Source organism: Arachis stenosperma, chromosome 6, assembly GCF_014773155.1.
Source record: "Arachis stenosperma cultivar V10309 chromosome 6, arast.V10309.gnm1.PFL2, whole genome shotgun sequence".
Lineage (NCBI taxonomy): Eukaryota > Viridiplantae > Streptophyta > Magnoliopsida > Fabales > Fabaceae > Arachis > Arachis stenosperma.
This window is the reverse complement of record NC_080382.1, coordinates 140,056,412-140,128,500: the sequence shown is the minus strand read 5'-3', so window position 1 is coordinate 140,128,500 and position 72,089 is coordinate 140,056,412. Positions and strand designations below refer to the sequence as shown.

The 72,089-nt window shown below is 32.0% G+C and overlaps 5 protein-coding genes across 11 annotated transcripts in view; 2 read left to right on the top strand and 3 right to left on the bottom strand.

The window, feature by feature from the left end:
* Window positions 1-17,475: 17,475 nt before the first annotated feature.
* On the bottom strand, window positions 17,476-18,672 carry LOC130934825 (uncharacterized). The gene has a single exon (XM_057864354.1). The coding sequence runs from the start codon at window positions 18,670-18,672 to the stop codon at window positions 17,476-17,478; it is 1,197 nt and encodes a 398-aa protein (XP_057720337.1).
* A 6,911-nt stretch (window positions 18,673-25,583) lies between these two features.
* On the top strand, window positions 25,584-29,112 carry LOC130935288 (homeobox protein knotted-1-like 3). 2 transcript variants are annotated; one of them, XM_057864979.1, is made up of 6 exons: window positions 25,584-26,299; window positions 27,154-27,274; window positions 27,650-27,843; window positions 27,953-28,084; window positions 28,225-28,361; window positions 28,613-29,112. In XM_057864979.1, the coding sequence occupies exons 1-6, from the start codon at window positions 25,655-25,657 to the stop codon at window positions 28,614-28,616; spliced, it is 1,233 nt and encodes a 410-aa protein (XP_057720962.1). In that variant the 5' UTR covers window positions 25,584-25,654; the 3' UTR covers window positions 28,617-29,112. The 2 variants fall into 2 exon arrangements, with proteins under 2 accessions (XP_057720962.1, XP_057720960.1); XM_057864977.1 differs by having other exon boundaries at window positions 28,602-29,112.
* Window positions 29,113-37,063: 7,951 nt separating this feature from the next.
* On the bottom strand, window positions 37,064-38,477 carry LOC130936836 (uncharacterized). The gene is made up of 2 exons (XM_057866997.1): window positions 37,862-38,477; window positions 37,064-37,336 (listed from the first exon to the last, which is right to left on the bottom strand). The coding sequence occupies exons 1-2, from the start codon at window positions 38,377-38,379 to the stop codon at window positions 37,321-37,323; spliced, it is 534 nt and encodes a 177-aa protein (XP_057722980.1). The 5' UTR covers window positions 38,380-38,477; the 3' UTR covers window positions 37,064-37,320.
* Window positions 38,478-60,428: 21,951 nt separating this feature from the next.
* Window positions 60,429-64,020, top strand: LOC130936024 (hydroxyproline O-arabinosyltransferase 1). 2 transcript variants are annotated; one of them, XM_057865993.1, is made up of 8 exons: window positions 60,429-60,967; window positions 61,795-61,862; window positions 61,976-62,177; window positions 62,427-62,524; window positions 62,611-62,680; window positions 62,937-63,008; window positions 63,112-63,225; window positions 63,622-64,020. In XM_057865993.1, exons 1-8 carry the CDS (start codon window positions 60,551-60,553, stop codon window positions 63,679-63,681), a joined length of 1,101 nt encoding a protein of 366 aa, XP_057721976.1. In that variant the 5' UTR covers window positions 60,429-60,550; the 3' UTR covers window positions 63,682-64,020. The 2 variants fall into 2 exon arrangements, with proteins under 2 accessions (XP_057721976.1, XP_057721977.1); XM_057865994.1 differs by having other exon boundaries at window positions 60,431-60,961.
* A 67-nt stretch (window positions 64,021-64,087) lies between these two features.
* The window catches only part of LOC130936023 (uncharacterized), a 14,692-nt gene continuing 6,690 nt past the window's right edge, over window positions 64,088-72,089 (bottom strand). For all 5 annotated transcript variants that reach the window (XM_057865989.1, XM_057865990.1, XM_057865988.1 and 2 more), the window contains 12 exons: window positions 69,960-71,491; window positions 69,737-69,812; window positions 69,501-69,621; window positions 69,319-69,405; window positions 68,545-68,997; window positions 67,009-67,104; window positions 66,103-66,264; window positions 65,811-65,993; window positions 65,330-65,443; window positions 65,071-65,253; window positions 64,703-64,747; window positions 64,088-64,316 (listed from right to left, as the gene is read on the bottom strand). In XM_057865989.1, the coding sequence (XP_057721972.1) occupies window positions 64,182-64,316; window positions 64,703-64,747; window positions 65,071-65,253; window positions 65,330-65,443; window positions 65,811-65,993; window positions 66,103-66,264; window positions 67,009-67,104; window positions 68,545-68,997; window positions 69,319-69,405; window positions 69,501-69,621; window positions 69,737-69,812; window positions 69,960-71,491 (3,187 nt within the window). In that variant the 3' untranslated portion in view covers window positions 64,088-64,181. The remainder of the gene's footprint in view (window positions 64,317-64,702; window positions 64,748-65,070; window positions 65,254-65,329; window positions 65,444-65,810; window positions 65,994-66,102; window positions 66,265-67,008; window positions 67,105-68,544; window positions 68,998-69,318; window positions 69,406-69,500; window positions 69,622-69,736; window positions 69,813-69,959; window positions 71,492-72,089) is intronic.

Here is a 72,089-nt window from a genome sequence, read left to right as displayed (position 1 = left end):
TGTCACTTATTTTTTAGAAGAATGACATATATACTATTTTTATGTATTTTTTGTACGCTTTCTTTAAAGTAATTGATAGAAAATAAAAAAATTATTTTTTATACAATAAAAGAAATACAAAATAATATACATAACCTCGTCCCCCCCCCCCCCCTTTTTTTTTCTAGTATACTCATGAATAAGATTTGCGGCTTCATCATGACACCATGTCTTTTTATTTATTCAACCATGCATGTAGAATATTTTGTTATTAGTTTTGTTTTTTAGTTTTCTGTTTCGGTATATTTTAGTCTGAGAGACTAAAGATTAATTTATTGCAGATTGAAATTTTATTAAAAATTTGTCAATAATTAATAAATTATTACATATTTAAAATAGAATTTAATCTCTTAATATTTATTTAAATAGACTAATAAATTAACTATTAGATTAACTACCTTAATTTTGTTAGTAAGGATAGTTGCTTATTGGGCACACAGACTTAGGGAAAAAACAATTGATTACCCTTGATTCGGTTGAGAAGTTTTACTTTTTTTAGATTGTCAAAAATAGGTCGCGCAGGTTATTAACTACTTGCAGAGAATAGTTTTCACATTTTTGATTGAGAGAACCCAAAAAAAAAATCGAAAATTTTAGGTATTAATAAATATTTTTAAGATTAAAATATAAAAGTATCCCAAAAATTTAAAATACAATAAAAGCATACAAAAAATTTATAAATGACAAATAATTTTTATATGTCACAAATGAATTATATATTTAATCCAAATTTTAAAGAAACAATTAGATAAATATTTAAAAAGTGTATATAAGTATAAGAAAAAAATTTGATTTTTAAACTTTTTTATTGTTTAAAAAATATTTTAATTATTTAAAAAATATAAAAAATATTTAACATAAAATCACTAAATTTTAACAATAAAAATATACTTGGCTTAAATATTTTGATGACATATTTTAGATTTACTTTTCAAAACATTCGATAGTTTATTTGGCTAATTATTTTTTTATGAAAGTAAAACAAGTGATATGCTCCAATACTATAATTTTTGGTATTTTTTTAATTTAAAAAAATAAAAATCAAATCAAATTTTCCTTTTGAAATAAAAATTGAAAAATCTAATTTTTGTATCTTTTAAAAATTAAAAGATTAGACATTTAAAAAAATCAAAAGATGTCATTTTTTATATTCCAAATCAAACAATATCATATTTGAAATTAACATTTTAATAACTCATAATTTAAGAAAAAAAAACATTTATCAACCTAATATCAAAAAAATGAAAAGTGCTAGTTTATTTACCTGTTTAATAACCTTAAATAGATATTTTTAACGTTTTTAAAATTGATTTTTGTTTGTGGAAAAATGATGGTGGTCCCCCTAGGTTCCAGTTGGACCCAGTTCGTGAGCTATATTCCAACAGTTCAACGCGTGCTTGCGGTGGTCCCGTGCCTCTCCTTCGTTTCCGAACCAATGTGGTCCAAACTCCAAAGCACCGTATCTCGCCACGTGTCAAGGATGTGTTTAGCCGCGAGTAAGCGGAGAAGGTAGCGACGCAACCACACTCCAGAGTCCATGGTCCCCTTCTAATAGTTGTATTGACTATTCATCGGTAATTAAAGTCGTCATAAAAGTGAAATCAAAGAGAAAATGTATTTATATTGAAAAAATTTATTTGCCCATCTAATTAAATGTGACATTCATTTATTATATTTTTCTATTTCTAAAATTTTTTACCACTTCTTTATTTTTTTTAGCCATATGATCATCTCTTTTCCCTTCTCCCTTTAATTTAGTCAAATTTATCAATTTATTTACACTATATTTGAATACAAAATGAAGAATAAAAAAATAAAAAAATTAAAAACAATTGTATATTATTTAGATGAAAAATAAATAAATAAAAAAAATAAGTAAAATTTTTTTTATTTGGATAGAAAAAAAATAAGAAAAAAATTATAACAGAAAAAATTACATTAATACTCTTATTTATATTATATATAAATTATAATATATTAATAAAACACGGAGAATTTTCGATTTGACACTTTAGTCTTCAACTAAAATTAATTACTCGATTAGTCCTTAACAATTAATTCCATCAGTCACTTTGGTCTTCGACTCTGTCAACTCTAATGGAAGACAAAATAGTTCCTGAGAACTCTAACAGGGACAAAATGATCCCTGACAACTTTAATAGGGGACAAGATGATCCCTAACCCCTTTATTCGAAAACAACATTGTTCTTCCCCAATTTTCATCATATCTCGTATAACCCTAACATTCGTACTCTCATTCTTCACATTCACAGTCTTCTTTTCCATATTTTCCTTCCTCCTTTTCAGCTCCAAGATCAAATCATGGTGTAACTGCTATACGTGTTGCACCTACCTCAACATGTCATGGATTACATTTTGTGACTGGTACACCCACATCCTCTGCACTTTACCCACCAGAAGCGTCCACTTCCACGTCCTCGATAACAGCATCACCTCCAATCCCGACAACGTCCACCATATTCTCAAGACAAGTTCTACAACTACTCCAATGGCACGCCTTTCTCCACTCTCCAGCAAGCAATATAGATCGTTGAACATTAGAACATCATGAGAAAATTATCCTTCGACATCATATGCAAATTCTTATTTGAAATAAACTCTAAGTGCTTCATTCATTCTTTTTCGGAGTCCAAGTTGGTAGACAGTTTCGACCTCGCAACCAAGCTACCAGTACAACGAGCAATGTTGTCATTGCCGCTCATATGAAAACTGAAGCGACTACCAAACATTGGTTCGGAGAATAAGTTGAAGGAAATGATTGGAGTGGTAGACAATGTGGTCGTGGAGATGATAGGACAGAGGAGGAGGGAGATGGCAATGACAACGACGGGTCTTAACAAATCAGACTTGCTGTCTAGATTCATAGGATCCATCGAAAACGACAAGTACTTGAGAGACATAGTCATTAGTTTTCTGGGTATGAATTGATTGAGAACAAGTTGAGAATTTTTTTTTCTTGTGAACATTGAAGTTACAGAGTGTGCATTGTGTAGCTTGAAGTTACAATGTTAGACTATTATTAGTATTATGTGAGATATGATGGAAATTGAGAGAGAACAGCGTCATTTCCGAACAGAGGAGGCCACAGACTATTTTATCCCCTATTAGAGTTGTCAGGGACTATTTTGTTCTCCGTTAAAGTTGACGGTAGCAAAGGACCTAAGTAACTGAAGGAGTTAATTGTTAAGGACCAATCGAATAATTAATTTTAATTGGGGACTAAAGTGTTTAATCTAAAATTCTTTGAAGACCAAAATGAGTAAATACTCAAATTGTTAATCTTACCCTTATTTACAATTTCTCCTTAGTTTTCTTTGTACCTATGGAGTAAAAAGTTGGACATGGGTCCCACGTCTTTTTTTTTTCTTTTCACCTAATTTTTCTTATAGTCTTCTCATCCAATTAAAGAAAAATTAAGTTTTTTATTCATTTTCTTTCTCTACATTTTCTTTTCTTTTAACTTCTTTTGATTTAAATACGGTGTTAGCAACTTTCATCTATCAATTTCACATAAAATTAATTACATCTTAATTCTACTTATTGTTTAAATATAATAATTAAACTTTTTGTAAAGAAATTTTTACAATTTTTTAAGTTACCACAATTTTTAAATTTGTAGTGACTATAAAGTTGGGATGTATAAGATCATATACGATACATAACATTGACGGCCATTTATATTTGCTAGATAGAGTAAAGTATCATTTTTGTCTCCAACGTTTAGGATAAGTCCTAAAATTGTCCCTAATGTTTAAATCGTCCTATTTATGTTCCTAACATTTAAAAATGAATTCAATGTTATTTTTCCATTATCTACATTAACGGAACACTAACAAAACTGCCTATGTGAACGTTATTGTCCACTGTGGCAAACCATGTCCAATGACCATTAGTAAATTTTGAATAAAAATAAATAAATAAAAAGAAATTTTAATTAAAATAGCTTTGAAAATCCTAATTTGCAAAATGTCCTCTTATAATTATATCTTTGAGTAAAGTATCGTTTTTGTCCTTAACGTTTGGGGTAAGTCCTAAAATTGTCCCTAACATTTAAATCGCCCTATTTATATCCCAAACGTTTAAAAATTGATTCAATGTTATCCTCCCGTTATCTACACTGACGGAACACTAACAACACTGCCTAGGTAGACGTTATTGTCCACTGTGGCAAACCATGCATTGATGACCGTCAGTAATTTTGAATAAAAATAAATAAATAAATAAAATTAATTAAAATAGATTTGAAAACTCTAATTTGCAAAATGTCCTCTTATAATTTTATCACTGTCATCAAAATCAAGACTTCCAATACTGTGGTCTGATGCATAACCAACAATGGAATCAAACTCCATGAACTTTCATTCTCCTTGATTCATAGTCGTCATCATCAGAGGTCTCACTCACCTTTTCTTCTTCTTCTTCTTCAGCAGCATCAGTACATTTCACTTCCTCACATGGTCCATCACTTATGGACTCAACCTCTTCTATTTTAGTTGGTCCAACAGTTGTATGCTTAGGCCCAGCCAAGTCCAACATCATGACCTTTATACACAACAATTGGACCAAGTCCAACTTCATCACCTATTTTTGCAGGACCAATAATTTGACCCAGTTGTACACCTTCTGCATCTTCTTCCACTTTACTTGTCTTGTGAGCAACATAAAGTTCAACCATATTATCTTTCACCCCAATTCTTATCATATCTATTGTATTCTTGTCATTTTTCAGCATCGTTAATCCTTCTTCTGTCCCAACATTCATAGATTTATACCACATGGCATCGACATTCTTCTTTAAATAGTCCTATCTACTCACTATTTCATATACCTCAATCAAACTCTATTCATCCTCATCACAATAGTCTACAATGGACGTCTCCCCACCCAAATACCTAAGATGCCCTGCTTCAAGCCGAAACTTACCTTGATGATAAATTTTTACACTAAAATGGCTCATTTCTTTCGTTACTTTTTCTATTACAAGTTTCAAATATCATAAACAAAGGTAATCAATGTTTAAGGTAGAAAGTGTAAATAAAATATTCTACTACCATCAAGAACTCCAAATCCTAACAATGACAACATTGCAATTACGAAAATCTTATGCATTAACAGATTTACTTGTATGAACTATTCACTTGAAACGAAAATCAAACAAAGATTGTACATACCTTTTAACTCTGTGCCATTTCAAAAGTTGTGAAGACCAAAACGAAGCAATCCTCTCATTCGCAGAGAAAATCGAAATCCAAACTACCTTTAATCCGTTGTCTTTCACTATGATCAAGCTCAAAGAAGAGACTAGAAAAAAGTGGTAAGGTTCAGAGAATGTGGAAGATGAAGTGTTATATTTTTCTTTCTCTCATCTGAATGAGAGTGTTTCGTATGCTAAAAGAAACAATAATAGACATGAAGGAGCATATGTGTCAATACACACATTTGTGGTTAGCAACGTTCATTGTCCACGTAAGTAGTTTTGTTAGTGTTTCGTTATTAGTATAGATAACGGGAAGATAATATTGAATTAAGTTTTAAATGTTGGAGGATATAAATAGGACGATTTAAAAGTTATAGACAATTTTAGGACTTACCCTAAATATTGGAGACAAAAATAATATTTTATTCTTATTAGATATTACTCACAGTATATTATTTATTTATTCTTTTTTACAATAAAGAGAAATATAATGAGAATTTAAGAGTGTGACTATTATTTATATTAGTACATAACCAAATAATGTTGATGTTGATAATACATATATTGAAAAATTAACTTATTAGAGAAGGTTAAATATAATGCTTTTTAGTGGGAATGAGAAAAACCAAATAAATACTTAATTTGCACTAACGAGTCTTGTCCGAATTATATTGAGTTTTAAACCCAGAAGCTGCAAATATATAAAATACAAATTTAAAGTACTTTTTTATTTCTAAAGTTTTAGGTCAAAATTAAAATTGTCTCCAACTTTTTTTTTATTAAAATCATCATCAACATTATAAAATGTTATAAAATTATTTTTTTGTCTATATATAATATTTTTTGGATAATTTTATCTTTAAATAAAAAAAAATTCTTCCCCTCACCATTAACCCTCAACCCTCTTTATCATTATCACTGAGCCTATTTCTCTTTCTCTTTTTCTTCCAGATTCCTACTCTCCCTCATCACTAACTCATAACCCCATTCATCATCATCACTGAACATCTTTCTCTCTCTCTTTGTCCCAAACTCCTACTCTCCCTCACCACTAACCCCACTCATCTTCTCATCACCATCACTATTATCACAAAAACAAAGATTGAATCACACACAAATTAAAGAATTACAAAATAAAGAGACTTCATCCAGTAGAAGCTTCTTTAAGAGCTTGAATCGTAGGCAGTTATTACTGCTGTCAGAGAAGGAGCCTCAACAAATGATGGCGGTGCTGCGAACGACGCAGTGGAGGAAGATGTCGCCGATCCGATCTTCATTTTGTCCAAAGATGTGGTAATCGTCGAAGAGAGTTCCACGGCAAAATTGAATGACGAATTGGAAGCGCTTCTTGAGAAAAAGGTTACGGAATTGAGAAATGAGGGAATGACCGGGAGTTTGTACTAAGTACTAACTTGCTTATGAGATATTTAAACATTCTAAACTCTCTTGTTTAACAAAAAAATTTAAAATATTATATTACTAACACATTGTTACAAAATAACTCAAGTGATTTTTCAAATTTATTTTCATAATTTGTTACAAGTATTTGTACTCACCAAAATGGATGCCTTTAAAAAGTGTTTTATGTCCAAAAACTTTAGTAGAAAGAGTAATAAGTGTCTTATTAATACCTTTCTAAAGAACTCTTTCAATGAACATATAAATATACTTGCAGTGGATCAAAAAATTACTTAGACATATAACAAAATCAGAACCTGAATATCAAATAATCTCTAACTTTATTTTCTAACTTTATATATGTGAACATGTAATGCTTTGTTATAACAATACTTGTTTGGAACTATTTAATAATTCATTCTTAACTTATTTAAATTTTTGCCAAAGATACTAATAAAGTACACAATAACTGTAAGTATACAAATTCGTTATCGATCAGACTACTGTTAAAGCATAATAAACCTTATGTATTTTTGAACTTTATAACTTTCTTGAGGCACATAGAGACTATACTTGTCTTCTTTAGGATTGAGTATATAACCTTATTTACAATTTTGCATGACACTAAAATACAAAAATAATAAAAATATATATACTCCCACTGAATTGATATACAACCATCAATTATTTTTATTTCAAAAAACCATATGAGATAGTAATTTGATGAATTATAAAATACTACTATAGAAAATTTTGTTAAGTCTTTTGGAATCTCATATTTTATGATCATAAGACTTCTGCAATTTGAACAATCTCACTTCTCAAAGTTCAGTTTTACCATTTGAGACTTTATCCATAAAGAATAGCTTATTCAATATTTAATACAAAATCTAGATACATACATCGATAAACTTAACTTTAAAACAAAACCATATGTTTACCTAAGTTACACATCATATGAATAAAATTCATATGACAGTGGGTTCCATCACAAATACCTAGCATGACATTAATATTTAGTCTTTGGACATAAATATTAATTTGTAAGCGACATTTTTAGTACAGTAATCAAACATTGAAAATAAATCATGTCAAACAATATGTCTATCTTTTGACAAATTTATTGTTCATATGGAATCAAATAAGCATCGCATATTTATTACCACAATCGCACAAATAATTTGGCCAAGTACATAATTTTTTTAGCTGATCTATACCTACATAAATTACGTACACATAAATTTATTTATTTCGGCTTACTAAATATTTTCAAAAAATATTTCTTTCAAACAATAAGCCTATATTTGGATCAATTCATTGTTCAAATAAAAACATGAGAATTATATTTATTTCTTACCACATATATTTTTTATCAATTGACCAAACACTAACCTTCTTTTGGGCTGATTAGTTGTTGTATAATTAAGTAGAAAATAAACATAAAGTTCAATGTTTATTATTTGTCCAAACAAATAAATTTTTTTCGGATCGATTATCGTTCACATAAATAATAAACATTGATTTATTCTTAACTAGCTACCCAAATATATAAATATCAATGATATGTATATGTAGCTTTGTCAAATATAGACATTCTTTTTGGCCAATTAATATTTGCATAAATTATATATCACCATATTTCTAATATTCTAAAATAAATCAATTTTCACAAAAGAAGATATTTGACAGCATAATATTTAATCAATTTATTCTAGAACTAAAATTTTATAAAATAGATGGTATTATATTGTTATTAATTTTCTTATGTAACAAAATTAAATACTTATATAGCATAAAATTAATAAAACAATTGGTCACAATATATAACAATCACATAATATTGTGCAACCTCCTTAGTTATACATATATTTGCATACAAAAATTGCTAATTTTTTTGTTTAATCCAAAATTGAATACATGACAAAAAGATTCAAATACTAAAGAAGATACAAAAATTTTCAATGACTGAACTATGGATGGTTCATGGTTCTGATACCACTTGTTGAAAATTATAAGTTTTTCTTAATCCCAATACTACGTTCATGTTAAATCATTAAGAAAAAGATATTTGAGAATTGTGAGTATAACTAAAAGAGTTTGGCTTTTTGATCTTCTTTAACCAAAGATTTTTGTATTTTTGATAGAGTTGAATCACAACGTTTTTTATGGAAAAAAAATATGAAGGTGGCTTTAGTGTGTTGAAGATCAAAACTCTGAAGTCATTATTTATATTTGAGTGTAGTACCTATTAAACCTTAAAATTCAAATAAAATCGTATATATATTTTTATTCTCATTTAATTCTAAATCAAAAGTAATGATTTATTCCATTAACATTTATAACAATAAATGAGATTAACTATACAATATACACTGATATAAATCAACTTTAAATTTATGGATCCCGCTAGGGAGACAATGGACTATTTATACAATGTGTACAATGGCTATTGAGTTATGAAATGAATATCTCATATACTATTTAGAATAACCATCCGAGTACAAGGGATAATAAACATCTTCTCGAAAAATTAGTTTAATTTTTGGGTTCCTTTCAAATTTAGCGCTTTAATACCATGTCATGATACCACTCATCCCAAAAGCTTCAGCTGATGGGAAAATGTAACACTAATGATTATATCTCTAATACTCTATAAACCTCCATTGTATACATTGTATAAATATTTCATTGGCTCCTCATACTTTCCCTAAATTTATTATTAAGAATTCGACACGTATACTTCTAACATTTTTATTTAGACTAAAAATAAATTATATATGACATATTTAGGAAATCGATAATATTCAGGAGACAAAAAAATAAAAAATTTATCTTATTTAACATTTAGTAATTATTATAATAATTAATAAATATTAAATAAGATAAATTTTGACTATTTTTTATTATTTTTTTGTTAATAAATATTTTCGATAGAATTTTTGTTGCAATCATATAACAGCTAGAAGGTAACTAACCATTTAGAATGCTTTGCAAATGGTGAAGATATCCGCATGCATGATGCATGTGTCACATTTGCTTCTGGATATTTCTTAGGTAGCGTTTGGTGGAGAGACAGAGACAGAAAAATTGAGACTGAGAGACAGAGACTGAGAGACAGGGATTGAAACAAATCTCAGTATTCTGTTTGGTGCAAAATGGGAGACAGGAATTGAAACAAGAATAAAACTCTAATTTAATTTGCACAAAGGGTAAAATTGGAATTAATTAATTGAAATAAAAGTATTTAAGGTATAAAATGTTATTAAAGTTTCAGTCTCCATCTTTAAAAATTTCAGTCCCCTGTGTCCCTACTTTTTGGAGGTACTGAAATACTGAAATTTTAGAGACAGAGACAGAAATTTTAGTATCAGTCTCTGAACTAACAAACACAATACTGAGTCTCAGTCTCTCAATCTCTGTCTCAGTACCTGAAAACAAACGCTACCTTAGAGACTAGAGAGAGCACTGAGCTGTTGATTAATGGTTTCAAGTTTCAACTTTCAACGACAGCATGGTTGTGTGTGAAACAACACATTCTTGACGCATCGGTCCATATTATTTGGACACAATCCAAGTGGACCTAGGTTTGTGGATCCACAAATATTCCTAACCCCTTGCTCATGCAAATTCTACAGAATAAATTATAACTGACAAAATGAGGTCTCATTTATGTTAGCGCATATATATATATATATATATACATATATATGTACATATTTTTAGCGGTGTATATAAGAATGAAATAACAATTAAAGAAAAATTTAAAGTGTATATATAATTTGAGACCTTAGCTTACATTTTCATTAATGAAGGCAACTACTTGCTCCAATGTTATATTCCCATTAATTAAATGCATGCTTAATAAATATCATTTTGCCCAATGTATAATATGTCCTAACATATATATTTCTTCGTATTCATGATGATCTCTAGTTAGAGAGGTCCAAGGCTAGGGGCACTATTGTCTTTTACATACATATGGGAATGTGTACCAGCTAGAGAAAGCATATGAGTGTGTGACATTTGTAAAGTCGGTTAAGGTTGCCTTCTCTAATCTCTAGTGTGATCATTGTGGCCGGTGAAGGGAGACCATGTTTATTTAGTGATCTCAATTATTTGTGTTGCCATAGTGGCAGTGGCTCTGTACGGGCTACTTCATCATAGCATATATGTCCATGCACCCCCAGATTATTCCGATTCATTGCTTGGACTCTTGTGCTACCTACATTATGGCAATAAATAAAAAATACAGAAAACTATTCAAATAATATCAAAAAATTTAAGAATTGGAAATGGTTGTCAAAGTGACATAGATTCCTATTAAATATGAAAAATGTAAGAATTGATAAATTAATCAACATTATTGAGATATATGTGATGCTAATTCGTAGGAGGGAAGATACTTTCTGTCGGATATTTCATCCTTAAAAATATATTTATGAGCTACTTTTTTTTTGAGGTATTAAAAAAGTACACTAATATAAAAAATAATTAATTATGTTATATGATATATTAAAAGTAGTCACTATAAATTAGTTATTAATATAAAATATATATTAAAATATAAATACATATTAAAAATAAATTAAATTACATATATTTATACATAAATATATTAATAATTGATTTTAGTAGTTATTTTTATTGTATAAATAATATTTTGAAGAAATAATAAATCCTATTTTTAAAGAAATATTAAAATTATGAAAAAGGCATTGCCTCTTCTAGAGTAGAAATTGATCATTGCATGACTTGTTCATATCAGATTGAATATCAAAGATTCTGTAAATTTAATAGTTTAAATTCAATTGAGGTAATATGTCTTTTCTGTTACTCTAAAATTTAAACTGTAAATCTTATATTTTTCTCATGTAAAAAGTCATGATGGAAAATTGTTATATATATATATATATATATATAACCCTTTGTCAGATTATTGTGGTCTTATTTTATTTTCTTAATGTCAGATTATTGTGTTCTTATTTTATTTTCTATAATGGATTAAGATATGAATTTCTCAAAAAAATCAATTCTTTTAAAAATATATATATATATATATATATATATATATATATATATATATATATATATATATATATATATATATATATATATATATATCACACCATGGATAATATTTAATGAGTGGAAAGATGTAAAGTTATTGAGGCTAGAGAAAAAACTATGAATTGCTCAATATTTATAAATTAAGAAACAGAGTAGTCTTTGAATGGTATAAATCAATTGGTTTCTTGAAAAATTGTGCCGGAAATTAAGTCAGACATGGATTGGCCAATGAATTACTGCATGTATAAGGTGGAGTTCAAACTCTTAACACTTGTTTAAGTGAACAAGTGAGCTGACCACTCCACTAACTCAAGTTGATTAAACTGAATTGATCTTTTTTTTTTTTTTTTTGGACAGGGACCCGGGCCCACAAAGAGCCCAGATCCAGAACAGAGATCCATGCCCCCCCGACCGACCCGTTATACACGGGTGCATGTTACCCTTGCCGCGAGAGTGAGAGTTTCGAATGCTCTAATGTTCTTCCTCTTCAACAAACCTGTGAATTGATATAATCTCTGCATGGTTACTGACATCATCGGAGGGAAGGCTCGAAGGAATTTCCAGAGCTTGGACGCCCTCTCTCCGTCTTGTCACCGTCTACACAGCAGGGCCACACGACAGCGCCTTCCTGCCCCCTGTAGCCATTAACGAATACCCTCATTCACTTCACCAATTCGGAGCGGCCAGAGAACCCACGCCAGATTCCCTTCAAGGCCTTGCCTGGGTGTCCGTGATACTGCTCTCTCTTTGTCAAGAACTTATCCTCCGTGGTCACCGTAGGTCGCCGCCGCTGAGTCTGCCCTGTTCCTCCTCTGCCTCTCGATCCCGCAGCACTAACTCTGCAACATCATCCCATCGGGTTGCATGTAAATCTGCTGTCTCAGATCGTTGAAGATCTGGATAAATCTGCCTTTCCTGTCTTTTGACCTGGTTCGAGCCATTCTTCTTTGCTTTGTCACAGATTTGCTCTTCTTCTTTTTTAATTTTTGCTTCACAGATGCATCTCTTCTCTAATTATGTTTTGTATATCTTCAGGTGGATTGGTACTCCAATTTGCTCGTAACGTATCTGCTTCTGCTGCTTTTGTCACTGCATGGGCTAGGCGATTTCCGTTTCTGGGGGTCCAAGTTATTCCCTTTTCAGGTAACATTTCCATCAAAATTCGAATGTCTTGGATTATGGCCAAAGCCTCCCCTATGGGTGTATTAGATTTTATTGCTTGAACTAGCTTTAAGTTATCAGATTCTATTAGAGTTCTGCCCATTTGTAGGTTGTTCACTATGATTAATGCTTGCCTTATCGCTTGAGCTTCTGCCGCAATACTTGATTTGGTTTGAATCTTTCCTGAGAAACCTAATATAATCCTCCCTTTATAATCTCTGATGACCACAGCTATTGCGCCTGTTCCGGTTTCCTTCCTAAATGCTGCATCAACATTAGCTTTCAGCCAGTTCGAAGGGGGAGGCCTCCATTTCACCAGGTTAGTCTTACTATAATTTTCTTCTTTTTTGTGTGGCTGTTGCATATCTGCTAGTTTCCAGTATATTGCCTCTAGTATTTTTGCCCTGCAAATTGTCCCTCTAGGATTTACCTCTTGTTGTTGAAACAGCTTGTTATTCCTTGTTTTCCATATCTCCCACATGAGAAATCCTAGCTTGCTGATTCTCCTTTCCTGGTTTTCTCCTCCACCTGCTCTCAACTTCTTTATACATTCGACTATCCAATTCCCGATTGAACTAACTGTTTTAACTGTTGGGGTCCATTGACCTTCCGCTCCGAACCATGTTGCCCTGGCCCAATCGCATAGTAGTAATGCGTGTTCTACTGTTTCTGGACTTTTTAAACATATTTGGCATTTTGGATCTGATGCAATCTTCCTTTTATATAAGTTCGAACCTACTGGTAATATATCTTGACATGCTTTCCATAAGAACATTCTGATCTTCTGCGGGACTTCCATTCTCCACACCTCCTTCCATATCTCCCTTTTATCTTCACTTGTTGATGGGTTTCTATATTTCTCACTCTGTTCTATCCTTCTTGCAGCATAGTATCCCGTTTTAATTGAGTAATTCCCATCTTCTCTCCATGGCCAATATAATATGTCCTCTTTATTCATCACACTGACAGGGGTGCTAAGAATCTCTTTGCAAATTTCTTGGGGAAACTTGCTTTCAATTTTCCTTTTATCCCACCCTTCCCCTTTTACAATGAGATCCTTGACCTTCAGATCATTTGTGCTGTTTGAATTTAGTGGCCTGCTTCTCCCAGTGATCCAGTTATCTTTCCATATGCTAACTCTTGCGCCATTTCCTATGCTCCACTTTGCGTTTTCCTTTAAAAGCTGTCTCCCTTGTAATATACTTCTCCAGACCCATGACGCCCCCTTTTTGCCGGTCGCTGTCCAGAAATTTCCGTTCGGGAAATATACCGATTTCAGAATTTGTACCCAAACTGCATTCGGGTTCTTCAATGCTCTCCATGCTTGTTTTGCAAGGTAGGCGATATTTTGTTGTTCCAGATCTTTGAACCCCAGCCCCCCATCTCTCTTACTCGCTGTAATGATGTCCCACTTCTTCCAATGGATCCCCCGTTCCTTTCCCGAAGCTGCCCACCAGAATCTTGCAACCTTTGCGCAAATTCTTCTACAAAAACTTTTAGGAAGTTTTATGACATTCATGATGTATGCTGGCATTGCCTGAATTACCGATTTTATTAGCGTTTCTTTGCCTGCTTGATTCAGCAACCTTTCCTTCCATCCTTCTAGTTTATTCATAATCTTTTCTTCAATCCATCCTAGAGCTTTGTTATGAGATCTGCCCCATATTGCTGGTAACCCCAAGTATTTTCCTGGTGTATCCCATGTTTTTATCCCTAAAATCTCTTCAATATCAACTCTCGTTTGTATCGGCACTTGGCTTCCAAAGGAGATTCCAGACTTGTTCGTGTTAATCCTTTGTCCTGATGCCTCTGTGTACTCATTTAATATGGTTATAATCTGAAAAATCTCCTCCTCCTTTGCCTTCGCAAATATGATGCAGTCGTCTGCAAACAATAAGTGGGTGAGTGCCGGAGCTGTTGGGACTATCTTTATTCCTGTTATATTACCTCTCGCTTTAGCCTCCTCCATTAAAATCGTGAATACCTCAGCTGCTAAAATGAACAGGTATGGGGATAATGGATCCCCTTGCCGAAGACCCCTCTGAGGCTTTATCTTCTTTGATAGTTCGCCATTGACTTTTACTTTATAATTCGCACTTCTTACACATTTCATTACCAAGTCGACCCATTTCTCGGCGAAGCCGAATTTCAAGAGCACCTTTTCAAGGAAATCCCATTCAAGTCTATCATATGCCTTGTTCATGTCTAACTTGATCGCTATATTTTGTGATCCCTCTCTTCCTTTCTTATTTAGGCTATGATAAACTTCTTGAACAATTACTACATTATCTTGTATGAGCCTTCCTCCCACAAATGCGCTTTGGGTTGGGGATATTATATCCTCGAGGAGTCCTTTCAGCCTCAAGACTATGATCCTGGTTATAATTTTGTAAATGAAGTTGCAACAACTAATTGGTCTTAACTGATTAAGTTCTTCCGGATTCTTAACTTTTGGGATTAAAACAACTATGGTTTCGCTAATTTCTTCCGGCATAAATCCACTTCGAAAGAATTCCCTGACTACTGCACATACCTCCTTCTTAATTATCTCCCAGTTTTTCTGATAGAATAGTCCGTTCAGGCCATCTGGTCCCGGAGCCTTAAGACTGCCCATGCTAAAGACTGCTTTTCTGATTTTCTCTTCTGAGACCTCTGAGATCAGCACTCTGTTCATGTCTTCCGTGACTCTCGCTGGAATTTTATTTAATACTTATTCACAATTTCTTGTGTTATTGGAAGTAAAAAGCCCATCAAATTGTTCCTCGATGTGTTTCATGATTCTTTCCCTGTCCTCTATCCATAAACCTGCCTCATTTCTAAGTTTGTCAATTCGATTCCTTCCTCTTCTTTGAATAGTTGTGGCATGAAAAAATGATGTGTTCTTGTCTCCCCATTTTAGCCATTTCAACCTAGCTCTTTGTCCCCAATACTTTTCTTCCTGTTTCCATAGCGCAGCTATATTCTCTTTTATTTGCTGTATTTTCTCCTGCTTCTCTTGTGATAATTCCGAGTCCTGTAGCTTCTTTAATTCCTCCTTCAACTTGTATATTTCTTTATCTGCTCGTTTTAGTGTCTTCTTGCTCCAATTTGTCAACTCCTCTTTGCAATTTTCCATTCTTCTTGTTATTCCTTTCCATACGCATCCTTGGATGTCTTCCTTTTCCCATCCCTTTCTTACTATATTCTCACATTCCTCATGATCAGTCCAAAATGCCTCGAATTTGAAGTTCTTCTCTGTCCTTTGAATCTGGTTCATGTCCAGAACCAATGGGCAATGATCTGAACTAATAGCCGGTAGAGCTTTGAGTGATGCCTGCTGATACATTGCTCTCCATTCCCAATTGACTAATGCCCTATCTATCCTTTCCCTTGTGATGACTCCATTCCTTGGATTTCCGAACCATGTGAATCTTCCTCCTTTTATATCTAAATCCATGAGATAATTCATGTCTACGAACTGCCTAAATTCTCTCACCTGACTTTGTGGCTTTGGGTGTAGGCCAATTTTCTCTTCTTGGCTTAAAATGTCATTGAAATCCCCTATGAATAATTGTGGCTCCCCCCTGTTGTTATTGTTCTTTGTGATAGCTCTCCATTGTTCTTTTCTTCTTCCAAAACATGGATTTCCATATATGAAATTGCACTCCCATATTTTTCCTTTTCTATCATCAATGCGGGTTTTTATATGATTTTCACACCAAAAGTAAATATCAACATTATATATTTCATTCCACAAAAGGCATAGCCCTCCGGACAAACCCCGGGGTTCTATGTGAAATACATTTTCAAAATGTAACCTTTTTTTCAACTTCTTAATGGTGCTCTCTCTAGCTCTAGTCTCCATTAGAAATACTATTGCAGGCTTCAATTGTTTGCACATACTGTGCAGTTCAGAAACTGTCGCGGGAGCCGCTACCCCGCGGCAGTTCCAGCTTATGATACTCATGGTTGAGTTGGGGGCATGTGTAGGCCTGCCTCCTCAGCCATTAAGTCTTCAAATTCGTCTCTGATCAGTGATCCTTCCTCATGAGCTCCTCCTTCTGTTAGCTTTCTGCTTCCTCTGTTCTTCTTGTTGGCCCTCCACATCTGCATATCTTCCTCTTCTTCTTTCCAGGATTTGGCAATCTGCTCCTGTTGATCCTCTTCCCTTCTTCTCTTTAGCTTCAGCTTTTCGTTCATCCTTTGAACAAGCTCTATCTCGTATTCTCTTGCCACAACTATTGCTTTGCTGTTAGTCTGTACTATTTCTTCTTCTTCCTCTGCTAGTTCTACATAATAGAAGCCTCCTTCGCTCTCTGTGATTATTTGCTTCCCTCTCTGTTCTGTTCTATCAGTGTCCATGTTATTCCTTTTCTGGGCCACCTCTTCTGCGTTTTCTCCGGTGTTTTTCTTACCTTTCTCTTCAGCCATGTTTTTGTTGAATTGCTCCAGTATTTTTCTGATGGTAAGGTTCCTCCCTTCTTCCCCTGGCCCACTTCTAATTTGCTGTTTGTTACTATTGGGCCTTTGGTTGATGAAAGCCCATGTCCCTCTTCTTTCACTATCTATTTTCCTCATGCTTGGCCCACTTTTTTCTTCATGCTTCCTAGGAATCATGCTGCTTTCCTCCTCATTCTCATCTGTTTTTTTTCTTTTTCCTTGGCCTTCTTCACGTTTTCCATTGTTACTGACTCACTGGCTTGCTGATTTTGTGGGCTGGCCCCTTCCTTTCTCCCTTTTCTATGATTTGCTGTCCTGTCATCCTTTAGTCTGACTATATTGTTGTGCTTCCCACCGTTCATTCTCTCTTCATCAGGTCCCTCCTGTTGATCTTGCATTTCTTGTGCTGCCACTTGTCCCTCTCCCATTTGTTCTTTTGGATTTGCTGATCTGTCCCAAGATTTGGCAGAGGCACTTGCTTGAGAACTTCTCACGCCCCCTAGCCCTGACTCCCCTCTATCTCTCTGCGCCTGTCTTATCAGCCACTCCCTTCCTTGCAGGCTTCTCTCACGCGCCTCCCACAGCTCCTCCACCCAATTGTTTTGTTCCTCCTTTCTCCTCCTGATGCCTGCCTTTCTTGCCTCATTTTCTATCGACCTCAGCCCTGCCGTTGTAAGTTCAGGCCCATATCTGGGAATTTCTGGATTCACTGGTGACCTCACTAGCTCCTCTTCACACACTCTTTTGTCATGCCCAATTCTCCCACACTTATAACAATAATCATACAGCTTTTCATATTTGAATTTAGCCCAAGAATGGCTTCTATCATCCCTTTTAAACCAAAACCCAGTTTTCAGTGGTTCTTGAACATTTATCTCCACTCTGACCCTCAGAAAGGATCTTAGCATGTTTCCTTCAACAAAAGGATCTTCAGCACTTATCACTCTCCCTATTATGGCTCCTATTTTCTCCGCATTTTTAATATTAATTTTATCATAAGGTAAACCATGTATCTGAACCCAGATAGGAAGTTGATTGTAATTTACCTCATTAATTGACAGGTTTGATCTCCACCATTGCAGACTCAGCATGTGCCCTTCAATCCTCCATGGTCCACCTTCATGAGCTCTCCTAGCTTCCTCCTGACTTTTGAAGTTCAAGATGAAGTAGTTTTGTCCTGCATTGGTGATCACCAGGCCCTGTGGATCTCCCCACATATTGAAGATCGTTTTGCGCACTGTGACCGTGTTTAATATCTTGTCCGTCAACACCCTGCCAACTAGCTTCTGAACTGTATCTCCATGTTGAACATGAGATGCTTCCAAATCTAGAACATTCCCTTCCATGATTGTGTTCTCTATTCCTTCCATGATCTGCCTTGTTGAGTTGTGTTCCTTTTTTTTCCTTCACTATCAATTGTTTCTTGACTTTCCTCGAGCTTGTATTTGAGCTGAACTAGAATGATTATTGTGGTTTTAACAGCTTCACTTATCGAAGCAGTGTAGCTCCACTTCTGGAGAGTATGAGGCTCCACTCTTGGAGAAAGAAGTGTAACACAATTAGCCATGCCAATTCTAACTGAATTGATCTTGAAAGGGGTATAAACCGAATTGATCTCCTTAGTTATAGTTTTTTCTCTTGGGCTTAATGCCCCATATTAATACCAAACAAAAAAATACTTTCTTTTTATAGATAATATGCTGATATAGAATTTTGATCTATGTTGAGTTTGGTTAAGAGTTAAGACATCAATATGGAAGAAAGAGAAAATAGAGAAATAGAATACGATGTAACAAAAAATTTTCGAATTACTATTCACTGCTAATGATAATTTCAAATAGAGGGATATGGTATCGCAAAATAGGAACCGATTAAATTAAAAAGACCAAACTCTACTTGTAATGAGATAGAAATATTGTCTTATTATGTGTATTTTACTGAAATAATTATAATTATTTTGTCCTAATTTTAGTGTCTATTATAAGACTTGGTATTTTTCTCCTTTTTGTTTTGAGCTTGAAACTCAAATTGGAATAATTTGATGCTTTTATGCATTGATTTGTACTTTTGTTGGGTTGTTTTTATGTACCTATTTGGGTTAATGTTTTGTACCTTTGTGGGTTAATTTATTTGTGCCCCCATTTTTTAAATAGTGCAATTAGGTATTCTTTAAAAATTGTCTATTATTCAATTTAAAAAAAATTTAAAAATAAATAATTTTTTATAAAATAAATATTTAAATTAATTAAATAATATTATTTAAATTAAAAGGTTGATTAAAGACTAAAAATTTAAAGAACAAATAACATTTCTCTTTTTTTTTAAATGTTTTGTATTTATTGTGCAGCAGTAATTGTGATATTGTAATTCTTCTGCAATTAGAAGACTGACTAATCATCAAATTTAATTGGTGGTGGTATAGATCTTTTTTTTTTATCACTTATATGTTCTAATCTTTTTTTTTATGACATCTCCTAATTCGATAAGGTAAGGATTAATTTATCGTGAATTTGAGTTTCATTTAAGAGTTTGTCATTAGCCAATAGATATTGTTATATGCACAAGACAATATTCGAATCATCGACACTTATTTAAGCAAACGAATAAATTGACTATTCGACCAACTTAAATTGATTTACGTGTTCTGCTTTAATTCATTAATTTCACAAAATTCTCAAATATGTTTTTGAGTTTTGTCACGCTAATAAAAAGATAAAATAAACTTTTAGATGTTTAAATATTATTTTCCTATAAATTTTTACATTTTCTCCTTGTAGTATTAGTTTTATTTTCTTTAGTTAATCTTAAATTTAAGACTTGTGATGTTGCTTGTAATTTAAATTATCTGTATTGAACAAGGTTTTGAAAATTGGTTTGAATTAGCTAATCGAATCAATAGAAAAAATAGTTTAAATAGATGTCAAAATTAGAAATTTCAAAAACTGTCATTTGACCGTCGAACTGACCAGCAATCCAGTTGGTTTTTTGAATTTTTCCAAAGATTGAGGAACTCTAACCATTACGCAATCCTAACTCTCCTAAACGACAATGCAAATGCGCAGCACTACCATCAGGCCATCACTCTCGACCTCGAGCTTCTCCTTTTTCTCATCGTCACCGAGCTCCTCTCTCACTTTCGTCCAGCCACCAGCAAGCTACCGCCGCCATCGCAACTTGGAGCTTCAAAGCCACCATCGCAACGTCATTCCCCTCCATTGTGCAGCCACCGTTTGAGCTTCGAAATCACAGTTGTTGGCCTCGTCTCCTGCTTCCGTCACACAGCCATTGTCCCGCCATCGTCAGCTCTGTTCCACCGCGTCAGCCCTTCGGTTGTGCCCTGTCCAGCTCCCTCTCCCTGTTCTATTAGGCTGCGTTTGTTTCTGAGAATAGGACAAGACAAGACACTGAAAACGAGACATAAAGGGCAGAGACACAAAATTTTGCGTTCTTGTATCCTATTTGGTGATAAACTAGAATAAATTATAAAAATCTAATTTATTTATTTTTTTATTCAAAAAATTTGAGACGAAAAATATAATAATAAAAAATTAACAAGAATAATAAAAGAAAAAATAAAAAATAAGTTGTGCACTTTGTTAGTGTCTTCGTACCCTTCTTATCAGAATGGATATAAAATACACTAATTCAGTGTTTCTAGACACATTATTTCTGTTCATATTTTCTCTGTCAAACACGATTTTATGTCTCTGTATCTCTCAGTATTCTGTCTCTGTAAACAAATACAATCTTAATATTCAGAACATGCTCCAATCTAATTATTCAGTTGCTGTTTTAATGATTAGTATGTTATTTCAATTCTTATTTTGTTAGTTTTTTGTATTTCAAAGTTTTAATTGTTGTTATATTTTGATTTTCCCTATTCTTGATTTGTTAAATTATTCCAGTTCTTATTTTGTATTGGTTTTCTGTATTTCAAAGTTTTAATTATTGTTGTATTTTAATTTTCCTTATTCTTGACTTATTAAATTATTCATCTTGTTATCTTGATTTGATAAATTGTTCATGCTGTTGATCTTAATACGATAAGTTGTTCAGCTGAAATCTTGTGCTTGTTTAGTAATAAGCAAGGTTGCGAGAACCGGACCGGTCATCGAACCGGTCGAGTTACTGGTTCAATGGTTCAATGGTTCAACCGAGGTTGAACCGTGGTTGAACCGGTTTAATTAAATATAGAGTAAAATTATAAAAAATTCAATCCATAATTTTAAAAATTTAAATTCAATCATTTCTAAACTAATAAAATTCAAAATTTAACAATTTCACAAAATAAATTATTCATAATTTATCATTAAAAGTCACCATCACTTCACAAAATTAAAGCATTCTGTCTATGAAATCACCTAAATTGCAAGAAGTTTGAGCATTTCACTCATTTAGGTGTTTTCATAACAAAAATAACATCAACCACAAGCATGAAGAGCTACCATGAGCAATGGATAAACATGAGTTTCATAACTTAAACAAGCATCAAGAGACAACCCAAAGTGCATTATTCTTGAACAATTTGCCTAAACAAAGAGCGGTTCAAACTATATGGTAACTACAACATATAATTCAAACTCAAAGCATCACAGAGGCATTTAATCGAACACCTAGCACGCAGTGTACAAATTTAGCATAAATAAACAAACTTCAGCTGCAATGCTTATCCATTCAACAACTTCCACACTTAATACAGCCAAACACAATAATAAATAGAAGTAACCAAGCTTATATAAGCAAGCAAAGCATCAGCCAACCGAGAAATTTCCAATTCTCAAAACTTGCAACAAACCTAGAATCTACAAACTGAACTACCTTATTCCAACAACCTAGAATCCACTAACGAAAATAAAAAATCCAATTAAACTAATGTAGAACAAACTATAGACTGGCAGAGCGTTAATGGATTCTATTGAGGCTCCTCTGTTTGGTGAAAAATCCTCAGGAATGCCGAAGACAGAAATTATGCAAGGTAGGCAGCAGCAAATTGTTGCACACAGTATAAAGGGCATGGCATATCCGATAAAGCTGAAGGTAAGGAAGACTATACATAACCTGCACAGATAGAAACCTATATTGTCAGAAGACCTGAGAAAGTGAAAAATAAAGTGAAAATAAACTGTTTGAGTTATGACATTACCTAAGCATCAGATCCAAATCAAACACCAAAGGCAAGAAGCAATAAGAGCAAAATGGCAAAAAAATAGAAGCAAACAATGGATGAATCATAAATTACCCCTATACTCGTCACTGAAGCAAACAGAAGCAACAAAACTGGATTGAAAAACAGATTCATGAAGCACAGAAGCAGCAAAAACAGATTGAAGATTCATGAAGCAGCAAAAACAGATTGAAGATTCATGAAGCAACAAACAGAAGCAGCAAAAACAAACAGAGGAACTAGGAAGCATGTTCAAACAGAACAGGCGAGCTCAGAAAATCAGTCCTACCGGCGAATGAGAGGCGGGCTCGGCAAGCTGGGCGAGGAGGAGGCGGCCTCAACGCGGTGGTGGTCGCGGCTGCTGTGCAGTGGTTTCGGTGGCTAATGACGAGCGCTGCTGGGTGGCGAGTGGCGACTGACGAGCGCTGCTGGGTAGCGACGGAGGAGCGCTATGGAATCTGGTCTTTGGAGCTTGGTCGGCGGTGGCGCTGCTGGCCTTGGTGAATGGTGGGTGAGGGGGGAAGAAAGGGGAGGCTGGGTGCTGGGAGCTTGGGGTTGCTGAGTGAGTGAGTGTCGAGTGATTAGGGTTAGGTTAGGTCTTCCGCCAGTTTCTATTTTTTTAAAAAAAAAAATAACCAATCAACGTCGTTTTGCTTTTGAATTTCCAAACCATTGAACCGTCAAAAAATCGGACAGTTTTTTCGGTTTGCCGGTTAACCGCCGATTTGACCGATTTTTAACCGGTTCTTTGTCATCCGGTTTTTTAAGTTACCCGGACCGACTAAGTAACTGGTTCCTAATTTTTCCGGTTGAACCGGCCGGTCCGGTCCGGTTTTCAGAACCATGGTAATAAGTGTGTATTTGAGCATAATAGGGTGCTGCTAATTTTGAAAAACAAAAATTAACTAGTTGCCTTACATCTTTATCCTTTTGGAGTAATAAAAAATCTTTCCTCCCAAAATAAGCTTATAATTTGTCATATTATTGAGTAATTAAAAATAAACTATTTGAAAATTTAACATTTAATGGCCCCCTAATTTGATACTGACACATCTATGGTAATGCCAATGTGTTGATTATTGAAGAACTATATATGATTTAAGGAAAACATGGAATCGGCATATAAAATTGTTTCGGGCATCTTCCAAGACTTTTTGAAGTAGATGACTATTGGTAGAGTTTGTTTGGTGAGTTTCTAAAAATTTTTTTTTTGTTATTTTTTTTTAAATTTTTATAAAAAAATAAAAATAATTTTTCATTTAAATATTTTATATAAAAAATATTTTTATTTATCAATTATGTTTGAGTATAATAATATAAAAATATTTTTTATTTGTTTATTATATAAAAAATATTTTTTTAAGAGAAAATTTTTTTTAAAAAAAGATATAAATTACAGCTTTAAAAAAAATATATGTTTTTTTATTTTTTTAGTATTTTTATTTTTACTACTAAAAATTTACCAAACACACTAAAAAATAAAAAAAAAAATATTTTTTATCAAAATAATGAACAAACACATATTCAACATTCCGGCAAGGCCATAGACAAGAACACTACTTCTACCACCGTGATTGTTGAGAAATCATGGTGGAAATTTGCATCGGATGAAAAATGCTGGAAAATTTTGCAAAGGTACCAAAAATAGTAATCGTGGACATATCATATATGCATAGGAAACATTTCTAAAGGCAGCAATCGACTCCACAATAGATTCATCTGGCTGAAGGGAAAGCGCAACTGCCTTCACAATCAAATTACTCTTCTCATTCTTAACATTCAGTTATTTGTTAATTTTTTTTATCATAAATTATTCACTTGTTGATCTTAATTTATTATTTTTGTCATGGAATATGTAAATTAAATTTTGTATGTGATTGAATGGCTTGTAATTAAATGGTTTGATCATTGATGATTTCGTATTTTATGTTTAGTTATTTTGTTATTTGATTTTTAAATTTGTATTTTGATAAAATTATAATATTATAATTGATGTACTATTTTTAATTTAAAATTTACATTAAACTATAATTATATTATTTATATTTTATTTATTATTTTATTATAAAATAATTATTTTAGTTGAATTACGATTAAATTAATTAAATTAATAAAATTGTAATCTAATAATTAAAATGATTTAATAATCGGTTCGATTTTTAAAATTTTAGTATTAAAAATTAGACGAAAATTTATAAATATTTACGGGAATAAAATTTATTCTACGAATAAATAAAAAATAGGATGAAATTATAAGTATTTATGACTCATTAAATTTCTGCTAATATAAAATTACTAAACTATCGAATATATATATATATATATATTAAATCTGTTTGTTTAATAATTATATTCATATTTTTAATTAGAATTCTTCTTCTTTCTATATTTTCACTCGTCAGTTTTCATTCTCTCTCTCTTATATACATATAGAGATATTTTTTCTGTTTTTTAAGTCCATCACTTGGTCTTGCTCTCAGGAATTATATTATGTTATTATATTAAAAAATATTTTATTCTTTTTTTAAATTATTATTTTTTATAATAAATATATTATAAATTATATTAAATTATGTTAAATTATTTTAGATTGTGTTAGATTGATTTATTTTATAATTATTATATTTTTTCGTTATTTTTTATTTTTTAAAAAATATCCATGAATAAATTCTGCCTTTTTTTATAGAGATAATTAAATGAATATCCATAATAAAGATGAAAAACAAGACAGAATACGATATTCATTGTCATGTCTAATTTTTTTTTCTATATATATAATAATAAGACTATGGTTTACGTACGGTAACAAAATAATTTATAAAATTTAAAAATTAATTATTTATGTTATCAGTAATACAAAATGAAATACGTTTATTATTTTTATTGTTGAGGATAAGTACACAAAAATAAAGTAGAAAAGTTTTGTATTAATTACACGGCAGTGAAGGTTGGAAGGCAAAAGAAAGGAAAGGAAAATCACAGTAGCAGGGTGAGTAGCAGAAGAAAATTAACGAGTCCGAGAAAAGCACTGTGACAAAGACAAAAGGGCAGTACCTCATCCATTTGTCTCTCCGGTGTCCTTATTCCAACCATTAAATATAAACGTTTATAGTAACCCTCACCAATTACATACACACACCATCATCATCATTTTCCTCTCTCTTTCTCTCTTTTCTCTCTCTCTCTCTATGGCTTACCACAACCACAACCCTCTCTCTGTCTCTGACTCACACGACGACCTTCCTCTTCACCATTTCACCCACCAATCCAACACCTTCCCTTCCTCTCCTCCCCACCCTAACTCCAAACCTAACTCCGATCCTCTCCAAACCACCGCTCCCAGCTGGCTCAACAACGCACTCCTCCGAACCAACTTCACCGACACCACCAACACCACCGCCACTTCCAACGCTAATAACACCAACGCCAACTCCAATTTCCTCAATCTCCACACGGCCTCCGACTCCGCCGCATCCCAGCCATCTCCGTGGCTCGACGCTACCGGTGTCAACTTCGAACCGGTCGATTTGAAGACCGGAATTGCCAACGCCAAGGGGGACGTGACGGCCGCCGTCGTCGGAGATGGTGGCGGAGGTGACGGCGGAGGAGGAGGGATGGTGAATTGGCAGGTTGGAAGATGGAAGGCGGAGATACTGGCGCACCCTCTGTACGAACAGCTGCTGTCGGCACACGTGGCGTGCCTGAGGATCGCCACGCCGGTGGACCAGCTGCCTAGGATCGACGCACAGCTGGCACAGTCACAGAATGTAGTCTCCAAGTACTCTGCCTTCGGCCATGGCGTTGGAGATGACAAAGAACTCGACCAGTTCATGGTAACTCTCCCTCTCACTGTTTCGAAGAGTACGGTAACTATGGACTCTGAACTTTCCAGAACATTTTCTTTTGCTTCTAAAATTTTGGAAAGCAAATTACGTGGTGAAGCTTTTTTTTTTCCCTCCCTCTAAAGCTGTGTCCAGGCAAACACGCCCTTAACAGAAGTGCTCTCTTCTCTTCTCTTTCTAACTCACGTAATAACCGTATTTGTTTGTTTAGACTTTATGATACCGAATCTTATTTTTCTTAAATGCTTGTACAGTAAAACAGACTTCCAGTTTTTGCAGTTATTTGATTGGTTTATTAATTCGTACGGAATTCTTCCTTTTTTTCGGATTTAATTGAGTTTATCGCGTTCAAATTAGTGACTTCATGGTTTTAATAATTATGATTGTTACTATTACTGTTTTGGCTTTGATTATGGGATTGGACGATGAAAGATATTTCAGATTGCAGCTGAAATGAATTACTTGCTACGATTTTAGGGCTTTTGGGGATTAAATTAGGGATTTGATCCAGAGGTTTTGTTTAGCCGAACAGAGGAAATGAAGAGAAATGAAGTTTGCTGGTTTCTAGGATGTAAAACTGACGGGTTATGGAAGCAAGTGGATCAAATTTGACTTTTAGAGATGATTTTTTAGTTTTGTTCGACGCCGAATTCAGCAATTGAATGAATACATGCAGTTTTGATGATTTTACAAGCTGCTTTGATCGGCACAAAATTCATCTTTGAAGTGTGTTGCACTGCTGCAATATGTTTGATTCTTGATTTATTCTTTGATGACAATGATAGTTTGCTTCTTTCTTGGTTTATTCTTACCGGGTGGGTGTTTTTTCGTGCTTCTTGTTGCAGTCGCACTACGTTTTGCTTCTTTGCTCCTTCAAAGAACAATTGCAGCAGCATGTCCGCGTCCACGCAATGGAAGCAGTAATGGCTTGTTGGGAGATCGAGCAATCCTTACAAAGTTTAACAGGTGCCAAAATCTGTCTCAGAATACAAGTTAAATGTCTCTGGAAAAAGCTAAATTTTACTTACAAGAATGAAACCAAGTTATGTTTGTAAGACAGTTATTTCTCTCTAAGACAGTTATGGGTTTGGATTTCTTAAATCCACATGCATTACAGGTATGTAACAGATAAATGATATTTTCAAGTGTTTGAACTTCGTCAAAAGTGTTAAACAATTCATAGTTCATTGGCCAGTTGTCCAAATTCTTAGCATGTTCTTCGATCTTTTGATTTAATTAGCCAAAAGACTTCATTTCCAGAAAACAAGAAAATAAACAGCAAAAGTAAATGTCTTTTATGAGTACTAAACTGATAATTGTTCTCACTTGCTATGAGAACAGGAGTTTCACCCGGAGAAGGTACAGGGGCTACAATGTCCGACGACGAAGATGATCAAGTTGATAGTGAGGCCAATCTGTTTGACGGTAGTTTGGATGGAACAGATAGCATGGGGTTTGGCCCTCTTATTCCGACAGAGAACGAGAGGTCTCTCATGGAGCGTGTAAGACAAGAATTAAAGCATGAATTGAAAAATGTAAGGGAATGATTTTTGCTTTTTAATGTACCTTAATTTTAAATATCTTCACATATGGTTAAAATCCTTTTATTCTTTTTAGTATAATTTTTTGGATTTTGTTATGTAGGGTTATAAGGAGAAAATTGTTGACATAAGAGAAGAAATTTTGCGCAAGAGACGGGCAGGAAAACTTCCCGGCGACACGACCTCTGTCCTTAAAGCTTGGTGGCAATCCCATTCCAAATGGCCTTACCCCACAGTAAGTTTGATAAATCAGAACTTAATGATGCCATTACATCTTTTTCTGGGGGAAACTCTTAAATATATTGATATGTTTTTTTCGCACCTTCACATTGGATATTCTATAAAGATCTCTGAACATTTATGTGATTTCTTCAGGAGGAAGATAAGGCAAGGCTGGTGCAGGAAACTGGTCTGCAATTAAAGCAGATTAATAATTGGTTTATCAATCAGAGGAAGAGGAATTGGCACAGCAATCCTTCTTCTTCTACTGTCTTGAAGAGCAAGCGCAAAAGGTATTTCTTAATTAAAGTACTTCATTTTTATTTTATGGTAAATTACACTAACCTCTCCTGAAATTAAGCGAAATTACATATAGCATCCTTATGTTTGTAAAAATACACGCCAAATCCTCTTTTATTTAATGTGTAATATCACCTAATTACCTCACCTTATGGAAGAGTAGGGTAATTTTCTCATTTATTTTTAATTAAAATTTTGCATGAGATTTGGAACCAACCTTAGTTTTTAAAAAGAAACAATGCAGGTGATAACAATGCTGATCGGTATATGTAAATGGAGCAAAGTCAGAAAACATTTTCTGGCTAATAATGTTGCATTGAAAGGGATTCAAGAGAAGAAGACATTGAGGAAGAACCACATTTGTTTCTATTGAAGAATGGTAATTAATACAAAAGGTGCTAATATTGTGAATCATTTTAAGCTATATCTGCTTGAAGGCCTGATGAAGATGGGTTCTTTTAGGGCTTGTGAACCTATATAATTAGGAATTTTATATACCGAAACCATATGGGGTATATTGAATAGGATTTTGAATTTTGTTTACATTTGAATGCTTGTGAAATATATATACTGAGGGGTTGTGGGTGTACAGTAATAAGCTGTGCATTTTTTTTTCTCTTATAAACATACTAATTTTTATATTTTTTCTTCTTAAAATTGTTATTTGGGATGTAGATGACAATTTGTTGTAGAAATGGTATATCATAAGTTTATGCTTTTTAGTTATTATGGTTTAGTTGTCAATGCGTTGGTGGTGCTTGTCTTCAAATTTCGACCATATTTATTTTTATATTTTTCCGAAATTAGAGGTATATTGTTCTATAATAAATGTATGCGGATTAAACATTTGAAATAAATCTTCTTATATATTTTATTTGAATGTAAAATATTATATATAAGTTAAATTCTAAATAATTAATTTATTGCTTTATTTTTATTTTTACGATATTATAAAATTCGAAAAATAATTGTTTAATTTTACAATATATTTAATATATGCTTCAGAAATTTATTTTTATTCAAAATTTAACTATATGTTGAATTAGTTAAATGTATAACTATTTTATATTAAAAAATGTAAAAACAAATCTATTATGCAATAACATAGAGACAATATTTTATTTTTTAATTTTAGAGAAATAAAAAGCAATTGTCAATAAATTATTTGTATTTATTTTTGTTTAATATTTTATATAAAAATATTATTTGTATATCAAAATAAGTCATTAATATATTTGTATATAAATATATTATAATTTATTTTTAATATGTATTTGTATTTTAATATATATTTTATATTGATTACTCATGGTTTATTTTGATGTATATATAGCATAGTCTTATATATAAATATATTTTATGTTTATATTTTATTCAAGTATTTAATTAATGGAATAAATTAAAGAATTTAATTAATATGTGTTTTAAAAATATAAATTAAAATATTTTTATTAAAAAAATATAAAATTGAGTTTTTAAATGTATTTATTAATTTAAATATTTAAAATTTTTTAATTAGTGATGATCTTCATATGTTACAACTTACATGTGCTCTTAGGGATACACAACTGTTAAATCTTTATTAAATCAATATTAGTATGTTGCTTTTATGATTTGACTTGCCGATGGATTCATAGTGTGGAAAATTTTAGGTGGAATAGACACCATATATGGGAAAAGTTAAGTGATATTTTATTTTCTATTTAACAATTAACAGAATCTTCGGCTTCTGTCCCTCTGCGATCTTTGTCAGGTATAGATATTTGAAGAGTGCGGGTAATAAACACCAATATAATATGCATTGCACATATTTTAATAAAAAATATATGCAAAAAAAATCAATAATTATATATTTATATATATTATTTTATATATTTTTAATGTTTATTTTATTTTATAGTATATATTTTATACGGATACTACATCAATTCCGTTACGTAACCAACAAAGATTTTACTGATTTTTGTCCATTCTTGTTTATAACTATGTTTAATAAAAGTGTCTTTATAAATGTGTCTAATAAAAATATTTTTTTTATAAATATATCTAATAGAAGTATCTTTAAGAATGTATTTTTTAGATGTATTTTTTTATATATGTATTTTTTTATAATAATTAATTATTATTGACAATAAATTGATAGATAGTATATTGATATCTTATACTTCTCCGTAGTACATTATATTTGAGGTGTATATATCGTGGTTGGTTGTTATTTTAAATACATGAAATCATATACCAACTTGTTTGAAAGACAACCATTGGGCCTTGGATTTAGGTTTTGGAACAATTTTTAAATTTAAAATTGAATATTTCATGGATCATTATTCATTATTACCTATCAACAAAATGATCCCATCGGCAAATGATTATTGATATTTTGATAATGGTGGCTCACTTTGATATCCATAAGAAAATGTGTTCTAATAATTTTTTCCCCCAAGATAAAATATACACATGTTTCAGCTTACATTATTATTATTATTATTATTATTATTATTATTATTATTATTATTATTATTATTATTATTATTATTATTAAATTGACCTCCTTAAGATGCAAACCTTTTTTACTTTAATTTTTTTAAAAATGTTATAATATATGTTACTAAAGTAGCACATGAGATTTGTATCATACCAAATACTGAAACTGATAATCACGTTTTGGCCGCATGCATGCAAGGCACTTATAAATGAATTATTTATCATTATTTGACAGATCCATATGAAATAAAAAAAAAAAATCAGAAATAGGGTGAGGAATTTCCACGTAAAACTAGGCGTACAATTGAAATTTAATGAAATCTGAATTAACCTCAGAAACGTGTTGCTTTGTAGTTGTTGGTGTTGTTTTTTACCTTTTCTTTTTTACTCTCTTCTTCTTCTTCTCATTTGCTTAAATATTCATCAAATTTTACTTGTTAAGCATAACATTTCTCAGTTACAAAGAGTAGAGTTGAGGTGATTTATTTCTTATTATTGGTAGTTGCTTGGTCAAGTGCTTCCATTTCTTAGCTGACAATCATTCGTGATAGTTCAGTCAATGAAAACATATTCACTTAAAATGAGCCATTTTTCTTTCCTAAATGAATTGTGAAACTGAAATGTTGAGCCTATATAATATATATAGACATATTATACTATAGGTATAGCCGTATAGGTATACACATCAAAAGAAATACCATATATAAGTATAGTAGAGTTTAATTTTAATATTTTGATAGTGTAAAATATTTTATTTTAAGTTTTACACAATTGTCATGCAATCATTTTTTTTTTTTGGATAACCATTCATGTGGTCAATGTAACAGATAATTATCTTTATTGATATGATGTGACATTATATAATTAGATGCACATGTAATATAGGTTCAGGTATAAGTATACCTTTATTATACTGACAGTGCATCCAAAATAAATTAATACTAAGCATACCTTTATTTCTTTTTTAATTGTTTTTGGTCTTGACTCCTTTTTTTATTGGGCTTCCATATTTTTAATGCAGCCCTGTTATTCAGTTTTTGGTCAAAATGGAAACCAGTTTTTGTTTTATCAGTCTTAACTCTTTTGGGCTAATTAGGCCTGATGTTAAATGGAAAAAAGAGAGAAACTAGATATATGGATATATACAAGACAATACAAAAATTAGGGGTGGCAAAGCGGGCTGGCCCGCCCCAACCCGCCCCAACCCGCCCCGCCTAGGTCTGCCTCATAAACGGGCGGACCGGCCCGCTCCGCCAATTAAAATGGGTTTAAAATACTAGCCCGTCCCGCTTTATGGCGGATTGGCGGGCTAGCCCGCTTGACTCTTTTTTCTTTTTTTTTGAAAAATAAAATTCATTAAAATTAACCAAAAAATAATAATTAAAAAATAAAATACAAATAAAAAATAGTCAAATTTTAATATAATTTGTTTACTATTTTTTTAATTTTTAACTTCAATAAAATTGTTCAAAATAATATTTGTCAATAAAATCATCTTTATTTTAAAAAATAAGTCACATAATTTGAGCATATATACGAAATTGTAAAATAAAATAAATAAAGTTAATAACTAAAAGAAGAATAAAAACAAAAAATGAAAAAAATTGTTTAAAAATTCTATAATTATTAATTTTATAATAGTAACCACTATTTTATTTAATAAAAAAAAATATAAAGCTTCGGTCCGGCGGACCGCCCCGTCCCGCCCCGCCAAAACCCGCCAATTTGGTGGTGCGAGTTTGACGGGTTCGAAATCCTAGCCTGACCCGTCTTTTTTAGCGGGTTTTGCGGATCGACCCGGCGGACTCGACCCGTTTTGCCACCCCTAACAAAAAATAACGGATATATTACAAGAAAACAACCTTCTTTGAACAAAAACAAAAAAGGAAAAAAGAAAACAACCTTCTAGGCCCCTACTCAAAATATATATAACTTCAAAAATAATTTGAAGGGTTAAAATTAAAACTTTAGCTAAGTGGAGAAATTCATCAAATACTCTATGGCTAGAAAAATTGGGAGTAGAAGAAATAAATCCCCAAAAAAAAAAGAAAAGAAAAGAAAAGAAAAAGTATGCACAAGAGAATTCTAAGAAAACCAAAGGAGAGCTAGACTATATTGGAAATAGGGGACTTGAATTGCTTCTTTGTTGAACAACAGAAAATAATTTTTCAAATAAAAATATAGAGAGTCCAAAAACAAATCAAACATAAATCATAGAGTAGAAAAGAGCGCAACATGAATTTTATACTATACTGTCACTAGCAAGGCTTGAGATTTTTCTTTACTTGTTAAATATAGTATTTTGTCCTCTTAAATTTAGTTGCTATTTTTTTCAGGTTTTGCTATTATGCTTCAGATCGATTTTTAACTATTTATACACTATTCCAACAAATAAAAATAGGTCCAATAAGAATAAAAAGCTCAATTTAAAGAGGCGGCTTCTATCGTGTTGTACCCGACCTCTTTAAAGAGGTTGGACACGACCAAAAGAAGCTTAACTCTACTTGTTCAAGCAAGTAACTGCTTCTATAAATCTCGTCAATTATTTCTATCTCTCTTAAAAGATAGATCTTAACAAACTCTCAAGATGAAGGGAATGACTATCTATTAATAAAGATGTAGGTGGTTAATGACTTTACTATAAGTACAATGATATCTCCTCAAGTATATTCACGTTCTAATCTACTAAAATCTGCCTAAAACTTTTGGTAATAACTTAAACATTGGAGTCTCTTGCAGGTACTACCTCTACCTCCTCACGAAAAATTCGAATGATGGCACCTCGGCACAAGAACAAGTCGGACGCTGCCCCATAAGGGATCTAGACCTCATATTCAGGTTCAAATCAACGTTTGAGGTAACACTCCAAACATCGGAGGAAGAAATAAAATTAGTAATTTGATGCAAACAATAAGTAATTAAATTATTTAAATAATAATAATACTATTTATATTTTAAATAGTCTTAATATTCGTATAAAAATCATTATTATTAATTAATTATATATTTAAATTATATTTTAATCAACAAAATAAAAAAATACGTGTTAGTTATTAAAAAAAGTATTAGTATCAAAATAATATTTACTGTAAATATAAAAGTGTACATGTAACGAAATTGTTTAAATAATATCTGATGTAACCTAAGTTTTTTTATGAATAAGACTACATATGTTACTATGTTTTATCTTAATCTTTTGATGGTTATTGCTCCATTAACGTGACTAGCTACTTTTGGTATAGGAGATCAGATAGAACAAAAGGGTAGTTCTTTGTTCTTAAAGTATCCATATCTGTGCGCTTTTGATGTTGATTTCACACGGTAATGTAGTTTCAAGAGACTTACATGAATGAAATTCACGTTTACAAAGGTTGACGTGTCTTTTCTTTGTTTGGCAAAGCCGAAAAAATTCATGATGAGTTGCGTTCACAAATACATTTTATTCTTGATCTATATATAATACTATATTATCAGTGTTCTAATTTTTAATTTAGATACAATAACATCTAACAAATTATGCTATAAGGTTAACATGATAATATTTCATAAAATATAAAAGATTTATCAACAAATATTCTACATATCATGAGTCAAACGTGATTCAGATTCAGACTTTCTTTGGTACAGATGGCTTAGCAAATATTTTTAATGGCTGTTTTTTAATGTATATAATATACAAAGTATAATTGTATAATTTTTTAGATAATAAAATAATTATCGGTTACCTAAATTTTTTCATTTCAAAATTGTCTATTTTCAATTTTTTTTATCATTGTCCTTAGTTTATTCAATTAAATGTGCATTAGACTTTTAGACGTGAATACTTACCTGATATATTTTTACCATATCAATATTTGATTATGCCTCTAAAAAGACAAAAAAAGCATGTATTATTTTCAAAATAAAATTAAACAGTCCTGCTTTACATTTATTTAAAAATTTATTCTAGCATGTTTTATTTTTCTTGATTTAAAGTACAAAAGCAATTATTAATATTTGTTGTAGCAGTGGCTAAACTTCAGTCTACTGAAAAGAGTTCTAATCCTTCTAAACTAACTATTAACTGTGTGTTTGGATTACAGTTTGTAAACGGAAGTTTGTATATAATTGATTTTGCAAACTTGATTTTAATGAAAAGTAAGTTTGTGTTAACGTAATTTATGTTTGGCAATCTTTATGTCAAAATAGATTATAGTGAAATAAATGTTGTTTGGATTATTCTACTCAAAATCACTTTTAGATAAAAAATTACTAAAAGAGACATCAATTAAAATAATTTTTTATATTATTCTATTATTTTACTTTAGATATTTGAATAAATCTTATTAATTCATTTTATAATAAAGTTAATATTTATTTACTAAATTAAAGTAACATATAAAAATTAACAAAATATATTTTAATACATAAAAACACTAATAAATATTAAATTAAAAGATAAAACACTAATGAAATACATAAAAAATAATATCTTATACAAAATTAGTACATAAAAAAATATAAAAAAAGTCAATAATAAAAATAAATAAAAAATAAAAAAGAACAAAGTCAAATAAAAATAAAAAACACACTTTACATATTAAACATAAAGAACAATAAATAATAAAAATTCATATGAACTAAGAAATAATAGGAAATAAAAATATAAAAGGGAGTACTATACATTTTATAATATTAAACAAAAAAATATTTTATAATTTATTTTAGTGTCGTTAGTACTCTTTAATTTAGTATCATTTTAAACTATAAATTTTTATTATTTATGACTCTTTTATTACTTATAATTAGTATATAATAAAAACAAAAATAAAGTACAGTAAGAAATACAATAAAAATAAAAAACAAAAAAATTCATACAAATATAGTATATAATAATCACAACCAACAACATATATTATATGAACAAAAAAAATCTTTAACGAAGAATATACAGAAAAGAATATACAGAAAATCACTGCCACCTAACTTTCTCCGATTCCTCATTCTCCTCCAAAGCGACCCAACTTAAAATAACTCGTCTCTCCTACCACTGAGATGCTACTTCCCAAACCTCAACGACACTTCGCTCAACGCACACAAATTTATCGGAACAAGCTTCCTCGTATCCGAAAACCCCCCTCTTCCGCACCACACCCTTACCCTTCATCGCCCCATTGACAATAGCTTCAACTTATCCTCACAATAAGGACCCTTCCGTACTAGCCCGATCCGTTTGCTGCCGTCGCTTATGATTTGGTGTGTGTTTGGATTGTGATTGATTAAACTGTGGTTTGAATAAAAGTGATTTTATAAAATTGATTTTGGGTAGAAGTAAGTTTGTGTCAACATGATTTATATTTGACAACTCTGTATTAAAATTGATTCTAATAAAATAAGTATTGTTTGGATAATATTAGTTAAAATTACTTTTAGATAGATAATTACTAAAAAGGACATGACATTAAATTATAATATTATTTTTTTATATATATTTAATTTTTTTATTTTTTCTTATATGTTTTTATATAGTATATTTTTAGTATTTTTAGTACTCTTTTTAGTAAGCTATAGTACTCTTATAGTACTCTTTTTGTTTTTAGTACTCTTATAATACTCTTTATGACTCTTTTGTTACTTATAATTAGTATATAATAAAAAATCTCTTTTATTTTATTAATTCTTTTTAGTCATATAAAATTTAAAATCTCTTTATTCTTTTTTTCTTTTTTTTCTAATGAGTAGTTTTTATATTTAATTTAATTGAATTTTTTATTTTATATTTATTTATTTAAGTTAATTATTTTTTTAATTTTACATTATTATTAAAAAAAATAGTCAATGTTGTTAAATATCTCTAAATTAAAAAGACAAACGAAAATATTTTTATTAATTATATCATATTTTTATTATTAATAATTATATAATATTTATTAATATTAACATTTTTTCGACATGTATTTTATTAATATAATTAATTAATGAATTATTGAAATCTTAAAATAAATTGATTTAATATAAAAATTTATTATAACAAAATTTAATTTCATATAATTATTTAATTATAACTGGTTAACCAATTTAACTTGTAAAATCTAATAACCTAATAATCTAATCAAATTAATTATTGATTCGGTTCTGATAATTACGATGACAACTAATCGTCACTGTCATTTTGAGATAAATCCCTAATTCAAGGATCAATGATCTCATCAGTATCGTGGAAATCGTGATCTAACATTCAAGAATCTAAACAGCGTAAGTTTGACTACATTTGACCAACCAACCCATGTTCTTACATATACATACATAATTCTCCATCCACAAGGCCTCCAACAACATGCACAATTTTCCATTATGTATACGTACGTATTCTTTCTTGGGGGATCCGGGGGGAATTCATGATGAATTAGGGTTCTTCAAACTGTTATGCTGTGCATGCATTTATTTGAACCCCCATGACGATGATTTGGAACATCTGATCAATTCAACTTAATTTGCAACACCCCTGCAACAACCATAACACCACCATTTTTGTAATTTAAAACCTTACTTAGAAATATAAACCTCATTCACTTGATTATATTCCTTTTATTATTATTATTATTACGAGACTAGTTTATCAAATATATATGTATGTATGTATGTATGTGGAATTGAAATTCGAGATAGAAGATAATCTTTTATTGAAGCACTGATGTTTATTGTTTAGTTATGAGGAACACATGCCTTTGAGGGGATGAAACAAGACTATTTAATTATAAATGAGAAACGAAATGAAACCCTTAAAATTAATATTAACAAACTTGGATAAAAAATTAAGCATTACCCAGACAAAATAGAAAACTGGGGATATATATATAAAATCAAAACAAAACTATTAATTAATGGACATTAATTTGTTGTGACATATATCTCAATAACATCAACATTGATAAGAAAAAGAGAGAGTTATGCAATTATCTTATGTTGGTTAATAAAAATTTCATTTGTGTTATTCAATAATAACAATATAATTGTGGTTTAACTATACCCAACAATTTCTTTTGGCGCCGCCGTGGACACAGCCAATTCATCAGGATACTTCAATGGTACGGACGGAATTCTCGGCGAAACCGGCAACCGGGCACTAAAGTTCCTAAGCGGGAACTCTCCGGAATCCTCATTCTCAAAATTGAGAGCATAGCTGGAAGCATCGTAGCTAAAATCCGCGGATTGCGTTTGGCGATGGCCGTGGTGGTGGTGGTTGTTGTTGTTATTATTATGCCTACGTAAACGACTCCTTTGGCTATGTCCACGGACACGTGGCAGCAGCTCGGCAGTCACGTGCTCCCCGGCTGCCGTCCACGGTTTTTTGAACCACGATGCCGAGCTGGATGGGGTGGTGGGTGATGCCGAAGACTTTGGCGTCCTAGACGTGTTAATATTCAACTTATCATAATTACATAAATCACCATGGTCTAATGATTCATGTGCCGTGCCCATGAAGCAACATATTGAAGATTTGAATTTCTCTCTTAGGGTAGATTGATGATGCATCCCACCCTGCATTATTATCACTAATAATGATGATGATGATGATGATACTTTTATTGGTGAGATGAAGACAAAACAAGAATTTTGTGAGATTTTTGGGTGTGAGAAAGATAGAGAATTATTATTGTTGGTGGGGAGGTGTGAATTGTGTGAATTAATATTAATATATATTATTTTAGGAGATGAATGTGAGTTATTGAGTTGGAAAAGTCCTAAATATAATGAGTGTAATAAGCGTGGTTGCGAATTTTGCGTGAAAAAACGTGTTGCTATGTGTAAATTTAAGCATTGAGGAATAAAATATCCAATCTACCACACGATTTAAATTGAATCTTTTGTTGTTGGGAAATAAGTCAATAACCAAAAAGTAGTTTAGTTTAGTCCAATTAGTTTCTTAGCCCATGGGTATCTATTTTGTTTCTCTTCGTGGGTTAATCTATGGAGATGGTTGGGGTGGCTATTTTAGTGTCATTAATTCTAAACAAGATATATACGCCTTTTTCTTTGGTGAAAAATTGAAAATCAGGTAAAGTTGCCTTCACATAAAGTTGATATCTAAGAGTCATTAGATGAAAATTTAGTCAAATCAATCAAATCATCTAACAATTTTCAGGTACCAACTTCACGTAAAGTCGACTGCACCTGAGTTTCTATCTTTTTCTTTTTTTAAATTTATTCGTCTTCTTTCTCTTTCTCTTCTCTCTCTTTTTCGTTCTTTCTTTTTGTTATTTAATTTTTTACTTTTTTTCTCTTTTTTTTATTATCATTATCGTTATTATTAATATTTTTTATTTGTTTATATATTTTTAAAAATTTTATGAAAAAAGAATAAAAAAATAAAATATAAAAAATGATGATAATAATAATGATAGTGATAGTAGTAGTAATAATACCGATATAAAAATAACACCAAAAATTTTTATATAACACAAAAATAAAAAAATGACATTAGAATTTATTATATAAAATACAGAAATTTTATCACAATAAATATAGAATTTAAATTGATCTCCAATTCTTCATGCCACATTGCAAGACAGTTTGTAATTGTTTAAGACTTAAAAATATGTACTTCAATTTTAAAATAAATTTGTTTAAATAAAATTCACTAGCTATGTTTAAAGTAAAACATAAGAAAATACATAAAAAACGTTGTATCAATAAAAACAATAAAAAAGAAATATAATATGTTGAGAGAAAGAAAAAGAAAAAAAAATAAAAAGACGTAGAAGAAGAACACATATTAAAAAAAATTTCAGTGTCAAGGTTAAAAAATTTTAGTGTTATTTTTTTTAATTTTTAATTAGTTAAGAATTTTTCTATGCTACTGTTAAAAATTTTGGTGTCAAAATTTAAAAATTTTATGTGTCAAGTTTAAAAAATGTTGGTGCTATTTTTCTGATAAATTATACACAATTCAAAACTCCATTCTTCCTCTTCTTTACCATAGTCATCATCTTTTTCTTTTCTTTCTTATTTCACTTTTTAATAATTTTTTTGTTTTTATCCTCTTAAAAAGAATAAAAATAGAATAAATATTGTAATAACACGAGAAGAAGAAAAAAGAGAAGAAAATGGAAAAGAAATAAAAAAGTATAGCAACAACAATAATAATAGAAGAACGACGAAGAAGAGAAAATATACTAAAAAAAGAAATAAAAAAAAAGATATGTGATTTACATGCACTTTAAGTGAGTAATTTTTGTTTAATTTAAACCAATTTAATTATTAGTTTTAATTGACAAAAATATGGACAATTTTCTTAAATAAATAAAATGGAGATCAATTTTATCTGATTATACATTTTTGAAAACAAAGACGCAAATGCATTTTTTTATGAATCTATAGAAACTGCTACTGGCAAAGCTGCGGTTTACGTGCATTGGGAGGTGAACAGAAACCGCGAAAGACAACAGCGGTTTATGTAGAACTTTGTTTGGGCATAAACCGCTACATGCAGTAGCAGTTTATGTGTGTTGGATGTTGAACGTAAACCGCTGGAGGCATACTTTAATCGGCGTTGTTAACGCCACCTAACGAAGCATGCAAGCAATACATATTATTCAAGAAACAAGCAAAGCATGCAAAGAAAGTTTGACGTTGGTAATGCCCAACTCAAAGGGAGCCATCCAAGAGTAATGCCTGCGAGCCTAATGGACGTTGTTAACGTCTAAAATGAGGGCCGTTATTCCAAATAGAAGTGTGAATATTTGATTGAGAGAAACTTGAGCGTTACCACAATAAAGTGCCCATTTCAAATTGAAAGCTCTTGACATACTAGACACTCTTGGAGCTGGAGACTTGGACATTGGTAACACATTCAACGTAAACCGCTACTGCCTCCAGCGGTTTACGTTCAACATCCATCAGACATAAATTGCTATTGCCTGTAGCGGTTTATGCCCAAACAATGTTCTACAGAAACCGTGCTGCTTATAGCGGTTTCTGTTCACCTCCCAATGCACGTAAATTGCGGCTGCTGATGCGTGAGCATCTTTCCTATCTTTTCCTAGTGAATTTGCATCTAATTTGTTGAGTTTAATAAAGAATTAATTATATTTTAGCCACTATGGATGTTACTTTGAGTCTTTTGCAATTCTGTTTATTTCAGGTAGCATTTGACCGAATTTGATGGAGTTTCTGCAGCACAAGAATCAAAGGAGATGGCAGCGAGGAGCGACGCGTACGCGTGATTTGGATGTATCCATGGCGACGAGTGTGCGTGACTGACGCGTACGCGTGATTTGAAGATTTGTACAGCGACGCGTCCGCATGACCGACGCGTCCGCGTGACTCGCGAAAAAGACCATCGACGCGTACGCGTGACATGCACCACATGCAGAAAACGCAGAAAAACGCTGGGAGCGATTTCTGGGCTGTTTTGAACCAGTTTCCAGCCCAGAAAACACAGATTAAAAGCTGCAGAATGGACAAAGCAAGTGGTCCCCACCCATCAGCTGAAGACTTGTTAATTAATTCAAATTTAAATTCAAATCTGATTTTAGGAAAAGATATTATTTAAATTTTAAAAATTAGATTTTAAAATTTATTAGGATTAGTTATAAAAGGGAGAATTCTGCCTAATCCCATTAGATTGGAACTCAGTACATTTTTACCTAAATCCTTATTTTCTTTCTGAACCATGAGCAACTAATCCTCCATTGTTAAGGTTAGGAGCTCTATCTATTGTATGGATTGATATTATTATTTTTCTATTTTAATTCATGTTTTGATTTATATTTCAATAATTGTTTTCGTTCTTTATTCTATGAATTTGGGTGGAATGGAAGTATGACCCATGTTCTAATTGAGTTCTTGTATAACTTTGAAAAGCTCTTTACTTGAACAATAGCTTGAAAACATATTATCCTGAATTTCTAATTGTTTGTATTTAACGAGATACATGACATATAATCCCTTTATTTTTGGATAATTAGGATTCTTGTGGCATATAAACTAGAATTTGATCATCACCCTCTAATTGGAATTAATTGACCAAGGAATTGGCAGTTGATGAATTTTAGAGGAGACTAGGAAGGTCTAAGGAATTAGGGTCTAGTCACAAATAGTTTGTCATGAATTAAATCTTGCATGATTAAAATAGTTAATAAGAAAAGTCAATCAGGAAAATAGACAACTCTGAAGCCTTAACTATTTCCCATATATATTTCACAACTCATTTGCTGCTTGCTTTCTGAAATTCTTAATTACTTTTTAATGCTTTTTGAATACCAAAACACTATTTTCTGTTTGTCTAACTAATCCTATCAAACACTATTGTTGCTTAATCCATCAATTCTCGTGGGATCGACCCTTACTCACGTAAGGTATTACTTGGTACGACCCGGTGCACTTGCCGATTAAGTTGTGGTTGTAAATTCCGCACCAAATTTTTGACACCATTACCGTAGATTGATTGTGATTAACAACTATCAGTTGTTTGATTGCTTAGATTAGACGTTTTAATTTTAATTTTATTTAAATATTATTTTATTATTTTTCGAAAAAATAATAATAATAATATAAAAAAAAATTTCCTTGTTTTCTTTCCTTCGCTAGCAACCCCCCACCCCTGTAGCGTTTTTTTTTCTTTGTTTCTTTCACGTTAATTTTTATTTATTTTCGTTTTCCTTATTCAATTTTTATTTTTATTTTTCTAGTTCACTGAAAAAAAATATTTATAAAGATAAAAATATTTTGATTTATTCAATTAAACCATTATTTTTTTTCTTTTTTTAATTTCTAAAATTAAATTTGGTGTCACCTAGTTAATTTTATTTTAATTTTTCTATTTATTTTTTCTGATAATTTTCGAAATTTCTTTTATTTAAAAATTCAGTTATTACTTTCGATTTTTTATTTATTTATTTTATTTAGTATTTTTATTTTATTAGTTTACACAAGTTATCTCACTGGGAATTATCTACACTCTGACGTAGAGATTCCTATCTTTTCTTGTTTTCTGTTTGTTTATGCACAGGAATAGAGACAAAGAACATCTCTTAGACTTTGATCCTGAACCTGAAAGAACTTTCAGGCGGCATTTACAACAAGTAAGACTTTACAAGGCTGCAGAGTCCACTATGGATAATAATAATGCTGTTAATGCCAATGTGTCAAATCCGAATGGGGATGATCAACTAAGGAGAGTGCTTGGCTCTTATTCTGCCCCTACTGCGGATCTTTATGGAAAAAGCATTGTAGTGCCTCCTATAGCTGCGAACAACTTTAAGTTGAAGCCACAATTGGTTACCCTGGTGCAACAAAACTGCCAGTATCATGGACTCCCTCATGAAGATCCAAATCAGTTTATTTCTGATTTTCTACATATATGTGATACTGTGAAGACAAATGGAGTAAACCCAGAGGTGTACAAACTCATGCTCTTCCCGTTTGCTCAGAGGGATAAAGCAAAGCTATGGCTAGATTTCCAACCCAAGGAGAGCTTGGATACTTGGAAAAAAGTTGTTACCAAATTTTTCACAAAATTTTTCCCACCAAAGAAGCTGACTAAGCTTAGGTTGGAGATTCAGACTTTCAGGCAGAAGGAGGGTAAAACGTTGTATGAAGCTTAGGAGAGATACAAGCTACTGACTAGGCAATGCCCTCCAGACATGTTTTCCAAATGGACCAAACTGGATATCTTTTAAGAAGGCTTGGGTGAGATGTCCAAGATGAGCTTAGATACCTCTGCAGGTGGTTCACTACACAAGAAGAAGACACCAGAAGAGACCATTGAGCTGATTGAATTGGTTGCAAGCAACCAATATCTCTACTCATCTAACAGGAACCCTGTGAACTCTGAGACCTTTCAAAAGAAAGGCATGTTGGAAGTAGAAGCAGTTAATGCTCTTCTTGCTCAGAACAAACTTATGTCTCAGCAGATAAATCTACTTACTCAACAGATGGGCGGCATGCAAGTCTCAACTATCAACACTCAAAATCCACCCCAAGAGACCTCCTATGACATAGCAGGTAACTTTGTGCAAAATGATAATTATGATTATGCTCAACCCTCTTCTGAACAGGTCAATTACATGGGGAATGGTCCGAGGAATCCCAACAATGAACCATATTCCAAGACATACAATCAAAGGTGGAGAAATCACCCAAATTTTGGGTGGAGAGACCAACCTCAGAGACCTCATAACTTCAACAATAATTCTCAGGGCGGCTTCCAACAGAACAATTACAATAACCGCCAATTTCAGTCTCAACAGCAACAACCACCTCAGCAGGCAAACTCTAAGTCCCAAGAAGATTCTAATTGGGAGATGATGAGGAGTTTTATGCAGGAAACCAGAGCCTCCATTAGAAACTTGGAAGTGCAAATGGGCCAACTAAGCAAGCAAATACCTGAGAGGTTTGCAAGTACATTTCCAGGTGATACAGTGGTGAACCCAAGAGAATATTGCAAGGCTATTCAGTTAAAAAATGGTAAAGTAGCTGGCTCTGAGACCAAGGCCAATGAAGAGCTAGTTGAAAAAGAAGCTCCAGAGGAGAAGAAGGGAGATGTAGAGCACGCCCCTCCTAAACGTGCAGACAACCCGTTTCCTGACTCTCTTGACACTTATCCCACCTTGCCAAAGGCTCCTGAATACAAGCCAAAAATGCCATATCCTCAGAGGCTCCAGAAGGCGTCCAAAGAAAAGCAATTCTCTAAATTTTTAGATGTCTTCAAGAAGCTGCAAATCAACATTCCTTTTGCAGAGGCTCTGGAGCAAATGCCTCTCTATTCTAAATTTATGAAAGAATTGTTGACCCACAAGAGGAATTGGAAAGAACAAGAGACAGTGGTGCTAACCAAGAAATGCAGTGCTATTATTCAACACACCCTTCCTGAGAAGATGCCAGACCCAGGGAGCTTTGTCATTCCTTGCACCATTGGAGAAGTCGGCATTCAGAGAGTTTTATGTGATCTTGGAGCTAGCATCAACCTCATGCCACTTTCAGTGATGAAAAAGCTTCAAATTGAGGAGGTAAAACCCACTCATATTTCTCTTTAACTTGCTGATCTTTCTATTAAATTACCTGTGGGTGTGGTTGAGGATTTACTTGTTAAAGTAGGACCATTTATTTTCCCTGTTGATTTTGTTATATTAGACATGGAAGAGGAGGTAAAACCCTCTATTATACTTGGTAGACCCTTTTTAGCTACAGGTAGAGCTCTGATTGATGTGTAAAAGGGTGAATTAACCCTGAGGGTCAATGAAGAACAGGTGGTCCTAAATGTTTTTGAAGCCCTCAAGCACCCTAATGATTCTGAGGGGTGTATGAAAATAGATGTTATTGAACCACTTGTTCAAGAAGTACTGGAAGCTGAGGTACTTGGTGATGTCCTGGATCCTATTTCTGAGTATGAATTAGTTGAAGTTGATGATTCACCACCCCAAAAGGAGCTGATGAACACGCCAATAAAGGAGGAGGAAGTCCCCAAGCTTGAGCTCAAACCTTTACATCCTTCTCTGAAATATATGTTCTTAGGTGGAAATGATTCATATCCAGTGATTATTAGCTCTTCTCTGAAGCCTGAAGAAGAAGAGGCGCTTATTTCAGTGCTCAGGAGCCATAAAACAGCTCTTGGATGGACCATTAGTGACTTGAAAGGGATTAGTCCAACCAAGTGTATGCACAAGATCCTCCTTGAAGATGATGCTAAACCAGTTGTGCAACCACAAAAGAGACTCAATCCAACCATGAAAGAGGTGGTCCAAAAAGAGGTAGTGAAATTATAGGAAGTAGGTATTATTTACCCTATTTCTGACAGTCCTTGGGTAAGTCCTGTGCAGGTAGTTCCCAAGAAAGGAGGGATGACAATGATCAAGAATGAAAAGAATGAGCATATTCCTACAAGAACAGTCACAGGATGGAGAATGTGCATAGACTACAGGAGGCTCAACACTGCTACAAGGAAGGATCATTTTTCCCTCCATTTCATTGATCAGATGCTTGAGAGGTTAGCTGGTCATGCTTTTTATTATTTTCTAGATGGATATTCTAGATATAATCAAATTGCAGTAGACCCTCAAGATCAAGAGAAGACAGCATTCACATGCCCCTTTGGAGTATTTTCCTACAGGAGAATGCCATTTGGACTCTGTAATGCTCCAGCAACTTTTCAGAGGTGTATGTTTTCAATTTTTTCTGATATGGTTGAAAAGTTTATTGAGATATTTATGGATGACTTCTCTGTTTTTGGTAATTCTTTTGAATCCTGCCTTAAACATCTATCCCTTGTCTTGAAACGGTGTCAAGAATCAAACCTTGTTTTAAATTGGGAAAAATGCCATTTTATGGTTACAGAAGACATTGTTCTTGGACACCGAATTTCAAGTAAGGGGATTGAGGTTGACAGAGCAAAGGTGGAGGTAATTGAAAAACTACCACCACCAACTAATATTAAGGCAGTGAGGAGTTTCTTGGGTCATGCAGGGTTTTATAGAAGATTTATAAAGGATTTTTCTAAGATTGCTAAACCATTGAGCAACTTGTTGGTTATTGATGTTTCTTTTGTCTTTGATTCTGATTGTCTGCATGCTTTTGAAACTCTGAAAGCAAACCTTACCTCTGCTCCCATTATAGCTCCTCCTGACTGGGATTTACCATTTGAATTAATGTGTGATACTAGTGATTTTGCTATAGGAGCTGTTTTAGGACAGAGGCATGGTAAGCTTGTACATGTCATTTACTATGCCAGTCGTGTGTTAAATGATGCTCAAAAGAATTACACAACTACAGAAAAGGAATTATTAGTTGTTGTATATGTTGTTGATAAGTTTAGGTCCTATTTACTTGGTTCTAAGGTTATTGTTTATACTGACCATGCTGCTTTGAAGTACCTTCTAACTAAGCAGGATTCTAAACCAAGATTAATCAGATGGGTGTTGCTCCTTCAGGAGTTTGATATTGAGATAAAAGACAGGAAAGGGTCAGAAAATCAACTAGCTGACCATCTCTCCAGAATTAAGCCTGAAGCAGGAATACAACCACCCACAGCTGTGACTGAGACGTTTCCAGATGAGCAATTATTCCTCATTCAGCAGACTCCATGGTTTGCAGACATTGCAAATTATAAGGCCATGAATTTTATCCCAAGGGAGTACAGCAGGCAACAAGTAAAGAAGTTATTGACTGATGCAAAGTACTATATTTGGGAGGAACCATACCTTTTTAAAAGGTGTTCAGATGCTATCATCAGGAGATGTGTCCCAGATGAAGAAACACAGCAGATTCTTTGGCACTGTCATGGTTCTGAATATGGAGGCCACTTTAGTGGTGAAAGGACAGCTACAAAGGTCCTTCAGAGTGGGTTCTACTGGCCTACTCTCTTCAGAGATTCAAGAGAATTTGTGAAGTACTGTGACAGATGTGCAAAAGCCACGAATCTCCCTGCCAACCATGAAATGCCACAGCAGGGGATTCTTGAGGTTGAGTTGTTTGATGTGTGGGGTATTGATTTCATGGGACCCTTCCCACCCTCACATTCAAACAATTATATTCTAGTGGCGGTTGATTATGTGTCCAAGTGGGTGAAAGCTGTGGCTCTACCCACCAATGATACCAAGGTGGTAATGAGCTTTCTTCAGCGATATATCTTCAGCCGGTTTGGTGTCCCAAGGACACTCATTAGTGATGGAGGAAGTCACTTCTGTAACAGACAGCTGGATTCTCTTCTGCACAGATATGGAGTCCGTCATAAAGTGGCAACCCCCTATCACACTCAGACAAATGGACAGGTTGAAGTTTCCAACAGGGAACTTAAGAAAATTCTAGAGAAGACCGTTAGTGTTTCAAGAAAGGAATGGTCTAGGAAGCTTGATGATGCTCTCTGGGCATACCGGACAGCGTACAAGACTCCAATTGGCATGTCCCTATATTAGTTGGTCTATGACAAAGCCTGTCACTTGCCAGTTGAGCTAGAACACAAGGCTTACTGGGCAATCAGGTATTTAAATCTTGATTCAGAAGCTGAAAGAATTAAGCGAATGCTTCAGTTGAATGAGCTTGATGAATTCAGATATCCAGCTTATGAGAATGCCAAGCTCTATAAGGAGAGAACCAATTTACTGCATGACAAGAAGATTGCCATCAGAGTCTTTGAGCCAGGACAGAGAGTGCTTCTATATAATTCAAGGCTCAAATTCTTTCTCGGGAAGCTGAAATCCCAGTGGTCACGACCGTTTTTGGTTACCAGAGCTTCACCATATGGTCATGTGGAAATACAGGAAGAGAATTCTGACAGAAAATTTACAGTGAATGGCCAGAGGTTGAAGCACTATCTTGGAGGCGAGATTGATCGCCAGAGGTCCACTCATCTGCTGAACTAGCAGAAGTGACCGTCAAGCTAGTGACGTTAAAGAAGCGCTTGTCGGGAGGCAACCCGATAATTTTGTATCCTTAGTTAATTTTCGTAGTAGTAGTTTTCTTACTTATTTGATTTTTATTAAGTTCTTACTAATTTTTTGATCACGCAGCTATTTTATAACAGGAACCAAACACCTCAGGCAATAAAATAAAATAAAAAGGGCCCCACGACGCGTACGCGTTAGATGGGTGTGCGTGAAAAATAAATTTGAACAGAGAGTTGCGCGAGAATGACGCAAAAATGATGCCTCTAGCACAAACAAATTCACGTGTACGCGGACGCGTGACCTGAAAAACCGACGTAAAAGGTGTCTGGGCAGAGAGTTGTGCTGGCTTGGGGCTGGAAGTGTGCTAAAAGCACAAAATTGCCCACGCGTACGCGTCCCTGACGCGTGCGCGTCATTTGATCAAACGGCTATCCACGCCTGCGCGTGCATGACGCGAACGCGTCGTATACCAATATTGGTTTCCTAGCCACGCGAACAGAGAGTTGCGCGTGCGCGCGACTAGATTCGCGCAAATCGCACAAAACCCAGGGCACGTGAACGCGTGCCTGACGCTGACGCGTCATTAAGTAAATTGTGCGACCCACGCGTATGCGACCCACGCGTATGCGACCCACGTGTACGCGTGCCGTATGCGTACGCGTCGCCTTCGCTGCCCAGTTTCAATTTTCTTTCTCCCTCTCCCAATCCTAATTCTCTCTTGTTCTTTTATCCTTTCCTTTTTCTTTCATAATAATATTTGTCTCTTTCTATTTTCAGTTCTTCTTTGCTTGAGGACAAGCAAACCTTTAAGTTTGGTGTTGATGCTTCGCTTAAGGGTTCTCTGTTTATTCCTATGGCACCAAAAGGGAGGCGAATCATCTTCACTGAGTAGCACAACCTGAAGAATAAACGACCGCTAGGATAACTAAGGTGGTTGAGTTCCTTTTATTTTTTTATTCCTCCCCTCTTTGTCTATGTTATGTTCCGATTTTCTGCTATTTTACTTTGTTTGTTGCATGATCCTTTATTAGTTAGAATCCTAGGTCTAGTTTAGTTTTCTCTTAATTACTTTAATTTTGAAAAGATGTCTCATGTATTACCCACTGAGCTTGAATTCAAAAAAAAAAAATTAAAAATATACAGAAGTAATGAATTGCATGAGAAAGTGGGCCTATATTGAAGAATAGTCTTATTTACTTAAATGTTGTGGTATTTTCTATGATTCTGAATGCATGACATGAACAGTGCATATTTTTGATAGTGAAGTTTATGAATGTTAAAATTGTTGACTCTTGAAAGAATGATGAAAAAAAGGGAGAAATGTTATTGATAATTTGAAAAATCATAAAATTGATTCTTGAAGCAAGAAAAAGCAGTGAAAAACACAAAGCTTGTGAAAAAAAATGGCGAAAAAAATCAAATACAAAGAGAGAGAGAAAAAAAAAAGAAAAAGCAAGCAAAAAAAGGCAAGAACCCTTTAAAGGCAAAGGGTAAAAAGGATCCAAGGCTTTGAGCATTAATGGAGAGGAGGGCCCAAAGGAATAAAATCCTGGCCTAAGCGGCTAAATCAAGCTGTCCCTAACCATGTGCTTGTGGCGTGAAAGTGTCAAGTGAAAAGCTTGAGACTAAGCGGTTAAAGTCGTGATCCAAAGCAAAAAGAGTGTGCTTAAGAACTCTGGGCACCTCTAACTGGGGACTCTAGCAAAGCTGAGTCACAATCTGAAAAGGTTCACCCAGTTATGTGTCTGTGGAATTTATGTATCTGGTGGTAATACTGAAAAACAAAATGCTTAGGGTCATGGCCAAGACTCATAAAGTAGCTGTGTTCAAGAATCAATATACTGAACTAGGAGAATAAATAACACTATCTGAATTCTGAGTTCCTATGGATGCCAATCATTTTGAACTTCAAAGGATAAAATGAGATGCCAAAACTATTCAGGATTGCAATTGTAAACCCCACTATAAGAAGAGACATGAGCTTAATCGAACTCTCATTCTCATGCAAATTCACATCCTAAGCTTATATTAGTTTTGGTTGCTTGAGGACAAGCAACAGTTTAAGTTTGGTGTTGTGATGCGTGAGCATCGTTCCTTTCTTTTCCTAGTGAATTTGCATCTAATTTGTTGACTTTAATAAAGAATTAATTATATTTTAGCCACTATGGATGTTACTTTGAGTCTTTTGCAATTCTGTTTATTTCAGGTAGCATTCGGCCGAATTTGATAGAGTTTCTGCAGCACAAGAATCAAAGGAGATAGTAGCGAGGAGCGACGCGTACGCGTGATTTGAAGATTTGCACAGCGACGCGTCCGCATGATCGACGCGTCCGCGTGACTCGCGAAAAAGACCATCGACGCGTACGCGTGACTGACGCGTACGCGTGACATGCGCCACATGCAGAAAATGCAGAAAAACGCTGGGGGCGATTTCTGGGCTGTTTTGACCCAGTTTCCAGCCCAGAAACACACAGATTAAAAGCTGCAGAATGGACAAAGCAAGTGGTCCCCACCCATCAGCTGAAGACTTGTTAATTAATTCAAATTTAAATTCAAATATGATTTTAGGAAAAGGTATTATTTTAATTTTAAAAATTAAATTTTAAAATTTATTAGGATTAGTTATAAAAGGGAGAATTCTGCCTAATCCCATCAGATTAGAACTCAGTACATTTTTACCTAAATCCTTTTTTTTCTGAACCATGAGCAACTAATCCTCCATTGTTAAGGTTAGGAGCTCTGTCTATTGTATAGATTGATATTATTATTTTTCTATTTTAATTTATGTTTTGATTTATATTTCAATAATTGTTTTCGTTCTTTATTCTATGAATTTGGGTGGAACGGAAGTATGACCCATGTTCTAATTGAGTTCTTGTATAACTTGGAAAAGCTCTTTACTTGAACAATAACTTGAAAACATATTATCCTAAATTTCTAATTGTTTGTATTTAACGGGATACGTGACATATAATCCCTTTATTTTTGGATAATTAGGATTCTTGTGGCATATAAACTAGAATTTGATCATCACCCTCTAATTGGAATTAATTGACCAAAGAATTGGCAGTTGATGAATTTTAGAGGAGACTAAGGAGGTCTAAGGAATTAGGGTCTAGTCACAAATAGTTTGCCATGAATTAAATCTTGCATGATTAAAATAGTTAATAAGAAAAGTCAATCAGGAAAATAGACAACTCTGATGCTTTAACTGTTTTCCCATATATATTTCACAACTCATTTGCTGCTTGCTTTCTGAAATTCTTAATTACTTTTTAATGCTTTTTGAATACCAAAACACTCTTTTTTGTTTGTCTAACTAATCCTATCAAACACTATTGTTGCTTAATCCATCAATCCTCGTGGGATCGACCCTTACTCACGTAAGGTATTACTTAGTACGACCCGGTGTACTTGCCGGATAGTTTATGGTTGTAAATTCCGCACCAGCTGCCAGTAGCGATTTACGTTCTCCCCTCATCCGTTACTACCAATAGCAGTTTCTATAGATTCATGAAAAAATACATTTGCGTTTTCGTTTTCAAAAATATGTAATCAAATAAAATTGATCTCCATTTTATTTATTTAAAAAAATTGTCCCAAAAATATTTAAATGTATAACAGATTGCAAAACTCTTTTAACATAACAATTAGTAATAGCGTTTAAAAATTGATACTTAATTATTAAAAAATTAAATAATTAATATTTTATTTAAAATAAAAAAGTTAATAAATTTAAAATTTATTATAAAAAATAAATTAGATAATAAATAAAAAACATTATAACATAACATCGGCGTTTAATATATTCAATTTTCTCAATCTTTCCCTAATACAAGTAAGATGTTATTGTTTTGTTTAAATATAGAAAAAATATATTTTAATTATACTCCTAATATTTGTATTTACTATTTAGTTTTAGTTCTACACTTAAATTTTATTTTATTACACCTAGAAGTTTCAAAAATTACCCTTTATTTTATCTTTTTATTTTTTTATTTTTACTCTATTTTTTTAACACGATTACACTACTTCCTTCAATCTTTCTCTCTCTCTCTATCTAGAAAAAGAAAAAAAAATGAAAAAAATACAATTAAATTTAGAATAAACTACTATTTCTATTTACGAAAATTTTAACAAATCTACCCATAAAAAAAATTATCATTTTTATCCTTAACAAATAATTCCGTACAATAAAATTATCTAAATACAATAGAAAAAATAACCTAAAAATTATAAACCATCATTTTTCTAATTCTAATCTCAACACCCCTTTTTCAAATCTCAATCTTTTTTTTATAGATTTCACCATCTCCTTCGTCAATACCACCATCTCCACCAACTGTAAGCCCCACCTTATTTCAGCTTCAAGCTATGATGGATGGCTCAGAAGATGGGAGACAAAGGAAGAGACATTCTATTAGAAATTCAGTGCCTTCTCGTTGAGATCAAGGACGGTTTCTACTTTAAATTTGACGACAGCACCGAGAGTAACCAGATCGGCTATACCATATTTTTTTCCTCTCATTGAAGGAAGCTTCACAGCATGCCTTCAAGGCAACGACCGCGACAAGCTTGAGCTTTGCATCGAGAGCAGCAATTCCGACACAAATTTGTCCTCGTTTAGCCACGCACTCTTTATTAGGCTGGCATCGATCCCTTCAGGCCTTCGCTACCGTGCACGATGCATTCAAAGCCGTGAAAAATTGTGGATTTCTTCGGGTGGTGCACGTTAGATGCTTGTTTTCTATCAGGAGGCGACACAGGAAAGCATGGAAGACGGGATCTAGTCCCTGGCGGTAGGCAGTTCGGCGCCGAAGTTTCCTCTGTCTCCAAAGGTGGAGCTTACAGTTGATGGCGGTGGTGGTGTTAGTGAAAGAGGTGGTGAAATCTATAAAAAGAATAAATAGAAGGTTGAGATTTGGGAGAAGGAATGTTAAGATTAGGGTTAGGAAAAGAATAATTTAAAATTTTTAGGTGATTTTTTAATGTTAGAATAATTTTGTCGTACGGAATCACCTTTTATGAATAAAAATGGTAATTTTTTTTATGGATAAATTTATCAACGTTCAAAATTTTCGTAAATAAAAATGATAGTTTACTATTAAATTTATCATATAATTATACATAATAAGAAGTATTTTATCTCCTAATATTTACAAAAACTAAAGCAATTACCATATTTTAATATCATCTTTGGTGTATACAAAAAATTAATTATTAAAAAAATTGTTTATATAAAATATATATTTATGGTGAATTCTACCCAACCCCCTCTAAAATAACATGTAAGTTACTTTTCATGATGTGTCACACTTTAATTGGTTATTATCTTAACTATAGTTAGGTTATTTTGTAATTTATTATTTTAGATGGGTAATTGTATAATTTCTTAAAATATTAAAATTCTACCTGGTAAGCAGCGCTGATTTAGTTGCACGCAATCTCTTTCTACAGTACATCATTATTTAATGAGTCGTTGAATTCCCAGCGGCGACTTCATTATCCTTTTTTTTGTCGTGGATCACTTCTTACCAACATAATTAATGGTTAGTTCGGTTATTAAATTTTTTTCATTAAAAATAATATATGAAATATATATTCATATGTAAAATATAATATAATAAAATAAATCTATTTAGAATACTTAAAGTATAATTAAAATTAGGAATATACAAATATAATAATAAAATTTGTACTCTAAACAAGTAAATATATCTTTTATCATACATAAATTATTTAAAAAATATAAATTATTAAAATTAATAACAAAAATTTAAAATGATAAAATTCAACTTTCTTACAAGTATTTTTTATAATATTTTTATTCTTTTAATTTTTAATTTATTAATATTTTATTATTTAATTAATGATTAAACAAATTATTTTTATGAGAAATTATTTTTTGTATAATCTTGAAGAAGAGACCAATATAACAGTTTAAAAATTAATGTAAAAATAATATTTTAAATAAAAAATAGTTAATATTAAAATTTTTAAATACACAAACAAATTGTATAAATATTCAAGATATAAATATAAAATATATGTTTAAAATAAATAAAGAAGACAAAAATAATTATTTATTTCTCATGAGTACTCTCATTTTATCTGTTTTATTTATTTTATGCATATATTTATATTTATCTTTTAAATATTTATACAAATTATTTTTGTATTTAAAAATTTTAATATTAAATATTTTTATTTAAAATTTTATTTTTACGTTATTTTTTAAACTATTATATTGGTCTCTTCTCTAAGATAATACAAAAAATATTTTTTATAAAAATAATTTGTTTAATCATTAATTAAATAATAAAGTACTAATAAATTATAAATTAAAAAAATAAAAATATTATAAAAAATACAGTAAAAAAATTGGATTTTATTATTTTAAATTTGTATTATTAATTTTAATAATATATTTATTTTTTAAATAATTTATGTATGATAAAAAATATGTTTACTTACAAATTTTATTATTATATTTATATGTTCATGATTTTAAATATACTTTTAAAGTATTTTGAATAGATTTATTTTATTATATTATATTTTACATATGAATATATATTCCATCATGTAATTAAATAAATATATATTTTTTTAATAAAAAAAATTTAATAACTGAACTAACCATTAATGATGTTGATGTTGGTAAGGAGTGATTCATGGGTCATAGCCAAAAAAAAAGGATTGAGTGAGAGGACAAGAGATAGAAATGAAGTGGGCGCTGGCTATACCGGGAAGAACGAAAAAGTTACGAGCCATGAGAATTTAATGACCCGTTAAAGAATGATGAGAAAAGAGATTGCGTGAGAACGTGCTTCAATTAACGGGGTAGAATTTTAATATTTTAAAAAATTATACAATTACCCATCTAAAATAATAAATTACAAAAGAACCTAACTATAGTTAAGATAATAATCAATTAAAGTATGACACATCATGAAGGATAACTTATATGTTATTTTAGAGGGGATTGGGTAGAATTCACCTATATTTATATATAAATATATAATACCTGATTTGATTATTAGTATAATTAAATACTTATAGATATTTTATCTACTGTTATGTTTATTTTTTTATTTTTGCGTTAGGTTTATGCGAAAGTTGAGTTTAATAATATAATTAACATCTAATATAAGAATAAAATAAAGCATGCAGACAAGTTGAAATAAAATAAATTGACGACTTGAGGTAGTTTCATCTTTCAAGTTTCTGCAACTGGAGACAATACGATCTGAGCCGCCACATTGTCCAAACTCCAACCACTCTCTCTCTATTCTGTCTCATCGAATCTATATAATACCTTTTTTTTAAAAAAAAAAGAGATAAACTATAATTGTTATCTTTAAAATTTATTAAAAGAATTTTAAAAATATTTTTAAATTTTATTTTAATTTTTTTCTATTAAATATATTTATAACGACTAATTTTTTAAAAAATTTAACACCAATTTAATAATAATTTATAAAAATAATTTTTAACACAAACAAATTAGATATAGTTGACATGTATTATTATTAAACTAGTTCTAATTTTTTTAAAATTTAGCTGTCAAAGATATATATTTGATATAAGTCGAAAACTTTAAAAATAAAATAAAACTTAAGAATATTTTTAAAATTTTTAATAAATTTTTAAGAGGAGTGCTAGGTGGCAGCACTTTTGTTAAATTCTGGCCAGCACTTAACCATAAAAAAAATTGAATGATCCTACACTATTAGATATAATCTCACACCATTAAAAACATCATTGATGACTAATTGATGGCTAAAAACTACAAAATCTACTGACCCTCTAAACTTTTTTAATTTTTAAAATAAAAAATATACTTTACTCTTAAAAAAATTATAAAAGAATCTCATGTAAATCATCTATCCATACCAAATGGCCAATCCTAATTATATTTTAAATAATTTGTTGGAGAACAAATGAATAAAAATAATTTTATAAACTAGATTTCTATGTAAATTTTTTTTAAAATTAGGAATAAGACTTAAATTATTTGTAACTTTTAAATAAGTATAAAAAGATTATTATGTCATTTGAACTATTATTTGTTGGCTTAATTTATATGTAAACACTATAAGAAGAGGCCAATGAATTATAGCTCAAATGACACAATCTTCCCATATTTATTTAAGAGGTTGCGGGTTTGAGTCTCTTATCTTTGGTAAAAAAAAAAAAACACACTATAAGAGAAGAATAACCTTTAATGTTCTATAATTTAGTGAACACCATAATATCTTCTATAATTGTAGTTTAAAATTATTTTTCTAAGTTTTAAAAATATATATAATGTGATACTTTATATTTGTCGAATAACAATTAAAAATAGCTTTTACTAACTTTTAACAAACTTAAAACTTAATTAGTGTATATATTAATATCTCTCAAGTTACAACATAATTTTTCTTTATATGATACTATAAATAAAAAAAATTATAACTCAATAATAACAATTTAATTTTCATAAATCATTAATATAAAAAAGGTTATTACACCGATAACAAACGGTGTATATATTATCACTTAAAAAAAAAGTCATTTAACTTTTAAATGTATTATTTAAAAATTATTTGAACACAAAAATGTATACACCGTTAACAAATTAAAATTAAACTCTAATAATAAATAATTACAAAATTCTTAAAAATATAACATTAAAAAATTACGTTCGATTCCGTACAATTATGAATAATATTCCAAATCAATCTCAAAAGATTTTTAATGGAACACTTGAATTCTTATAAATTTTAATTTTAAATTAATTTTTAAATTTTTATTTTATTAGATAAATCAGATTTCATATTAAAAATTAATATAAAAATTTTAAAAATTCTTAAAAACGGTTACGTTTTTAATTAAATCATGGGAGATATTATTTTGTTTCCTTTTTGCTAAAATTCAATTGAATATTAAGGGTATGTCTAAAACGAGCACGACCATTATGTGTTTATTGGATACGCCATATTTATATAGACCATTAGATTTGATTAGACGAAAATTAAAGGCTAATATGAAAGAAGAGTATTGATGGACTCTAATAAATACAAAATATCTTAGTACATAAATAAATATTTTAAATGACAATACTTTAATACATAATACTTTAAATGGTAACAAAATCTTTTATTCTTAAATAATTAAATATAAAATATATAAATACAAAAATATGAGTATTCTTTATTTAATAACATTGATTATTATGCAAAAAAAATTTATAATATTAAAAAATTATATTTAAATAAAATTTTAAACTGTAACATAAAAATATAAAATAATTAAAATTTTATTTTATATTACTTAACAAATAATTAGATTATTATATTTAAAATTTATTAATTAACTAATTTTGTTAAAGATATTATTATATAAAATAATTTTTTATTAAAATATTTTAAAAATATAATTTATTTAAAATATTATATATAATACATGAAACTATTAATTTTTTTTATTTTTTTCAATTTTTTTAAAAAAAAAAGAATAAATAATATAGTTCTAAAAACATGTCTATCATATTACATATTTAATTACTTATATTAATAAGATCTAAACTAATCAAGCTTACGTAATTAAAAATATAAAATATATAAATATAAAAAAAATAAAAATATTTTAAAAATATTATGACATTTGTAAGACCTAAAGTAAACATATAGGTAAGAATTAAACCAATCAAACTTACGTAATTAAAAATATAAAACATATAAATACAAAAAAAAAAGTATTTTAAAAATATTATGACATTTGTACACTAATTTTTCATATATATATATATATGATAAATTCTACTCTATTTTTTATATTTTAAAATATAAATGACCCTTTATGATATGTCACCTTTTAATTGGTTATTATGTTAACTATGATTAAGCTATTTTGTAATTAAAAAATTATTTAAAAGAATAAATGTATAATTTGATAAAATACTAAAAACTGAATCTTTAAATTGGATCATATCAATAGTTGTGATAACTATTGCATATATTAAAGTGATGATTGAATTAGATATGCATTTAATCCATCGTCTATTAGAATTTAAATTGGACTATATCAATTACTTCAAAGCCGTTCTTTGGAATGGCTATGGATAGGGGTGGCAAACGGGCCTAAACCCGCCGGGCCGGCTCGCGTAACCCGTCAAAAAAGGCAGGTTAGGCTGAAAAATTTGGACCGCCAAATAGCAAAAGCCCGCCTAACCGGCACCACTTAAACCGCGGGCTTTGGAAGGACGAGGCAGGCTTCCCCGCCCGGCTTAGTATTTTTTTGGCAAAGGGTATTTTTACAATATTTTTTGCCAAAATCCAACTTTCCCCAATCCAACTTACAAGAAAATGAAGATGAAAATTGAGTGTTTTGGATTATGTTTATTTTGTTTTAAAGACAATATTTATAATTATATTTTGGATTATGTTTATTTTACTTTGGGAACAATATTTATAATTATGTTTTGGATGAAAACTTGGTTTATAATTATATTTATTAGATATTTATAATTACAAAGACTTTAATGTTTGTGAATATAAAAATTATAATTTGTTTATACTTTTAGACATTATAATAGTTAAAAGTAAAAAATATAAGAGTTTTTTTATGCCTTTATATATATATTATTTAATAGTTAAAAATAAAAAAGGATATTTGGCGGGTTTAGCCCGCCGGTCCGCCAGCCCACCGTTAGGCGGGCGGGCTAGGATTCTGGGACTGCCTCACTAGGCGGGGCGGGCCAGCCCGCCAAAGGGCGGACTTTTGGCGGAGCGGGGCGGGCTTCCCCGCTTGCCACCCCTAGCTATGGATCATTGGATCGTATACAAGATCCGTTGCATTAGATATTCAAAGGATACTTGCATCTTTACTCTCTGTCTTGCTTCGAGTTACAGTGTGCTTTCAACGTCCTTTGAGTGATGAAGAAACAGTGGAAGGGAGAAAATATACTTCACTCAACATAGAAGGTGTTTTTCAATGGAAAGGTGGAACGAATTTAAGTAATAATGATTTGGTAAAAGAATATAAATTTATTTTTTAATATTTACAAAAATTATATAATTATTTATCTTAAAAAAAATTTAATTATAAAATGATCCTACTTTAGTTAAGATGTTAATTCTCATTAAGTTAAATTAACTCAAATTAAAATTAAATATCTAATTAAATGTGTCATGTCATAGAAGCTAATTTACATGTTGTTTTACAAGGAATTGGTAAAATTCACCTATATATATAAATTTGGTTAAGTTAGAGAATAAAAAATTTAACTAAAATAATAAAAAAATACTTGAAAATAATAGAAATAAAAAGATCTTATTATAAATATATAATTTTAAATATTATATATATGAAACTTTAAATGTTAATTTTAATAAATAAAAAATATTTATTTTTAATATTTATATATTTTATATTTTTAATTATGTAAGTTTGATTAATTTAGGTCTTACTAATATAAGTAAATATATAATGTGATAAGCATGTATATAGAATTATATTATTTTTATTCCGTTTTTCTATAAAAAAATGAAAAAAGTAAAAAAGGTTAATATTTTCATGTATTATATATAATATTTTAAATAAATTATATTTTTAAAATATTTTGATGAAAATTATTTTATATAATAATATCTTTAACAAAATTAGTTAATTAATTTTAAATAGAATAATCTAATTATTTGTCAAGTAATATAAAATAAAATTTTAATTATTTTATATTTTTATATTATAGTTTAAAATTTATTTAATATGATTTTTTAATATCATAAAAATTTCTTGCATAATAATTAATCTTATTGAATAAAGAATACTCATATTTTTGTATTTATATATTTTATATTTAATTATTTAAAAATAAAAGATTCTGTTACCATTTAAAATATTGTATATTAAAGTATTGTCATTTAAAACATTTATTTATGTACTAGGATATTCTGTATTTATTAGAGTCTATCAATGCTCTTCTTTCATATTAGCCTTTGATTTTCATCTAATCAAATCTAATGGTTTATATAAATGTGGCGCATCCAATAAACACATAATGGTTGTGCTCGTTTTAGGCATACCCGAATATTAATATGTAAAATAAAATAAAAGATTAAGGACGGTTTTGGTGATTAAAATTTGTTTCTTTGGATACTTATTTGAGATATTATTGAAACGATTATTGAGCTTATAAATTATAATAGTTATTTGGTGTTTCATCCTGTTGTATACTATTTTTCTTCACTCAGTGACCCCATCATTATTCTTCTTCTGCACATGGAGTGAAATAAAAAACCTCATTCATTAGACTCAAAACAGAAAGAAGAAGAGCGAAGAAGAAAAAAATGGGGTGTGGGAACATGTTCTTCACAATTCTAGTGACATTCTCAGTGTCACTGATCACATACAACATCCTAATCTCAGCAAATGCGCCATTGAAGCAAGACTTTCCAGGACCTTCTACAAGACTCCCTTCAATCTCCGTTGACCCGCTGATTAAGATGCCACTTCACAGATCAACACATTCTAATTCCAACAAGCGACTCTTCCACACTGCAGTAACTGCTTCGGATTCTGTGTATAACACGTGGCAGTGCAGAGTGATGTATTACTGGTTCAAGAAGATGAGGGATCAGGGAGGACCTGAATCCGCCATGGGAGGCTTCACCAGGATTCTTCATTCTGGAAAGCCTGATCAGTTCATGGATGAGATCCCTACCTTCGTGGCTCAGCCTTTGCCAGCTGGCGTGGATCAGGTTCAGGTTTTTCCCTTTTTTTTGGGGTTTTGAATTGTGTTTCTCTTATGGTTACTTTTTTTTTATTATTATCAAAAGGAAATTGGTGATTGGATGCTTTGACTTTCTGGGAAAAACTGATGCTTTACATTTAGAATTCCTGACATTATTGTGAGTAAGGATTTGAATTTTGAAGATTTTAAGTTGGTTATTAGGAGGAAAGAGTGTACACAAATGTTAATGCTATGATTTGGTTTTCATTCCTTCCTCCTATGAAGTGTGTGTGTTTGTTCTGTTACAAGTTACAATTAGGTTCTGTCCATTATGTTGTGTTATTATAGAATTAGATAACTAGGAAATGTGTGCTTCAAATTGTGAATAATTTGTATAAATGTTATGCCTTGCGCTTGTTCTTGAAGTATGGTATTTTAAGTGCTGTGCCTTGCACTTTTTCTTTGGGTAAAATGCTTTGGATTTCATTCGTCCTGGTTACTATCTGATTTCAAAAAGAAAGTAAAGAAAATTGTAAATGCATATACTATTTTTCTTTTAAGGTATTTAAAAGTTATTGTAAAAAAATTAAGAATAAGTGATTGTAAATGTTCCTAAAGCATTTTTCAAATGTTCTCCGAGAGCAAATACATCCTCCAAGAAGCAAGAGCATGCAAGTATTTCTCATAGTAAATGGAGGTTTGTTCTTGGAAATGTAGCCAATTTAGTTCCTGAATATGATTATGAACTTCTAGTACCTGCTTAACAATGTGCGATAATTCGAGGACTAAATTATAAGCAATGTTAATTTTCAGTGATCAAAGTTGTTTTATGTAATCTTACTTGACTCTTTTCTATGGCAGGGTTACATTGTCCTTAACAGGCCAGGGGCATTTGTGCAATGGCTACAGCAAGCAGATATCAAAGAAGAGTATGGGATTATTTCAACTTCAAATTTCTAAGTGCTATACTTTGATCATTATTTTGTTAAAGGAATTTTGGGTTTTGACTTTTGTTAGTGTCATTTGTACTGCATATTTTCAGTTACATATTGATGTCAGAGCCAGATCATATAATTGTCAAGCCTATACCAAACTTAGCTAGAGATGGTCTTGGAGCTGCATTCCCTTTCTTTTATATTGAGCCAAAGAAGTACGAGAAGGTGCTAAGGAAGTACTTCCCTGAGGAGAAAGGACCAATAACCAATATAGACCCGATTGGCAATTCACCTGTTATTGTTGCCAAGGTATCTTTCAATTTGTTTCCGTCCAAAACTAAGTGTCTTCTAGGTTGTGTTTGATAAGTGTATAGAGATAGACAACAGAGATAAGACAGAAATGTGTTGAGATAAGAGAGAAAAGTTGTGTTGAATACAATTTCTATTTTCTTTTTAAGTTTTGGTAAAAAGACACATTCTTGGATGAAAGTAGTAGTATTTATGGAATAGTCTCTTGATTTTGGGCCACCCTTTAACTATATATGTAACGTATGTCAGGAATCCCTGAAGAAGATTGCTCCCACTTGGATGAATGTTTCCCTGGCAATGAAGAAGGATCCTGAAACAGATAAAGCTTTTGGATGGGTGCTTGAAATGTAATAATTGTCCTTCTCTAGATTCATTATGCTTTCCAAATCTTTCTCCAACTAGGCTTGCAATGTTTTTTACATCACTGATACAGGTATGCTTATGCCGTTTCATCTGCACTTCATGGTGTTGGTAACATTCTACACAAGGAATTCATGATTCAGGTTCAACTTTTTTTTAATGGATTTTCCCGTCATGAATTAATAAGGTTCCTCTGGTAATAATACCTAATATAATTATGATATATATATGAAAAGTGCTTTTTGTTAAAAGAGCTGATATTTTTGTCAAAAAAAGATTGAAATAAATGCATGCAAAAATGCCCATCGAAAAACACAAGTTCCATGCCATAACTCATAAGAATATAGTACATTAAGTAGTTTTCCTGCTTTATACTTATTCATCATTTATGTTTGGCAGCCTCCATGGGACAAAAAAATTGGGAATACATACATAATTCACTACACTTATGGATGTGACTATAATATGAAGGTACTGTGCTGAAAATTGTGCTCGAACACACCTTTCTTATCTCTATTGAAGTTAGAAAGGTAGATCTTTTGAGTTTCTCTCAGAATAACATGTATATATTCAGGGTGAGCTGACGTATGGAAAGATTGGAGAGTGGAGATTTGACAAAAGATCTTATGATCATGTTGCTCCCCCCAAAAACTTGACATTGCCACCACCTGGTGTTCCCGAAAGTGTGGTACGTTTCCTCTCCCTTTGTAATTTTGATCATAAATTATTTAGAATAGAAAATACGTTATTTTGGGGGAATTTACGCACACTATAAGTCTAAGATGGTCCAACGTATTAAAATTAGAAGAAACTGGAATTAAAATCACGTAATCAATGAACTAGTTATCTTTAGACAATTATTTAATTGCACTTATGGTTTCAGTTAACAAGCTTAGGGTTTAGTGTTTTAACTTTTAAGAGCATTAGAGCTGAGGGCCTCCATTTTTTATGTTATATGCTTTGGTGTTTAATTGGACTTTAAACCTCCTAAACTACACCCCAAGAAATTTTCTTCATGAATAAATATGTTTAAGAACAAACCATTTGGAGGATCATGAGCAATTCAGTTATCATTACTGTACAGGTGACCCTTGTCAAAATGGTAAACGAAGCCACAGCAAATATTCCGAACTGGTGGTCATAGAAGCCTCTCTGAAGGTGGTTCACAACTTGCCTATGCCAAATATGGGCAACGTACACATCACTCATAACTGTTTTGTGTAGTTTATACAGCTGCTGTGTAATTTACATGTTTCGAAATACTAATTTAAGCCCTCTGTACCTTGAGATGTCATTAATCCTTGTGGACTTCTGGGGGAAAAGGATATGTTAGTAGAAAAGAAAAATCTGTAACAAGGACCACGGATATCTGATTCTCTAATGCCATGGGAACCTTGCATGGGTGCAAAGCTTGGGCACATACATGTGACTGCTAATGACATGCAATGGTTGTCATCATAAAATGGTTTCTTTAATTTCTTAACATTGCGATTGAAACTACTCTATCCTTTCAACCTTGAAAAAGAGAATATTTCTCCCCCAACCTTTCTCCCAGTACTAACAATCCACAAACAAGTGACAATTTCAAGAGTCATAATTACATACATTCTCACGAATCATACATGTTATCAACAATCGCTATAATCAGTTAAGATAGCGCCTGCAATTTTTGGAATTGCAATAACAAGGAATCTTCTTTCCTTCATCTTCGTTGTTAAAGTGGTAATCGTATGTTATTTCTTCACCAGGATATATGTCTCTCTCTGCAAAAAAGACAACCTTCAAAAACCAAAAGCCACATGGTTAAAACTCTACACTGTGTAACAAAATTAAACTCTTATAATATAAAAACCTTTTAAACATTGTAAATTAAAAATGACTAGCTGCAGATATTCTTAATTTCTTATACATTAAATGTATGTATTATATACATGCAAGTATTTATCTACTGTCAACCTAGCCAACGAAGGTCCAATATTATATCTTAAAAACATTTCTAAATAATACATTTTAATAAGACATATGCCGTATGCGGTTTGCCTAAAGATACAACATAATAACCTTGTCATAATCATGTCCATCAACAATTACTTTGTGCCGCCTCTATGTATCTTGGAGTATTTTATTTTAACTCTAAATTTAACGTGGAGTGAGTGGAAGATTACCTTCTTCTCATGCCTTATAGTAACCACTTTCGCCACGCAATTCGGCTGGCCATGTAAAGAAAAACATTAGTTACAATGCATAACTGTTGCAAGTAAAAAAAAAGACGGATAAGATTTGTTATAACAATCACATTGATAATGGTCACAGTTCTTAGTTATCTCAAGCAAAAAGATAAATGAAATAAGTGTTCATAGAGAAGGGTAAGAAGGCCCGGATCTCCAGCTTGTTCATTCACATGAATTTTTGGGTATAACACCCAAGACATCAAACTTGAGAGCCTGACCCAAAACTACTTTATAACTAATATCTAATGAACAAAACAGAACCTAAAAAAAAAGAAGTCAAGTCAGTTTTTCAAAGGTAATACCAAGCATGAGTGATTAACAAAACGGGCTATGCCCCCTTTCTTTGTGGCATCAATAATGTGTTCTTTGTCAATCCTGAAGAAGTAGCAAGCACCCTTGTACTGAAGTTTTCTTTCAGATTGATATTCAATCTCTCTTTTATCAGCTACCCGTGACCCCACAATTTCGCCAACATACTCAACAACCTATCCAAGCATCAGAAACATCATATATGCAACCACAGTAAAGAGCAAATATGAAAACTAAAGGCTAGCATCAAACCATTTCACCACGGGAAATGAATCGAGAAGTGTAAAGACCAAGGGCATGAATTCCAGATTTATAAACAACAAGGTGTTTCCAGCCCTTTGCTAGCTTGTACCGAGCATATTCCTTCTGCATATATGAGTTAGATATTCAGGACAATAGGCTGAATTTTACCCAAAAAATACGTATGGCAACTAGGTATGTAAATATATCTTTCCACTTAAAATTGCTTGTTTCTGAAAAGCTGAAGTCCCTGTCTAGGTCAAGTAAAAAGTCCATAATTAGCACAAGGTTGAGAAAACTATATAAAACTGATCTTCTTGACATAAACAAGGTGTCTTATACAAGCTACATAGATCAAAGGAAGGATAATCCAAAACATCAATCAACAAACAACTGACTGGTAAATATAATTTTAGTTCAGTTATTTCAAAACCAATTAGTAAACATAATATTCACACAAAAATTGCGGGCTATAGATATAACTTGAACATACCCGACAATCATGCTCAATATCTGATGCGGGTTTAGGGAGTCTTAGTGGACACGATTTCTGCCCATTAATGTGAATCCAAGCATTTAACTGTTCTTCAGGAACAAGGCATCCACTTCCTCCCTTTCCCTTTAAGGCACTGTAACAATATCTATGGAAACCATCCCGTTTACAGCCCTTGTAACCCTAAAATGCTCCAAAGACATCAAATCACAGGAAACATATCAAACAACACTCAGATAACCATTCACTTACTAATTGTTAATCCAAAAATGTCAGGAAAGGAAGAAAATACCTCTGTCCTGGCACAGGTAAATTCCCTTTCTTCTAAGCTATCTATATCATCAACAGGATCATACTTGGACTGATATCTAGGGTCAACAGCATGAAGCATACATCTTCCATAAAATCCAACGTTCTCGTCATCATCGCCTTCAGTCTCACATTGCAACAGGTTCTGCCAAAAAAAAAAAAAAAATTGAAAACAATGCTAGAGGACATCTGATTGATCCACAACAGAAGTTGAAATTTAGCAAAATCAACAGAATGGATACCAGAACCACCAGCCAGCCTGAGTTAAAAGCAAAGGAAAGGAAGAGGAAATAATTTGGCTTTGGTAAGTGTTTTTGCTAACAAGTTTCCTATTTTCTAATTATATGATAATTTAGTGAATAACTTTCCTTAACTTCTCTCTTACTCATTTTGATATTTTGTAGTTTCTCAGTAAATTCTCCAATCATTTAAGTAAAGGTATGTTGGAAATAAAAAATGTGACCAAAGTGGTAGTTACAATTATATATGAGTAAAGATATAAAATACAAATATAATAACCTTTTCATATTGGTATGACGATTTCCTAATGGACTATTTTATGCAAATGTCTATTTTTTATTAGAATAAATTATTGCAACAAATACTAAAAGAAGAAATCTTTTAACCACAAAAAAATTTAGTAGGGGGATGAAGCTCTGCCACTGTCAGAAAGGACAGATCTTTCAGGCGGATGGTACTCATTTTGTACTAGGCCAATCTGACTAAATATCACAAATGCTTCAATTATTAGGATAGTAATAATTGCCACATAAGATGGAACTTTCTTAAAAGATAAAATCGATAAATAGAAGCATTTTTCAATTGAAGCTACCATATCAAAGCCAGAAAATTGTATGATGCAAACACCAACATATCTAACAAAAAATACCTTTTGATGAGCACACCAAGGATGAAACTTGACCAAACAATTGACAATCCTGCACTCTATACAAGAACCACCCCAGCGGTTGCAGATGGAACAAGCCTGGAAAAGGTGACAATAGTCAACATTTGGGGAGTGTCACCTTGAATTACATGTATCTTTTAACCAGAATTTATAACTGATAAAACAATTTCCTTTATACAGACCATAACATCACACTGAAAGGATTTGATGTCCAGTGTTAACCTCTTAAAGGATTAGGATTTTCTAGCAGATACTAAGTCCATTCATTAGACCAAACACTCAACCAAGGCTTACTATATGCTTCCGAGTCCTGAATATAAAAATCAAAGAAACTTGGTCCGAATATGATTAGAACAAACAAATGCGACACAATTTGACTTCATGAAAGCATAGAAGAGAGATGCTTAACTTTATTCAACACCGGCTGAACTCAATCAAATGCAACAAAGAAAAATAAGGGATAAGTATTATTTTGGTCCCTAACGTTGAGAGTCAGAATCGAAACCGTCCCCAACGTAATTTCTGATTTAGAATCATCCTTAACGTTTTTTTTTCGTATTAAAATCGTCCTTTTAATTTTTTTTGGACAAAACCACCACCACCAACACCAACACCAACACCAACACCAACACCAAACAACAGCAACAACACCAAACAACAACCAAACCAAGAAGCAGAAACAGAAAGCAAGAAAGCAGAAGCAAGATGAGGCAGCGAAGCAGAAAGCGATGCAGATGAGGCGGCGAGGTTGCGAGGCGGCGGCAGTGGCTCGCGTCTCCTCTCTCCCTCGCGATCCCCAACGGCGGCGGCAGTGGCTCGCGTCCCCCTCCCCCTCCCCCCCCCCAACACACACGCGTTGTTTTTTTTTTTTTTAAATTTTATATTTTTTTTAAAGCAGGGGTAGTTTAGGAATAAAATTAAAAATTTTATTAAAAAGGACGATTTTAATACGAAAAAAAAACGTTAAGGATGATTCTAAATTGTAAAATACGTTGGGGACGGTTTCGATTCTGACCCTCAACGTTAGGGACCAAAACAATACTTATCCCGAAAAATAATATAGAACTCCAATGTAATTATCCATTTTAAGAAAAAAGGACGCAAGTCCGTATTTCATTTCATCAAGTAATCATTGTAGGACCCATATATAAATATAGAACTTAAAACAGTAGCAATAATCCAATAGAAGCTATGCATAGTACCATATACAGACACTGCTATCATAGGAATACCAATGTCAGTATATCTAATATGCTGGACAGATTTGAGAATGTATTCAACATATAGAACGCTCAATAGACAATAGCATCTAGATGACAGTATATGTAAAGAACAATAATGTCAAGTTCTTCTGGTTGTTTTTGGCTCCTGTATAGTGCAACTCTTATCTCTATATTGTATTATTCTTCTCTCTATGTTAACGAAATTATTTTGTCAAAAAATATATATTCTAGTGGTTAATTGATTGACATAAAAATTGATATAAAATGCAACCAAGTATTTCTGTTAGGAACTCACCACATCTTCTCTGGGAAGTGTAACACCAGATACATCAAAAGCACTCATTGTATTAACATTCGGGCATCTTGTTCCAGGAGTCCAAAGCCCACAAACCATATGAATCCACTGCTTTACAGATGTATCATGAACTCCTGCTGTAATGCTGTTATGAACCTTTAAAATATTGCAAGGGACATTTTGCATTTGATTTGTTGACATCTCAACTTTCAACTGGTCTGATCTTGAGATCTCAACATTCCCAGACTTCAAACCACATGTTTGGTCAAATTTTAGTTCAGATTTTGTGGAATCAAATACATCTGTTTCCTTCTCAAAAAGTTCAGGTGTAGTACTATGCTTAGACATGCCACCTTTTTCAATACTCCACGCTTTTAAGAGGCTTTTCACCATTGTGCGATTCTGTGTTGCTCGAGTCATGGCTCCACCTCCATAACCACACAGGACACAAGCCTTGATGTTTGACCCGCAACATGCCAAAAGAAGAAAAGTAGTTTAAATTAAGTTCAAGTTGGGTAAGGCATATTGGAAAGTTTGTATCTCAAACTGCAAAATTGATAATAGCTAAGTAGAAGCAGTAGTTAATTCCCAAAGGCAATAAATGATCAAGAGATTATTGAAATTATGGCATTTGGAGAGAGCCTATCAATGAGTCAAAATGACATTATGCAAAATTTCAAAGCAAAGATCATGAGCAACAGTACCAAAGATCAACACAGAAAAAGAAAAGGAAAAATGAAAAAGCTTATTCAACCAAAATATGAATAAATATACAATATCTTTTGAGTTTGTTCGGCATGGTCTACAACACCAACGGCCTTTTTTAGGTAATGTGGAGATTCCATAGCAAGCCTGATGAACCTGAAATAAAACAAAACGGAGACAGCATTAGACTTGTCTCATACAATATATATGAACAATTAAATCGATAAACCTTATTCGAAACATTTACATACTCTAATTAGACAGCGACTACACTCCAACAAACAGTTAATGTCATCATTGCTTGAGTTTTGGCACACAGAGCAGAATGCATCTGAATTTTGGATGGAGATTCCCATGCATTCTTGAACAAAGCTGCAAGTGCATATGTACCATAAGAAAAATATGCACCCTCTAGAGAAACCATGAGCACTTAAATGGACCTAGTAGGTTAGTACTAAATAAGCAACAGAACTTCAAATCTGCTCACTTTCTGCTTTTGGTGTTACACCAACCATGCTCCTTATCTTCACCATACTCCACCACAATATCCTTCACTTTGGTTTCTGCCATTCATTTCAAAACCATTGTAAGACGGAACTACTTAGAAAAATAATCCATCACACAGATAGTAACTATAACAGAACAGACCAAGGCATCAAAAGCGTTAAACCATCAAAAGCATTCTTTAATAAAAAGAAAATCAGATTCACCTTTAGCAGTCAGTTCATTAATACTGCGTACTTTCCTAATTTCCTTGTTCTTCAGCTTCAATGGAGCTATGTTTACAATACTATTACCATGTATAGCTTTGGATTCTCTCTTTCCTTTGAAAATAACAAGTGACGCATTGCCCCTCTCCAAACCGGGTTGACCACAGCAGTGTTCATTACTTCCAAAGCTCAATCTCTTCAATTTCTTTTTCGAAGTTAATCTAGGTACCTTACATCTTTTGGCACTTTTAAGAACCTTACTGAGAGAAACAAATTTTGGAATTTTTGGCAATTCTCCAGCCAATTGTTCACTGCATATTTCACCATATTCTCCACATACTATTGGCCTTGTGATTCTATTGGCATTTGTCCCCCTGGTAAACATTGACTCAACCTTGCCAATTTCAGTTTCCTCCAAATCTGGATCTTGCATTTGAAAATGCCCAACACAATCAGAAGGGAAATCTGCTCTTTGTTTCTTTCTTCTAGGAACGTCATGTAAGCTATGAAACTCGTCATCTGAACTTGATTCCGACACATAACTATCTTCTTTGTCACTATGACGTGCACTCAGAAAATGTTTACCTGGAAATTTGGGTGACAAAGAAGTGTGTTTATGCTTGGCATTAGCAGATGATTTTCGCTGGGTTGATGGAAAGTACATTTGCCTTTCATCATTCTTGTTATGCAATAAGAAAGGTGAAGGCAATGAGGCATCTAAATTCTTCATCCTATTTCTCCTTTTCTTTTTTCCTTTTAAGTCCTTGACATTTTGAGATTGATTGGCTTTAAAATGACCAGAAAGTATATGACTTTGGTCCTGGCTTTTTTTCCTTGTCATAGAATCTAACAGCTTAAGCTCATCAAGGAGACTACGACATGGTTTATCTTGATCATTTATGACTCTCAAATGACCTTTGTTCAAGTAACTCTCACATGTGGAGCCTAGAAACTCAGAACTTCTTTCACTTTCAACTGCATCAGGTGACCAACCTTTATTGATTACTGAGCCCTCATCAAGTACATGATTGTTGGAATCAGTAGCGTCCCCACCATCAATAATGCAAGAATCAATCTTATTGAACTCCATGGAAGCTTGAGTGACCATAGGTGCACAAGACCCGGTCGAGACATTAGACTTTTCTTGCACTTTCAACAGGTCTTCCATATTAAAATTCCTTTTGAAGCGCTTAGCAGAAGTATTTACACTTTGAACATCATCTTGTCCTTCCGCTGCTATTGGACCTAAAGATTTTGCATCACAATCTGCTTTCCATAGCTTACTTGGTACACCTCTCCATTGATGAGTACTTTCATCCTTTGAAATTATCTTCAAAGGAGTTTCACCACTAGATTTTGCAAATTGTTTGAAATTATAAGTTGATCCATTTCCCAAAAAAAAATTGGTACTAGAACGGTTTTGCCCTGCAGCAAAAGTGTATCTTCCCAAATTCGTATCCACTGGTTTCTCAGTGAAATTGTTGGATGCACTTGATCTCTGAAACAGTGTATTGTCATTGTTTATTCCAAGGCTGAAATATAAAATTGAGGAAGAGAAAAAGTAATTAGTTATGGAAATAAGAATTTTGATCATAAAATATAGAATAAATAATAACTTCTGCATCAGAAAATCAAGTGACAAGCATCATTGCAGAAACTGTAGCATCCAATTTCTTATGTAAGAGAAAACCTGAAGCTTCATTACTCATTATTTCTTGAAATATAATTAAATGTTCAAACACATTCACTCATCCAACCTTTACCAGATGATTTCACCTGTAAAAATCTACATGTTTGGAAACATAATTTTTCATTCACTTTCTATGCCACACTTAAAATAAACTTTTTCTAGAGACGTTGGAAACCAACATATACATGCTTTGGGGTTGAGACAACTAATAAATATGCTTGAAAAAAGGATCTTCAAGTAAAACAAGACTGTAGTAGTTTCATCTAAAGTGTCATGTAATAGGTAAAAAGCAACACTACAATTAAGACAACAAACCATAAAAATGTATCCAAAGTAAAGAATACAAAGTACACATGTCCTCTGGAAATAGAGATATCAGATAGTATCAATATCAAAGTATTTTCCCACAATGTGAAGTTGGAAAACATGAATCAAACATC

Coding starts and splice junctions, on each gene's coding strand:
- LOC130934825 (XM_057864354.1), bottom strand. CDS start 18,672: ATGGAAGGAATAGAGAACACAATCATGGAAGGGAATGTTCTAGATTTG.
- LOC130935288 (XM_057864977.1), top strand. CDS start 25,655: ATGGCTTACCACAACCACAACCCTCTCTCTGTCTCTGACTCACACGAC. Junction 27,844..27,952: donor TAAAGCATGAATTGAAAAAT/GTAAGGGAATGA, acceptor TTTGTTATGTAG/GGTTATAAGGAGAAAATTGT. Junction 28,362..28,601: donor TTGAAGAGCAAGCGCAAAAG/GTATTTCTTAAT, acceptor GTTTTTAAAAAG/AAACAATGCAGGTGATAACA.
- LOC130936836 (XM_057866997.1), bottom strand. CDS start 38,379: ATGCAGGGTGGGATGCATCATCAATCTACCCTAAGAGAGAAATTCAAA.
- LOC130936024 (XM_057865993.1), top strand. CDS start 60,551: ATGGGGTGTGGGAACATGTTCTTCACAATTCTAGTGACATTCTCAGTG. Junction 60,968..61,794: donor CTGGCGTGGATCAGGTTCAG/GTTTTTCCCTTT, acceptor TTTCTATGGCAG/GGTTACATTGTCCTTAACAG. Junction 63,226..63,621: donor CTGGTGTTCCCGAAAGTGTG/GTACGTTTCCTC, acceptor ATTACTGTACAG/GTGACCCTTGTCAAAATGGT.